Source organism: Choloepus didactylus, chromosome 3 (assembly GCF_015220235.1).
Source record: "Choloepus didactylus isolate mChoDid1 chromosome 3, mChoDid1.pri, whole genome shotgun sequence".
Classification (NCBI taxonomy): domain Eukaryota; kingdom Metazoa; phylum Chordata; class Mammalia; order Pilosa; family Megalonychidae; genus Choloepus; species Choloepus didactylus.
Genome location: NC_051309.1, coordinates 171,781,158 through 171,853,246, shown reverse-complemented (window position 1 = coordinate 171,853,246; position 72,089 = coordinate 171,781,158).

The window sequence follows — 72,089 nt, the reverse complement described above, 5'->3', positions numbered from 1 at the left end:
TGGGAGAAATGAATATGAATTTAATAAATGAATATGACAGAAAGAGGATGATTCATTACTTTATAGATCAGTACAGCTACTAAAATCAGCAGCATCTTCCCTCAGCACAAGCTTATTTGAAATTACCTTAATATTATACAAAATGTATCTTCAAATTATATCAATATTCTTATGTTTGGATATAATCATAGTTTTGTTTATTTTTTATTGCTGTAAACCTCATTTTTTAAAATCTAATTTTCATACAATGGGAGTCTTCATGTATTTTCACATAGTTTCTCTTCTCTATTGTGATCAGTGTCTTATATCATTTATGCCAATATAGTTCTTTTTAATATAGCTCTTATTCACAATCTTGACCCATGTGGCCAAACTTCTTGAAACACCTAATCTTTCTGTGATTTATTGAGCCAAATAGATGACAGTGTGAACACTTCTCTTTGGCCCTTTTTTATTCTTCTCTTCATTCTTTTTAAATTTTGTTTAATTGCTTTTAAATTTTGTTCTGTGCTAAAGAAGTTATCTATAAGTAAAAGATCTTTACTGTCTTTGGATATGGTAATATTCATAGCCTTAATTTTTAAGTCAGTCTTAGGAAATGTGTGCATCATCAAAGTACAAAAGCAGTTTTTTCTAGCTTCCCTCCTCAGAAGTCCCCTCCCTGCTTTTTGAATATGGTTACAAAACGATTCGTGAAGTGGCTGAATAAATAAATAGTTGTTGAATAAATATCATTGTGTAGTTAAAATGTCTGGGTTTGTATAACTCCCCTTCCACCACTTCCAGTTGTATGACCTCTCTGTTTCTTAGTTTTCTCATCTGCACATTGGTGGTGATAATAATAGTTTCTACATTTTAGGGTGGATTAAATGTGTTAATATAAGCCAAGCACTTAAGAAAGTCCCAGTGCATATTAATAGTAAGTAATTTCCTCAAGGACTCACCCCTCACAACCATGCCCAAAGAGAGTTCTATGCTCTTGTTCATGCCGCCAGCTGTAATTAGAGTGGCAGTTCTTAACCTTGGCTTTATACAGGAAAGTTGGAGAGCTTTAAAAAAATACCAATGCCTGGGTTCCCCCCTTATTGAGTCTCGTCTTACTGGTTTGGGGTTGGGCCTGGTTATAGGAACTTCTATGGGCCCTCCAGATGATTCTTAGGTTCAGCCAAAGCTGAAGAAACACTTGACTAGAGCTGGTGAATAGAGGCTTATCTATTCACTAACTCTTACGGAAATCTGGAAATCAGCAATTATATTCCAAAATCACTCTGTTTACATTAACAACTCAATTTATGCTAGATGAAGTTCAGATAGGTAATTACTTTATAATCTTAACATTTTTCAGGTCTGAACTAATGCCTCCCGGCATTAGTGTGTGGGTTGTTAAATTTGTTCCCTTTGTTTTACTGCTGTCTTTATGAGATATAAATATTCTGATTAATAATGAATTGTACACATGTATATACTTTAGAAATGAGGATTGCATATTTTCAAACCTTCTTTGCAGGGACTACTGCTTTGACTTATTATCAAGGAGTAGAATGGCTAATGTTCTCTGAATAAGCATTTGTGTTGCTATAAGAATTCCTTAAGCATGATGTCGGCAACTGACAAGATGAAAAATGGTTCTGTGATTCATTTCCAGTCTCAAGCTTATAGAGCCACTTAAATATTTTTAAAAGCCCTTCTATATCCTGTCATTTTACTAAATCACAATTGAAGGGATCTAAACAATCTGAACTTGATCAAAGAGTTAAAACATCTTATTATTCATTCTCTTTTTCACGACACTCTTAATGCCATGAAAATAAAGCCTACTAAGAGTATTAAATATAATTAACAGACAAATTTGAAATTCAAACTATAGTACTCAGTTATAAATTGTCTCCACAAATAACAACAACAAAAAGTCATGTGCTCCTCATAAGACCCTAAACATCAGAAGCATGGAATGAAATGACATATCCATGGATTCCTGGAAGCATTTGTAATTCCAGACCATTTTGGGCCAGTCATTAAAACCTTTGGTTAACTTAATGCCTTGTAGAGTTATTTTCAAGCAATGTTCTGACCAACTATGAGTCATAGTCAGGGGACTGAATCAGTGGAACGTCTCAGTGTGAAGTGCTTTCTGTGGCACAGAGAGGATTCTACAGTCCTTAAATACTTAGATGTTGAAAGCAATCCAGAGAAAAGTCAGATGGTAAAACCCATGTCAATCCCATTCAGAAAATGTGATTTATTCCTTAGGTTCAACATAAGCTTTATATCAGGAAAGAAAGTAAGATTGTTAAAGAATAACAGAATCTGACTGAAATATATAAACAAGTGTGTGAGAACCCACAAAAATAGTTCAATTGAAACACTCTGTAGTTGTTCATAATAAAAAGAGGGTAGTATTGACATTTTCAGATAACTCACTATACTCAAATATCAGGGTTTGTTTTTACATGCTGTCTTATGACTGTAATATTTGTAATGGATTTATTCATTCAATAAATATGTATAGATCACCTACCGTTAGGAGTGGAAAGACCAGCGTGTTCTCTGCCCTCATGAAAACTGTTAGGAGCAACAGAGAAACACCAAGTGGAAATTATCATTATTTAGATAGCTATAAAGTCAACATGGACAGGTCATCCAAAATCTGGAATGGTACAAACACTGATATAGAGCTTAATATGTGTGAGACACTTTTCTAAATGTTTACATAGTAGCTCATTTAATCTTACAGCTGTCTGTGAGGTGGGTTCTGTTAACAATCTTCTTTAATATCTGAGGAAACTGAAACACAGAGAGGCTAAATAATTTGCTCGGGGTCACCCAGCTAGCAAGTGTTAGAGCTAGCTCCTCTTTTGTGTTTTTCAGCTATATTATGGGCTAGTGCTGCAATTATTAGGCATTCATTATAATTTTTAAGAGAAAGTGTATTACTTCAAGTAAGTTTGATACAGTAGACCTTTGGCACTCATTACCTGAAGCAATAGTACAGGTTAAAGAGAGAAAATAACGACAAGAAAATGTGAGTGATAGTTAACATAGGGATAATAGGAAGAAAGTGCTACTTTAGTATTACGCTTTAATATTTAAAATATTTTGGTAATATTAATTTTATTTTTTCCAATAAAAAAGTAATTGAGGCTCATTGTAGAAATTTTTTAAATGCAAAATAGTAAAAAGAAGAAAAAAGCCACTGTTAGTCTCCAAAGAGAACATTTCATTTTATATTTTTTTTCTAAATGTATGACATACATAATTATGATAATGTTGTAGTGATTATAAATCAAATTTATATCCTACTACTACATCTAGTACTAAAATGTAAACATATCTCATGGCATAAAATGTTATTTCTAAACCTTACTTTCCAAAGCAGCTCCCCACCCCATCTTTTGAGGAGAAGAGAATTCCTTTTCAGGTTACCCTGTTACCCAGAACATGGTGTTTGCCTGAGCCAGGCTGGTGGTTTGGAAGTCCATATGTCCTTTTATCTTTAATGTCTAGAAAGATGGTCTGGAAAACCGAAGCTATTGCTTCACAATAGTATAAGCTGTCTATATCAAATTAGCAGCCCACACCTCTCCAAATAAGTTACCATCCTTTTAAAGAGGAAGCTACCATCTCAATGGAAGTGGTTGAATATACATCTTTTGTAGTACTATGATTCTAATTTCTAATTACCAAACCCAGAACCCAGTGTCAGTTCCTGAACAAGTGAGATAAATGTGTCAAATACTAAGTACTTGTGATTCCTAGGGCACCTTAAAGCACTCATATGCATTTATTTTACCAGCATTTAATACCACAGCACTTGATTTATTTGGTATGATTCCAGTGTATGATTGGAGAAAATAAATAATAATGCACTGTATATAATTATGTGGGAGACCAGTCCTTTGACAAGGGAATTATCCATTTAAAGATGGATAGCAAATGCTGCCAGCCACTGGAGAATGTTGGAAAGCATTGTTTTGTTCCTAAGTGATTCTTTAAAGGCTTCTGCAGAATAAATGATTATAGAGGTGTTATAGCTTTAATCCCAAATTCTGCTAGCAAAGCATGTTACCTGTGTATTACTAGGTGCTTTTATTTCTCAGGTCAAAGGGAGAGAAAAGTAGAACGATAATGAGAGAAGAAAAAGTAATTGCTCCAAAAAACCATCACCACCAACAATAAAACCCCACAACCCAATGGCAATAGAAGAACAGATCAAGTTGAAGAGAGAGAGAGAAGGAAAGAAAAGGGAAGCAAAACGTAGGAAGAGACATATGTATAAATTCTCTTCAGTGTTATTAATTGAATAAACTGTTTAATATGATCTAATATATGGTTCAGAGGAATGAAGGCTGAATTACAAGTATATTCATTGAGAGACTGGGTAATTTTTAAATATGCTATATCTTTATTTTCCTGTTTTGAAACAAAAGAACAGAATAATGAGAAACATTATTTGTCTATTAAGGCCCTTATCCGAATGAAGTGGGTGTTAGACAAAGTTCTTAAAGCTATTTTAAAAATAGCAATGAGGATCATTATTAGTTTTATGATGAATGTGTCTTATTTGTGATATTCTCCAAACTAATTTCCATCCTTTTATTTATTTATGATTAGTTCATTTGTCATGTGGTTATAAAACATAGCTATTTACCAGAATCAAACTGAGAGTTCCATAATAATGAACAATTATTAACTTCTAACTATATGTTCAACATTAATCTAAAAAGCTACCATAATTTTTTTCATTTAATTCTCATAAACATTCTGAGTCAGGTAGTGTTTTTATATCATTTTACAGCTGGAGAAACTGAGGGAAAAAAGTTAAGTAACTTGTTCAGCCATGCTGCCAGGATTTATAACACAGGCAGTCTGATTCCAGAAGCTGTCTTCTTGACAACCACATTAAATAAAAGAAAAATGAACAAGGAATAAACTTGGTTTCTCCAAGCATTCTTTTGATTTTTATTTACTTTTTCAACATTTATTCAACTAACATTTATCAAGTGTCTTCCAAGTTCAACGTACCCTGCTGCTCTGGTGTTATCATGGTGAACAATATCTGCAGTGTCTTCCAAGTGGAACATATAATCTAGAGATGTAATTAAATACAAATTATCAATTCTCCATGCATTGCAAGCACAGATCTGGGTGCTTGGTGTCCATTTTAATTATTATGACTAATGATGACTATAAAGCAAAAAAGCCTAAAATACATATGCATTGGGCTTGTGGTGCTTTTATTCTTACTTTAGCTCTGCTAAAGATGCTAACTATGTTATTAAGCAAGTTGTAATTACTTTTTACATCAAGTAGCCCATCTACCAAATGATGATAATACCTACCATAGATGTGGAAGAAAATGATGACATGATTTTGGGATTTGCTCTCAGCTCTGTGGTAGGGCAGGGAAAGACAGAACACAAACTCCCTTTGTCCATCTTGAATAGTTTTCACACAGTACAGACTAATCCTTGGTCTAAAGTTAATAAGGGGAAGCTACTTGAATGTCCTATTTTGAAGTGTTACATGTTCAAGCAGATATAGGGCATCAGGGATAGGAGGCATGTTGTGAAATAAAATGTTTCTTTAGGGGCACTTGTTTTTCTAAGGATGTTGAAATAATGGCTGGAAACCATGGAGACCAAGCGATGCATTGGATAAGCTGTTTACACATTATTTCAAAGGCGAAAAGATGAAGGTGAAGAATGAAGCTATTGAGCTGTGAGAAGGTTAAAAATAAACTGGAAAGTGGACTGAAATAAAGTGAATGACTATGCCTCTGGGAGAATTTCCTAAACCAAAGGGTTTTTTTTTCCCAGCATAGCAACAGAGCATCTTGTTTACAGGTTGAAAATGAGACTACATATTGGAGTTGTTTAGTTGCGTTCACCTATCTGTGATTTTCTGAAGCTTATAATAAATGTATTAGGGATAGCTTAAATGTTGTTGTTTACATCAGGAGGTAATCAACATCATCATGGAGGTCAATAGAGATCTTCTAAGGTCCACAGAATAAGTGTTAACATTGTCTCGCTTTATTTGCATCATTTTTTTTTTCTGGCTATGCTTTCTTAGAAATAGCCTAGAGGAAGCAGTTAAGCCTTGAATCCACAGCTCTTATTCTTCATCTCCCTCCTGCATTTTTCTCTCATAAACCTATTCCCTAGGCTGAACAGGATTTTCCTCCTTTGAAATATTCACAGTAAAAACTGAATTTGTAAATTTCCGCAGCCCCTATAACTAACATTGGTGGTACTGAAGAATTTATTCATGTATCTCTAATTGTAAACAGATGACAATTACTTTTTCATTTGTTTGTAATGAAAACATAATACCTTTATTTAAAAAAAGTTGTCTGCAACTGTTAAAAAAAAAAAAAAAAAAAAAAAGCTGCAAAAGAGCCCAGACTTCAATTAGAGATATGAATGAAGCAGATCTGATTAAGACTAGGGCAAATCAGGCCAAAGGGTAAAGGTTAAAACTGTGTGTTAAAACTTCAACTTCCATGTGAGACCAAGGGAAGAGATGTTTATTTGGTGAAAGATCTATAGTTTCTAAACAATATAACTTCTACAGTCAGTTTGTTCAAACACCACAATTACATGGAAATTGAATAGTGAGATATGGTAGGTCTGTATAGGTTAGAGTGAAATAGCAACACATTCCAAAGTAATTTGGGCGGACAATAAAAATATATATGTGGGGCCCCCCTGAAGAGCTGGGGGTGGGGGATGTGGAGGTGTTGGACTTCCTCACCTGGATTGTTGCTGATGTTCTCACAAGCACTGGGGACTGACGACGGCTTGATGTGCTGAGCCCTCTGTCTTGGCACTGGCCCCTATGAAGCTGCTTGCTGCAAGGAGAGGCTAAACCTGCTTATAATTGTGCCTAAGAGTCTCCCCTTGAGTGCCTCTTTGTTCCTCAGATGTGGCCCTCTCTCTCTAACTAAGTTACCTTGGTGGGTGATCTCGCTGCCCTACCTTCTACGTGGGAACTGACTCCCAGGGGTGTAAATCTCCCTGGCAATGCAGGATATGACTCCCGGGGATGAATCTGGACTCGGCATCATGGGATTGAGAACATCTTCTTGACCAAATGGGGGATGCGAAATGAAAAGAGATAAAGCTTCAGTGGCTGAGAGATTTCAAATGGAGTCTAGAGGTCACTCTGGTAGACATTCTTATGCACTATACAGATAACACATTTTGTGTTTTGGCGTGTTGGAGTGGCTGGGGGCAAATGCCTGAAACTCACCGGGCTCCGGCCCAGTGGCCTTGACTCTTGAGGACGGTTATATGGTGGTGTAGCTTATGAGGGGTGATGGTGTGGTTGTGGAGGCCTTGTGGATTGCACTCCCTTTATCCAGTGTGTGGATGGATGAGTGGAAAAATGAGGACAAAACCTAAATGCAAAATAGGGTGGGATGGGGGGATATTTGGGTGTTCTTTCTTACTTTTATTTTTTTGTTCTTGTTCTGATTCTTTCTGGTGTAGGGAAGGTGTTTGGGAATGGATTGGGGTGATGAATGCATAGCTGTGGGACGGTACTATGAACAGTTGGTTGTGCACCATGGATGACTATATGGTATATGAATATATCTCAATAAAACTGAATTTTTAAAAAAAGCTGTCTGTTTCTCTGGACATGGACAATGTAGTAGCAGTGTATATCAAAGTTTTTTTCATGGACAGGCAACATCAGCATCACCTGCTAACTTGTTAAAAATGCAAATACTCAGGCCCTATCCTTGTGGATATCACCTAGGAATATGTTTTAACTAGCTCTTCCGGTACTTTTTATGCAAACTGAAGTTTGAGAATACTAATTCATCTCACTTCCACTCACATTTTATTGACTAGAATCCAGCAACATGACCTCACCTCGGTGTAAGGTGATGAGGAAAGCCAGTTCCCAGAATAACTCTACCTTACAGCACCCAGAGGTACCCACCTCTACCCAGAGTCTGGTAAACGGCAAACCATCTCTAATTAGGACTTATCTCTCAGAAGAAAAGTCATATCACAGAAAAATAAGTTATGAAAGACAATAGAAATGTTGAGTTTGCCCAACAGTTAATCCAATTTCCTTCATTTTTACTGCCTTAAATCTAAAACATAGTGACAATTTTATTTTATATTTTTGGCACTTTGAAATTTTTTCAGCCAAAAGCCTTGTTAGAGAACAAAGAATTAATGATGAGGGTGTGTTTTGAAAGCAGAACTGAATTTCTACTTAATTTCTGCCAAATGCTAACTGAGTGACATAGGAAAAATTACAACATCTTCTAAGAAACTCAAACTAAAAGGCAGGCCTGAATATTGAGCTTACCATGGATGACTGTATGGTATATGAATATATCTCAATAAAACTGGGTTATTTATTTTAAGCTTTGCAAAGATAGTTCTCAGGGATTAAAAATACAACTCAGTGTAATGATAGGGGAATTGGTTACATAAATAAATAAAAACAATATGTATGCAATTTTGTTGTCCTTTCATAAATTCATATGCTTTAGATTTTAAAAGACATTTGTTCACCTATCAAATAATTTCAATTTCAGATTATTTCTAGTGGTATTATAAGGTAGCCCACGTAATACTTAATTATTTGTTTTAAATTTTTGTTGAAATCTCTCCACATTACTGAGGATACAGCAACGAACAATTATTGCTTATTATTGTATCTTCAGTACCTGTAACAGTATCTAGCACAGGGTAGCATGAAATTATAGATTTGTTTAATGAATGAAAGTAGTAAAAATCTTCAGGCCTATATTTTAACATATGACTGAAAATAGTATCTCCCTATTCATTCACCAGTGTTGTGGCCAACAATTTATCATACCTTATTCATCTATCAAAACTCTGATCTATGGTAACCATCAGTGTAACTGAGGAATAATAGAAAGAGCTTGGAGTGGTTACCTCTGGAAAGTGACATTGCTAAGTCAAGCGGGCACTCATGTTCTATGTGGCATTTTAAAACCTTGTGCAGGTAATAATTTCAAAATAAATACATCCAAATTTAAAAGACTTCTCTTTGATTTGTGAGAAGTCAAGATTAATAAAATATATATGACAAGAAAAATAGAGCACTTCCATTAAAAGAATAGAACTAAAATATTTTAGAGCATCTTTTAAAAGGAAATAAGTGCCTACAATAAATACAGGTTTTTTTTTTTTTTTTTTTTTTTTTTGTGACTTATCCTTAACTTCTTTGTCATCCCAACTTGAATCAAGCTTCCTAGAGATTTCTGGATTATTTTTAGGGGTGGGTTACCGCAGTTCTTTCTTTCATAGCAACAGTAGTCTGTTTCCTCATCTAGGCTCTCAAAATGGATCATAAGGTGTTTAGTTTAGTTTAGTTCAGAGACAGCCTTTTCTATTTAAACAAGAGCAACCCAGGAAACGCATGTCAAGGGGCCCCACATAAAGCCTGTTCTTACTGCTGTCAGCGTCTAAACAGAGAGCAGCGCCCCGCAGCGGTGCAGGGGTGTGCTGCAGGCGGAAGTTTAACCCCTGTAGTAGAGGCCCCTTTTCTTCTTGGCGTCTGTTCTCTTGGGTAAGCTCTTTAGTCCTGTCTGAATAGTCTTTGATTCAAAACAACTACGTAAGCTCCTGTCAGGTAAAAAAAAACTACCTCAGGGATTGGAAGATGCTATTAAGATGATGCTTCAAATGCTTTCTGAAAGAAGATGCACTAAAAAGTCATAAATAAGCAAACATCTTTTTCCACCCTGCTTTCAGTAACTAGCATGATACTATGCACTTAATGAAAGTTCTAGAAGATTTTTTTTAAGTGAGTGAGTAAAATTGTCTCATTTTAACAAACGGTATCCCTTATATAGATAAGACCCATTTAAACAAATGCAAATGTGGAGTTTGAATGGGAATTTAAATTCACTTCCTTATAAGCATCAAACCAAACTATTTTTTTTTCTTTTGAAAGCATTATGATGTTTTGTTGTATCCCTTTTCTTAATTTTAATACCAAATATCCTTGGAGTTTGGTTTCCCCATTCTCAGAATAGATACCAGTGGTCCTTTAATTTCCTCCCTCTTTGTCATCTTTCATGTGTTCTTTGTTCTCATTCTATGATTGAATAAATATTATTTAGTGTCAGAAAAAACGTTATTTGAAAAAATTAAAATGAAGTTTCTCAGCATCTTTTCAGATAATTTATGTATTCCCAATATTTGTTTGATCTTGGTCCAGAGAATTTTTGCTTTAATTTAACATAAATCATGGGGATAATCAAATTGGAAGTCCTTCTAAGAGTCATTTATTTCTCTATCCTACTTTAACTCAGAAAAAAATACAACAGAAAAAAAAAAAAGATTTTTCTTTCTCATCAAGAAATCTTACATCAGCTTGCCAAACTTAGCAACTTAGCAGGATAATCTAACCTGCTGTTAAAAAAAAACAAAAAAAAGAACCCATACTTCAAATCTTAAAGATTATCTTTCCCCCTTAGGTAACTTAAATATTATTCATTGCAGGTTGCCTCAATGTTTCTCAAGGGTTGCCCAAAACAGACATGTTAAATTCATATTTGCATATATGTATGTATGGTTGAACAAGTACCATTTCTCTGTCTAGCAAATTGCAGTACACTAAAAAAGAGAATCTGGTCTTCAGTATCTTCAAATTAATGGGAGTATGCAGCTCACATTATTCATGAAGGCTCTCCAGGCTTTCAGTTTCTAGGAGAAATTAAGAAAGATCATGAATCTGAAAACAAATATCCTTCCCTAAATAACCAAATCAAGTCCTCTATAATAATTTAAAATAATGCTCCTTAAAATACATAAAGAGCTTAATCATTAATTTTAAAAATGGACAGGAAATAAAAATAAAATTTTTTATTTTCAAAATCATCTTATGTACAGAAATATGTAATGTGATGACAGTTGACATAGTCCTCCCTACTTCACTAGGAGTCATTGCTCTTTTGTTTGTTATAGGGAAGAAAACTTAAGGATCATCAGGATGATTGTTTTTTCTTCCTCAAATGGTTGGGATAAGTTAGCATCTTAGTATTCCCAAAATGAATACATGTATTTTTTATTATAAAGCACTTTGAAAAATTTTGTAATTTATAAAGTCTATTTGAGATTATCAAAACCAAACCAAAAGGAATTTACAAAGCACTGATATATAGACCACAGACAATACTGCAACTTGCAGTGACAGTGGATGAACATTTTACAACCCCACCATCTGGTAACAATTACAACCAGTGATCATATTTTCTAATTTTATCACTTTTCTTAAAGTAAATGATGCAATTCCCTATGTTTAATTTTTATAAGACAGAGTAACTTATAATGGGGAAATGCACATGGGCATTTATTCTCTAGGAGTTTGCAATGGTTGCGGACTCCATCTCCACTTGACTGTTTATTCACATATCCATGATAACAGCTTAGCTTGTAGCTGAGCTGTATTCAGCCAGAACCACTGTGGTGCTACAATATGGGGCAAAACTAAACACAGTGCTCTTAGGAGTTTATCAAGACACTTTATATTTTTCAAGCATTTTCTGCTGAATTATAATGTTTCATTTAGACACAATTTAAGAACCCCATATTCACTCTTCTCCCTCAAAGCAGAAGTCAGTCTATACTTTTTTCCAAAAGAACGGCCTTTCCTTCATCTATACTATCCTTGTGCCATGTAAAGATTTCTATCAAAGCATCTATAGTGATTCATTGTATCTATCTATCTATCTATCTATCTATCTATCTATCCATTCTATCATCTATCTATCTCTATCTAATTTTTGCTTGTTTGCTTACTATGTCTATTTTCCTCATGTAGATGCATTTATCCCATGCTTCAAAGGACTGTATCTTATTCACGTTTGCATATTCAGCACCTTGCCCTAAACCTAGCACATCTAGTCATCTATTTAACAACTATGTATTAAGTGCCTACTCAGAGGTAGAATATCACCGTGGTTAGGAGTTCAAGCTCTTGAGCCAGGCTAACTCGCATGCTTGTTACCTGGGTGATCACAGGCACTTACTTTACCTCTCCTCTTATCCTTTTCCTCATCTGTAAAATGTAACATAGAATTTATCTCACAAGGTTGTGAGGATTAAATTGTTAATACATAAAATGTGTAGAAAGTAAGTTATATATCAAGATAATGTAAGCAATTCTCTTATTACTCCTAGTCAGGCACTATTTTGGGCCCTGGCATTATAGGGGTAAGCAAAAAGGCTGCAGTCCCCAGTGGAGGGAGGCACATAATTCAGAAATATTCTGATTGTAATGAAGGTTACAAAAACATTGAAACAGGGCAATGTGATAGAGAGTTTCTTGGGAATGGGGGTCTAATTAGATAGGGTGGTCAAGCAGGGCTATTTTGAGGAGGTAAAATCTGAGTTGGCAACTGAATTATGAATAGGAATCAGCTATGAAACATCTAGGGGAAGTACAGTCTAGGTAGAGAAAATATGTATTGAAAAGTCACTGAATTGGAATCAAGCTTTGTATATAGAAAAACAGAAAGAAGTTCAGCATGTGTAACATTAATCATGATACTGGGAGATTGAACAAATTGTGATATTTTAACATACTTGATTATAACCCCAAAAATCATTCTTGCATTTATCCAAACATTTGTTTACATTTTATATAATCAAAAGTTGTAGTCTATTAAAATTTTAAAATCCTATTTTTCAATTTCTGAATCTAGATCATATCAATTGATGTAGAAAATAATGATTCCCTGGGTAAGCTTTTTAAGGTAATATTGGCTAACATGTAGTTGTTTTCCAAAAAATTTTGAAAGCTCATATCACAGCATTTAATTTTCAAAACAAATGTCTGAGTATAATTGTCCCTGTATTATGAATCATGAGGCACAAACAAAAGATAAATAACTTGCTCATGGTTAAGTAAGTTGCGAAGCCTGATTGTGAACTCTATCAATTTGCTCTTAAAAACTGTATAACCCTGCCCACCCTTTTGGCTCACTGAAATAGAATGGTTATTTATTTAATTTGGTTTCATGTGTACATATGTACATGGACACATGTTTGGTAACACCTCTAAGGCCAGGTCAATGGCATATATTTAGGATCATTCTGTGAAACACATCAGGATTGGTGCCTGTGGTATCGAGCATGCACTGAGCTCCTTCTGAAGCCTCAACATGGATAGAGGAAGCAGAGCACAAGTCCTCTTAGTGAGACTCACGAACTTACCCTCTTGGTTGCAAGGTGGCATGGCTGCAGCTGACAAATGGAGCCACTTTTCTCTGTTCCTCTGCTGTGTCAAGTTCAAAACTGGTGAACCTTGAATGAGGCTCATCAGTTTCAAAAGAAAAGGTTTTTCTGCTTCTCTTTTGTCTCAGAGAATAAATATATCTTGTGGCCCCTTTCACATGGGTACAAACCCGTGCAGGTCAGCAGTAAATACATGGGGCTGATTAATGAAAATGGCAAACTGACTGGACAGACTTCACCCAAAGCTCACGGTGGAATACCCTGAATGCAGCAATGAATCTTTCTGAAATCTTTGGTCAGTGGTCAATCTGAAGACTTTTTCCACCAAAACCAAATAAATATATGTCTAGATCAACTTATATTGATTCTCTTCTGGGAAGCTTAATTAGGCAGGGGAATCTACATGAGCAAGGGACAAAGATAAAGACAGTGAAGACAAAGAGACAATGTGTAACTGTTGGGCAAAGAGGAGGATACAGAGCCAGAAGGAAACAATGTAACAGCTGCTTAACAGGCAGAAGCTGAGAGTTTCTTGTTTGAGGGGAAGGGGGAGCAGTGTGTGTTGTGTGTGGTCCTCTTAAGTTGTTTTTCTTCCTGAATATCAGTGAACTTTTCCCCCTATCTAATAATGTAATTGTATAGAATACATTATTTGTAAATTTGGGGCAATGATGGCAAAAGAACAAAACAGCAGTGACGACAACGAAGCAATATTGTCTGCTAGTCTTTGCATGTAGCTTATTAGGAGTGCCTACTATTTGTTGAGTGCCATCGGGCTTTTAAAAACATGGTTTCTATTCATTTTCTGTAATTTCATAACAAATGTGCAAGCAAACTATCAATTTCTTCTTTTGTAGTCAATGGAATTCAGGTTTAGAGAACTTAAATTAATTGAACAAAGTTACACAGGCAGAAATTGGTCCCAGGCTAGTCTGTCTCCAGAGCACATAGTCTTCCTCCTATACTGCATTATAAATGTTTAATGTACACTGAGTATGATTCTGATTCTTGGAGAACAGGCAAGATGATAAGGTTGTACAGTACAGAAAGACAGAAAATGGAGGAGCAAATGGCTATAAACTGAAATATGATTATGCTAAAGCTCCATATCCTGTTAATCCACACTTTTCCTTATCTGAACATTATCTCTATCTTAAACTTGATTAAGCAATTTCTCTTGAATGCTAATGTTCACAAGCTTTTTACTTTCACCTTTGGGATTTCAGTGATTTGAATTATTCCCATAAATTGTGGGTAAACATTAAGACTTTAAAGATGAGCTCTTATATCATCTTTCACAGTCACAAACTATGATAGTGTTTTCTACAAATGAGAAACCATTGAAAGAAGAAAACAGACTCATAAGCAATTAATAGTCTAACTCACAGGGCTTTTGAAAGACAATTAATATCCTTCAAGAGAATTATAAGACTTATGAACATGGTTTCCAGAAAAACTACTATGTGCTATTTAATCTGGATCTTCTTGAAATCTGTTATAAAATGAAACACTTCCAGCAATTGTTAAGATATAAAAAGGCTCTTGCCATGTTATTCATGGTATGAATTTTCTGGAATAAATGAGGAAGCATGAACTTCTTGGTTTTTTGTTCTGATAGAGCTGAGGGAAAATGCTGTAATACAATGAATGGGCACTTGGCCAGTAGGCTATTTCCTAATAAAAGCAGTCAGCATTGTGCCATAAACACAGGATAAACAGCTTATAAAAACACCAATATGGAACTTGTTGAACTAAAGGAAACAGAGGGTATGATATTTTTGTAATGTCCCAATTGAAACAAAATTCTGTTTTGGCCATCAAGATAATACCTAAAATAGTCTTGATAATCATAGTCTGTAGTTGTGTCATTTTTTCCTTTGAGCATTGGACAGCATGGCATGCCACTTAAAACAAGGCATTTAAAACATGAACCTCAACTATAGAGTGTTGTCAGCCATAAAATACTCTTGTTATGGGCCCTTGGCAAAGTATTATTTTTAGCCAATACAAGTATCTACTGAAATAGGAGTAAATGAGGAGTAAAGAAGAAACTCTGAGGACACAGTTTCAAATGTCTCCAAATCAAACCCACACATATGGACTTGCCTAGAGAGGGTACAGCATGAAAAGAGAAAGATCCTTGGCTGGAATTCCAGAATACATCAGTGTTTAAGCACATAAAATATGATCATAATTAGAAGCTAACACTCATTAAGATTCTACTATGTGCAAAAAAGTTAAAAATATCATACTGTTACTTAAGAATTATGATTTTCCTACCCAAGAGATAATTTTTATGATGCTACAGCAGTACTACATTTTTTTTCTGAAATGACAGTATAACTCTTACTACTAAGATATTATTACAAATTATTTAGAATCTTATATAGCAATTTTCTGTATTAAGCCAAAACAAACAATAGGGTGTGAAAAACAGCAAACTACACAATGATGGACAAAACCTTTTGTAATATCTAATAGATATACAACAGATAGATGAGACATTTTAGTTGTCATCCTAGAAATGACAATGTCTTTTGAAATGTGTGAGTCAATTCAGAAGATTGGGGAGGGTTTTTACAGGTAGGTAAAACTTAATGGGTAAATAGAAGTCCTATGGGTCCAAATTTGTTCTCATTCTCCTCCATTTCATGACCAGTTTTTCTTCTTAAGTGCTAATTTCAAGCCTCTTGCCAGACACAGAGTCAATATTCTCATAGATTTCTTTACCAGCCCTCACAATTGTGTAAGGTCTAATCTGATTAATAAATCCTTTATCGTATATCACCTATAGTTGTTTTGTTTCCCTGATCAAACCCTAACTAATACAGATAGGCCCTCTTCTTCTGTTCACAAGATGTTAAGAATTCATCCAGCTGATATTTTTCCAGGTTCAATATAGTGGAAAATTGTGTCTCTTTTGAGTAGCTCCTCTAGGTCTTAGGATTTCTTCTTATTGGACCAACTTGGGTCATCTGGTCATTTCCAACCAATCTCTGCGGCCACGTAGAGAAAATTATTTTATTGGCCATGCCTGGTTCATATGTCCACCCCTAAATTAATCACCTTGGTTTAGAGAATTTGGTGTACTGATTGTTCAATCTTGAATTACATGCTCTTACCCTTGAAAAGTGGTTGAACTGACTGAAGAGAAAGTGATTTCCAAAGGACTTCAAGAGTTCAAGATGTTGAGAGAGAGAGAGGTGGGGGTGGGGGGGAGGATGGTGGGGAGGGAGACTGAAGACACAGGATGCTCATATGCTCATCATAGGGTGACTCTGTGAATCTCAGGAGGCCTTGAAAGTCTATACATAGTTAATAGTAACGGAAAGTCACTGAAGGTTTCTAAAAGTAGGGGATTGATATGACCCAGTAAACTTCTATCTCCTCCCTCCCAAGGAACAATATTTCATTTTTTCTTGTTTTCTCAATCCTAGTATTGTGCCTTCAATACCGTGTAAGTCCCCCAGATTATTAGCTTGTTGTGTAATATGATCTATGTTTTGGAAAGATGGTCAGATACTGTGTGGAGAATAGGTAAGTGGGAAGTAACTGAGCCAGAGTTACGGACTTGCCTAGAGAGGGTACAGCATGAAAAGAGAAAGATCCTTGGCTGGAATTCCAGAATACACCAGTTTTTAAGGGCAAAAGGAGAAAGATTACAAAAGAGACTAAAGAAAACAACAACAACAAAAAACAGCAGTCAGAAATGTAGAAAGAAAACCGGGGTAAGTCTTTTTATCACTTCACTATACTAGTGACTCTTTCAGGAAAATTGAATGTCTAGATGCTTCAGTAGTTTTTAATGCATTCATAGTCTAGCACTGCTTTGAACAAAGAAAAGAGAATTGAATTTTCCTTCTTTTTTAGAGAGAGGAAATATTTGCATTAATAATCAGATTTGGAGGATTTTAAAATTTTATTTGAAAAATGAAAAGAACTGGAAAGACAGGAATTGAGAAAAAGGTAATTTGTTCTTAAGAAAAAGCTATATGAGGATCTTGATAATTTATCCAAGTTTATCATAGGCTGCCCATAGGAGTATAATTTTCAGTGAGCCCTGTAATGTTTTGGGACACACCAGCTTTGTTATTTATTAGTAACACTTTTAAATGTCTCCAAACCAAACCCACACATATCATAAATAAATTTATGATATTGTTCTACATTGTTCTACAGTTGTTTCTGACTCTGGGAATTATTTTTTCTAATAATTAGTTTCCAATGTTCAGTTCATCAGGGACACCACTTAAACTGACAACCTCATGAAAATTCAGGCTCTGTGGTTTGTATTGCAGCTGTGTAGTATCTACACATTGTCTATTTCTTATGAATATAGTGAGCTAGTTTCTCATGGCTTGTTTCCATGTTTAAAGACAAATCATGTCATGATTGGTCCAGGAATTTCAACCATAAAATTGGCAACTGTCAAGCATTTTAAATTATAAACTTGCAACACTTTATACAGATGTTAGTAGTAATGTTTAGTCTCAGAACACCAGCTTATATATAATACAACTAATGTCATGTCATACATGTTAAATTTAGGAAGATAATTCCTGCCCTTAGTGATAATAGCAACTGTTTTATCTCTTATTTGTTCTCTCTGCCCAGGGTATTCTAATTCACCAATGTTCAGAGGCTTTTTAAAAGAAAATTTCTTCGAGTAAATTTTTGTAAAGGAAAGCCAAAACTTCCAAAAAAAGAAAACAAAACCAAACAAAAAACCCCACCATGGTCAAGCACAATTCAAAAAAACAAGTGGACTGCTAGTGAGAGACTATGAACTGTTCCTGAGAGACTTTCCTTGAATGAGATCATGTTAGTGAGATATTTCAGTGCCAAGGATATCAAAGGACTAACAATGACTCAGGCTCTTCATTTAAAATTTTCAGTTTGGTTGTTTTAGCACAAAATAAATCTCATTATATTTAAGACGAAATTCAAAAAGCAAATGGTGCCCGTAAAGCAACACCAGTAAACCAAAAATTCAAACACCTAAATGATTTTTGAGATAAAAAAGGCTAAGCTTTTAAATTATAGACTATTAGAAAAATAATAAAAATGGGAAGCCTACATTAAAGACTGATATAGTTGGTTCAAAGCTAAATTCATATGTGATTCCCTGTTTAAAAACTAACACAAAAAATGAACCAAGCCTTCAACTCAGAATGGACCAGAAAAAATTACAAAGACACAGATGTGTGCAAGTGCACACATACACAAAATTAGAAGGAAAGAAGGGATGAAGGAAAGAAAGAAGAAAGGAACAAGTTAAAATACATAAATTAAGAAACAAGAAAAAATATAATAGAACTGTTAGGGAAAATATAAGAGTTGATTCTTTGGTGAAAAAATAAGACGGCTAAACTTCTGGATAATATGATCATGAAATAGAAATTTTTCAAGAGAGAAAGGGAATATAACAACATTTAAGTAGGAGTTTAAATTTGAGAGAATTCTTATATTCCTCCATGCCAACACATTTGGAAATTTCTATGAAATATATCAAGAAATAGGAAATATAATGAAAAAATACCTATTGAAAAATTATTTCCACATCAAACTCTAAACAAAAACAGATGACTGTGGAGTATCCAACATGGCAGATTAGGAGAGACCAGGCAAAGACGCTATAAGAAAGAAATGAATATAGATGCAAAAATTCTCAACAAAATATTTGCAAATTGAATCCAAAGACACATTTAAAAAATCATACACCATGACCAAGTGAGATTTATTCCCTACATGCAAGTATGGTTCAACATAAGAAAATCAATCAATGTAATACAACACATTAACAGATCAAAAGGGAAAAATCAAATGTTCATCTCAATAGATGCTGAAAAAAACATTCAACAAAATCCAGCATCCTTTTTTTAATTCATTTTTATTGAGATATATTCACATACCATGCAGTGATACAAAGTGTACATTAGATTGTTTACAGTACCATTATATAGTTGCACATTCATCACCAAAATTGATTTTTGACATTTTCATTACCACACACACACAAATAATAAAAATAAAAATTAAAGTGAAAAAGAACAGTTAAAGTAAAAAAGAACACTGGGTGCCTTTTTTTTTCTTCCCCCATTTTTTTACTCATCCGTCCATAAACTAGACAAAGGCGAGTGTGGTCTATATGGCTTTCCCAATCACACTGTCACCCCTCATAAGGTACATTTTTATACAATCGTGTTCGAGATTCATGAGTTCTGGGTTGTAGTTTGATAGGTTCAGGTATTTACTGCTAGCTATTCCAATTCATTAGAACCTAAAAAAGGTTGTCTATATTGTGCGTAAAAGTGCCCACCAGAGTGACCTCTCGGCTCCTTTTGGAATCTCTCTGCCACTGAAGCTTATTTCATTTCCTTTCATTATCCTCCTTTTGGTCAAGAAGATGTTCTCCATCCCACAATGCGGGGTCTAGATTCCTCCCTGGGAGTCATATTCCACATTGCCAGGGATATTCACTCCCCTGGGTGTCAGATCCCACGTAGCAGGGAGGGCAGTGATTTCACCTGCCAAGTTGGCATAGCTAGAGAGAGAGGGCCACATCTGAGCAACAAAGAGGCATTCAGGAGGAGGCTGTTAGGTACAATTACAGGGAGGCCTAGCCTCTCCTTTGCAGCAACAATCTTCCCAAAGGCAAGTCCTATGGTAGAGGGCTCAGCCCATCAATCCACCAGTCCCCTATGTCTGTGAGCACATCAGCAACCACTGAGGTGGGGAAGCCCAACACCCCTGCATTCTCCACCAGCTCAAGGGGGCTCTGCATATTTTTCTCATTTTTCTTTTTTAATTAACTATTTTTTAAAAAATCAACTATATCAAAAAAAAAAAAATACAATAAAAAAAACATTTCAAACAAACCATAACAAGGGAGTAAGAAAAAGACAACTAACCTAAGATAGCTACTTTACTTTCAACATGTTCCTACTCTACCCCAAGAAAATAACCTAATATAGCAACATTTCTGTGAACTTGTTCCTCCCATACCCATCAGAAATTAACAGACCATAGTCATTCCTGGGCATTCTCAGAATGTTAAATTTACCCACGATAGCTTATCTGTTCTTATTGGGTTATCATTCCCCCTTCCTTAATTGCTCTCTATTGCTAGTTCCCCTACATGCTACATTGTAAACCATTTGTTTTCCATTTTTCAATGTTCATATTAGTGGTAGCATATAATATTTCTCTTTTTGTGCCTGGCTTATTTCACTCAGCATTATGTCTTCAAGGTTCATCCATGTTGTCATATGTTTCATGACATCGTTCCTTCTTACAGCTGTGTAGTATTCCATCGTGTGTATATACCACATTTTATTTGTCCACTCATCTGTTGAAGGACATTTGGGTTGTTTCCATCTCTTGGCAATTGTGAATAAGGCTGCTATGAACATTGACGTGCAGATATCTGTTCATGTCACTGCTTTCAGATCTTCCGGGTGCATACCGAGAAGTGCACTGGATCGAAGGATAACCCTGTATTTAGTTTTCTAAGGAACTGCCAGACTGTCTTCCAGAGTGGCTGAACCATAATACAGTCCCACCAACAATGAATAAGAATTCCAATTTCTCCACATGCTCTCTAGCATTTGTAGTTTCCTATTTGTTCAATGGCAGCCATTCAAATTGGTGTGAGATGGTATCTCATTGTGGTCTTAATTTGCATCTCTCTATAGCTAGTGAAGCTGAACATTTTTTTGATGTGTTTCTTGGCCGTTTTGTATTTCCTCCTCAGAGAACTGTCTTTTCATATCTTTTGCCCATTTTATAATTGGGCTGTCTGTACTATTGTCATTGAGTTGTAGGATTTCTTTATATATGCAAGATATCAGTCTTTTGTCAGATACATGGTTTCGAAAAACTTTTTCCCATTGAGTTGGCAGCCTCTTTACCTTTTTGAGAAATTCCTTTGAGGTACATAAACTTCTAAGCTTGAGGAGTTCCCATTTATCTATTTTTTCTTTTGTTGCTTGTGCTTTGGGTGTAAAGTCTAGGAAGTGGCTGCCTAATACAAGGTCTTGAAGATGTTTCCCTACATTATCTTCTAGGAGTTTTATGGCACTGTCTCTTATATTGAGATCTTTGATCCACTTTGAGTTAATTTTTGTGTAGTGTGTGAGGTAGGGGTCCTCTTTCATTCTTTTGGATATGGATATCCAACTCTCCCAGCCCCATTTGTTGAAAGACTGTTATGTTCCAGTTCAGTGGCTTTGGGGGCCTTATCAAAGATCAGTTAGCCCACAGATATGGGGGTCTATCTCCAAATTCTCAATTTGATTCCATTGATCAATATGTCTATCTTTGTGCCAGTACCATGCTCTTTTGACTACTGTGGCTTTATAATAAGCTTCAAAGTCGGGGAGTGTAAGTCCTACCACTTCATTTTTCTTTTTTAGAGTGTTTTTAGCAATTCAAGCCATGTTCCCTTTCCAAATAAATTTGATAACTAGCTTTTCCAAGTCTCCAAAGTAGGTTGTTGGAATTTTGATTGGGATTGCATTTAATCTGTAGATGAGTTTGTGTAGAATTGACATCATAAAGACATTTAGCCTTCCTATCCATGAACACAGAATATGTTTCCATCTTTTAAGGTCCCCTTCTATTTCTTTTAGTAGAGTTATGTAGTTTTCTTTGTATGGGTCTTTCACATCTTTGGTTAAGTTTATTCCTAGGTACTTGATTTTTTTTTAGTTGCTATTGAAAATGGTGTCTTTTTCTTGAGTCTCTTCAGTTTGTTCATTTCTAGCATATAGAAACGTTACTGATTTATGTGTATTAATCTTGTATCCTGCTACTTTGCTAAATTTGTTTATTAGCTCTAGTAGCTGTATCATTGATTTCTCAGGGTTTTCCAGGTATTAGATCATATCATCTGCAAATAATGACAGTTTTACTTCTTCCTTTCCAATTTGGATGCCTTTTATTTCTTTGTCTTGCTGGATTGCCCTGGCTAGCACTCCCAGCACAATGTTGAATAACAGTGGTGACAGTGGGCATCTTTGTCTTGTTCCTGATCTTAGAGGGAAGGCTTTCAGTCTCTCACCACTGAGTACTATGCTGGCTGTGGGTTTTTCATATATGCTCTTTATCATATTGAGGAAATTTCCTTCAATTCCTACCTTTTGAAGTGTTTTTATCAAAAAGGGACGTTGGATTTTGTCAAATGCTTTTTCAGCATCTATTGAGATGATCATTTGATTTTTCTCTTTTGATTTGTGTTGTAATCCATTGATTTTCTTATGTTGAACCATCCTTGCATGCCTGGAATGAACCCCACTTGGTCATGATGTATGACTTTTTTAATGTTTCTTTGGATTCGATTTGCAAGTATTTTGTTGCGAATTTTTGCATCTATGTTCACTAGGGAGATAGGCCTGTAGTTTTCCTTTTTTGTAGCATCTTTCCCTGGTTTTGGTACTAGATTGATGTTAGCTTCATAAAATGAGCTTTGATGTTTTGAAAGAGTTTAAGTAAGATTGGTGTCAGTTCTTTTTGGAAATTTTGGTAGAATTCCCCTGTGAAGCCATCTGGCCCTGGGCATTTATTTGTGGGAAGCTTTTTGATAACTGATTGGATCTCTTTGATTGTGATTGGTTGGTTGAAGTCTTCTATTTCTTTGGTCAGTCTAGGTAGTTCATATGTTTCCAGGAAATTTCCCATTTTCTCTACATTATCTGGTTTGGTGGCATACAGTTGCTCATAGCATCCTCTTATAATTTTTTTAATTTCCTTGGGGTCTGCAGTAATGTCACTTTTGTCATTCATTATTTTGTTATCCAGCATCCTTTTTTGAGATAAAACACTTCAAAAAGTAAGAATTGAAGGAAACTTCCTCAATATGATAAAGGGCATATATGAAAAACCCACAACCAGCATAGTACTCAATGGTGAGAGACTGAAAGCCTTCCCTCTAAGATCAGGAATGAGAGAAGCATGCCTGCTGTCACCATTTATTCAACGTTGTACTAGAAATGCTAGCCAGAGCAATCTAGCAAGACAAAGAAATAAAAGGCATCCAAATTGGAAAAGAAGTAGTAAAACTGTCATTATTTGCAGATGATATAATCTAATATCTGGAAAACCCCGAAAAATTGGTGACACAACTACTTGAGCTAATAAACAAATTTAGCAAAGTAGCAGTATACAAGATTAATGCACATAAGTCAGTAATCTTCCTATACACTAGAAATGACCTAACTGAAGAGACACTGAAGGAAAAGATACCATTCTTAATAGCAACTAAAAAAAAAAAATCAAGTGCCTAGGAATAAACTTAACCAAGGATGTAAAAGACCTATACATAGCAAACTACATAACTTTATAAAAGAAATAGAAGGGTACCTAAAAAGTTGGAAAAATATTCCTTGTTCATGGATAGAAAGGCTAAATGTCTTTAAGACATCAATTCTACCCAGACTCATCTACAGATTAAATGCAAGTCCTACCAAAATTCCAATAATCTACTTCGGAGACTTGGAAAAGCTAGTTATCAAATTTATTTGGAAGGGGGAAGATGCCTCAAATTGCTGAAAACATTCTAAAAAAGAAAAATGAAGTGGTAGGACTTACACTCCCTGACTTTGAAGCTTATTATAAAGCCTCAGTAGTCAAAAGAGCATGGTACTGGCACAAACACAGACATATTGATCAATGGAATCAAATTAAGAATTCAGAGATAGGCCCCCAGATCTACAGTCAACAGATCTTTGATAAGGCCCCCAAAGCCACTGAACTGGGACATAACTGTCTATTCAACAACTGGGGCTGGGAGAGTTGGATATCCATATCCAAAAGAATGAAAGAGGACCCCTACCTCACACTCTACCCAAAAATTAACTCAAAATGGATTAAAGACCTCAATATAAGAGACAGGACCATGAAACTCCTAGAAGATAATGTAGGGAAACATCTTCAAGACCTTGTATTAGGAGGTCACTTCCTAGACCTTACACCCAAAGCACAAGCAATAAAAGAAAAAATAGATAAATTGGAATGCCTCAAACTTGAAAGCTTCTGCACTTCAAAGGAATTTGTCAAAAAGGTGAAGAGGCAGCTATTTTTCAATAGGAAAAGTATTTGGAAACCATGTATCTGACAAAAGACTGATATCTTGCATATATAAAGAAATCCTACAACTCAATGACAATAGTACAGACAGCCCAATTATAAAATATGCAAAAGATATGAAAAGACAGTTCTCTGAAGAGGAAATACAAATAGGAAGCTACAAATGCTGGAGAGGATGTGGAGAAATTGGAATTCTTATTCACTATTGGTGGGAGTGTGTAATGGTACAGCCACTCTGGAAGACAGTCTGGCAGTTCCTTAGAAAACTAGATAAAGAGTTATCCTTCGATCCAACAATTGCACTTCTCATTATATACCCAGAAGATCTGAAAGCAGTGACATGAACAGATATCTGCATGCCAATGTTCATAGCAGCAATATTCACAGCTGCCAAGAGATAGAAACAACCCAAATGTCCTTCAACAGATGAGTGGATAAACAAAATGTGGTATATACACATGATGGAATATTACCCAGCAGTAAGAAGGAATGATGTTGTGAAACATACGACAACATGAATGAACCTTGAAGACATAATGCTGAGTGAAATAAGCCAGGCACAAAAATAGAAATATTGTATGTTACCACTAATGTGAAAACTGTGATAAATGTAAAATAAATGGTTTATATTGTAGAATGTAGAGGACCTAGTGATAGACAGCAAATAATGAAGGGGGAACAATAATCTGATAAGAACAGATAAGTTATGGAGGGTAAACTTAATGTTCTGGGAATGCTCAGGAACGACTATGGTTTGTTAATTTCTGGGGGGTATGCTAGGAACAAGTTAGCAAAAATGTAATTATTTTAGGCTATTTTTTTTCTTATTCCTTTGTTGGGTAACTGTCGTTTATTTTCTTGGGGTGGGGTAGAAACATGTTGGAAGCACTGTAGTTATTTTAGGTTGTTTGTTTTTTCTTATTCTTTTGTTTTGGTTTGTTTCAAATGTCTTTTTATTGTTTGTTTTTTAATTTTTTGATAAAGTTAAAAAAACAATGAATGAGTGTTAAAAAAAGTAAATGAACAATGTGGGGAGGAGGGGAATGGAATATTTTGGGTGTTCTTTTTTATTGTAATTTTTAATTTTATTTTTTTGGAGCAATGAAACTATTCAAAGATTGTGGTGTTCAATGCACAACTATGAACAAGTGATTGTGCAGTTTGAAGGACTGTATGTTATGTGAATATATCCCAATAAAATTGTATTTTAAAAAAAGCAAAAAACAACAATAAAAAAAAACAGGTGACTTACAACAAGTTTTCCAGGAACAGATCTAACATTTCCATGCCAAACCTTGTGGTCAAGAAGATGGAAAAGGATGAAAAGTTATTCAATTCAGCTTATGATACTTGTGTTCTTCTGAAAGTATAGAACCACTTTCATGATTGCAAATGTAAAAATTCAAAATAAAATCTTAACAAATTGTACAAAACAAACTATTAAGGGATAATCATAATTTACAATTGGTTTTATTCCACTGGGAGGAGAGTTAAATAGCAGAAATATACAATAGAAGAATAAATATAGTCAATAAGAAAAAAAGTACTCATTTCAAGAGAGGCTTAATAATGTCTGATAAAATTCACTACCTACTAGTTGTTGAAACTCAAAAAATAAGGTATAGAAAGTTCCCTCTCTGACTTCTCTCTTTTTTTCTAGTTATCAACATCCACTTTTGTGCAGCATTCTACCCACTAAAATAGAAGCAGTGCAGGTGCTACAACTCAGGAGAACTCCTCCACCAGACATCTGTCACATTCACACAAACAAATCTAACAACTTTCCCATATGACCCAGGTTTCCTGTATTCTACTTTTTAAAATGGAAATACCCCTGCTCTGATCACAGGTAGATTTTATCCTCAGGCCTTCTCAAGGACCTCTCTGCCTCCTCTATTTCACATCACTGGTCTCTCCCTCTTCAACTAGTTCGTTATGAATGGTATTCAACTAGGCCCAGGAAGTGTCTCCTAACTTTATGGTTTCAAACAACCTCCACAGCCACAGCAAGAACAATGAAACTTTGACTCCACATTACTCTAAATTTCTGCATCTTTCTCAGCAATGCTCCAAGTAATTGTCCTCACTCCTTGCCTTCATTTCATTACTTTCCATTCACTCTTTAGCTTTCCTCAAAATTTAATTTTTAATATACGTTTTTTTGAGAAGCTAATACAGGACTATTGTACAAAGTTAAGCACTTCAAGATGTTATATAGTAAAAAGTAAGCACCCTTTCTACTATTGTTCCCCAAAATTCATGTTTCTCTTCCTTGAAGTGATTTTTTTTCCCCACTTAACAATTTATCCTGGAGGTCATCTCAATAAGTGTACCTAGGTATACCTCATTCTTTCTAATGGCTTCACGGCTCGCTGTCATTTAAATATCTCTACATAGTTCCTACTATGAAGATTTAAGTTATTTGTAATTTTTTTCTAATACAAAAAAGAAATTCTGCTTTGAAAAAATTTGTAATTTTATTTTTATGGCATGTGTATGCAGGGTACATTTTTAAAAGGGGATTATTGAGTTCAAAGATATGTTTACTTACAATTTAGTATTCCAGGATGTTGTGAAATTGCTTTCCAGAGGGTTGCGTCAACAACACTGTATGAGAGTGACCGTTTTCCCATGCCTCTGCTAATAAAGTGTGTGGTAAGGGAATTTTGTTTTTTGCCAAATGCATTAATTGAAAACTTAATATCCAAATGTAGTCCTAGTTTACATTCATTTTGTTATGAATGAGTCTCTTCATATCTTCAAATTTAAAAATTTTGCATTTCTTTTTTTTCCTGTGCATTCATGTTATACATTTTTCTATTGGAGTGTTGATAATTTTCTCAATGATTTATATATTATGTGCATATATTAAGAAAATTAGCATGCCAGCATATGTTTTACTAAGCAATGTGTTGCTTTATATTTTTCTTGCTTTGAAGACTTTTTTAATTTTGCTGAACTCAAATTTATCAATACATTCTCTCATAAATTATGGGTTTTGCATCATGGTTAGAAAGACTTTTTCTAATCAAGGATATAAGAGAAATTGTCATTGTTTTCTTTTTCTTTTTTTTTTACTTTTAAAACATTGAACCTTCAGAAACTTATTTGGTGTAAGGATTGAGGGAGGAAACAGCTCATTTTCCCCCTAGATATTATCTAAGTATCCCAGCACCATTTAGTCAGCACCCACACACCCACCCTCTGATTTAGAATGCCATTTTCACTAGTAACTATTGGTCCATATATATTAGGACTATGTCTGGTTTTTCTGTTAAATTGACTATTAGTGAGCAGTACTAATATTTCCTGTTGTTTTATAACATTTTTGAGTATCTCATATGGCTAGTCTCCACTCATTGTTCTTCTGTTTCAGAACTTCCTGTCTATTATTTCAAGTGATTTTTTTTCTATATAGACTTTAGAATCAACTTGCAAATTTCCATGAAAAAATTTGGAGTAAATTTATAAGGATCAAGTTAAATGAATAATTAATTTAGGGGAAATAAGTATATTTCTGATGAGCCATCTTTTCAAAGAACAACTGCAATAGGTCTTTCCTCTTGTTCACTTCTTTTACAATTCCGGTTAATTTCATTTAATACTCTATGAATATAGATTTTGTGGAATTCTTGTTGGAGTCATTCCTAATTTGATGCTGTTTGGAATCTTTTTCATCATATTTTCTAGCTGCTTAATGTTTTAGTCACTTTTTCACTCAACAGGGTTTGTCCCCACCAGTCCACTGAAATGTTTATTGTCAAGATAACCAATGACCTCTCTTTTGCAGAGCCCAGTGGTCACTTCTCTATCCTTCTTTAATTTTCAGCGGTGTGCAATACTGTACCCAACCCATCCTCCTTGAAAATCTTTCCTCTCTTGACTTGTTTTACACCATAGTCTCCTGATTTTTTTTTACCTAGCTCACTAAGGAGTTTTTCTCTACCTTGCTGGCCCCTCCTCCTTACCTGACTTTTAAGTGTTTTAATGCCCTTGTGTCTTTTCTGTTCTTTCCCTAACTGACGTTATTCTGCCAGGCACACACTAGCTTATGGTGTATTTTGGATAATTTTTAGACTTTCAGATATTTAAGACTACCATCTCTCCAGTGGACCATGTTTCTCTGGAACAAAGTTACCCATGAACATCCTGAGTCAGATACATATAAGCTTCTTAAAAATATTCCTCAAAGGGATAACTGATTTCCTTTTCATATGTGTATCATATGAGCTGCAATTCCCATAGTAAAACTGGCAAAAATGGTCCAAAATTTGTCTATAACCCTTGCACAGCTTCTACTCTGAATGCTCAACAAACTAACCCGAATTTATCTGCAAGGTTTATGAACAATTTGTATAGTCCTGTTAACTAACCAAGGGAAAATTTATGCCACAGCAAATACTTCTTGTTGCACCAATATAACACAAGACAAATAAATAAGCCCCTGACTGAGCTAAGAAACAAAAGTCACTTAGCTTTCTAAAACAAGCCCAGCTTGATTCATTTCCTGGGTTTTATAATCCAGGCAATCTAGGCTTCAAGACTTGTTTTAAGGACTAATAATCATTTTGATTGTGATCATTTCTTGTGTTGCAGTTAGTGGATGTATTTTGTCTAGAGTCTTAAATGCTGCTATGTAGCAATTATCAATCAGAGATTCAAAAACATATCCTGCAACAAAAAGACAAGGCATCTAATCCTGGTAGCTACACACTGCATTCTCTAAATAACCTCCTGATCAGCAGAACCTCAGCGACGGTAAAAATATGGATTATGGGTAAATGTCCTTTGGCCTTCTCATGTCTCCCTTTGGCCCAAAAAGGGACTGAGAAGGAGAAAAGTAGCCCCTGTATAGCCTGGTACTATCAGCAAGGCTTTGGTGTTTTCCTTTAGAACATAAACAATTTCACAGAACATCAATGTCAGACAAGGGTACCCTGTGAGTGTGATGAATCAAGACAAAACAGACTACTTGATTAAAACGTCTGAACATAGATGAAACACAAACATTTTTCAAGACACAAAAATAGCCACTCATCCTTCTACCCTGGTTAATGTGAGTGCCTGCTGCCTCTCTACCAGTTAACCTTTAGTCTCAGTCCAGACTTCCTTCCTTCTAGATAAGATATATTATGACAAACATTCATGGACTTCCCCTGCTTCCTGAGAGAATCAAACCCAGAGCAAAGCCCCATTTCCTTTAACCCTCCTCCAAGTCACCTAACACAAACCTGAATTCTGTGAGTTTTTTTTCTAATACTCTCTTACTGAGATGCCTCTTGATTTCCCATGATGTATGTCCTCCCTCCTTGCAACAGGTGTGTTCCTGGAGATCACAGGCTGGAGGGCATGGATGCTACTGTCTTTCTCTGTGTGTCTCACTTTCAGAATTCCCCAAGGAAAAGGATCTTATTGGCTTTGCTGGTCAACATTAAACTCCATTATTGGCAAAGTTCTTGCTAGAAGCTACTGGTATCCAATGTACATTTTTTTTCTGTAAAAGTGACAGAAAGCATGAAAACTTATATGCAGGAAAACTTTGAAGGTCCTTTTCTGAAGGGCCTTTTCTGAAACTCTTTTAATTTCATAAGCTATCTAGTAATATAGAAATATAAAGAAGCTTTAATTCTAGATTCATCATAGTTTAATGAATTGCATATGGTTAAAGAATAATGAATAAAACCTGAAACCATTAGTAAGAAAAATGTAAGTGAATATTTTTCTGATGAAGAAAACTTTTTAAAAACAAAATAAATTGAAAGTGTCACACAGAAATGGTTGATTGATTTGACAAAAACTTTCGTAGTCAAAACATCATAAACTTATGTGAAAAAATTGATTGGAAAGAGTATATACATATACAGAAAATATGTTCAACAATTAAAATATTCTTATAATGATTTCATTCAGTTAGTTAAGAATTCCCCACTAAGTCCTAAGTAAATAAACAGACAACTCATACATAAATCAATAAATTCAAAGCAATAAGAAATATAGGAAAAAGCCTTTAAATTTCTAACAATAATTAAGGAAATAAGGATTAGTATGATTAAATTAAACAAAAATAATCAGATGGCAGAAGAGTATTTTGATCCACTGTTGAGGATTAAATGAGAATCCTTTTCTGGGAATTGATTTTACGGGAGCCTAAAAATGGTTCCAATTCTTTAATCCAGACATTCCAATTCTAGGAACAAATCCTAATGGGACAATCAAACACAAGTAATGTTTTGGGTTCCAAAAGATCTATCACATAGTGAAAAGCAAGAAACAACCTACTGGTCACTTTAATGAGAATGATTTAATAAATCAATCCATGCAGTGGAATATTATGCTTCATTACAAATATTAATAAAGATAATTTATTTATCTTCATCTTGAAATGTGCTTATAAAGTAATGTTAGCTAAGAAAACCAGAGCACTGAATTGCATATATAATATGACCTCAACTGCTTTCTATGTTGGGAGGCAGGCAGGTATAGAGTGATGAGTATGGACTTTGGAGCTGGACTGCATGGGTTCAAATCCTGACTCTGCCACTTACAAACCATGTAACTCTGTGCAAGTGATTTAACTGCTGTGTTTATTCATATGTACAAAAGGAATAATAATTGTACTTCTTTTTAGGACTGTTGTGAGAATACCTGTGTTATTGTAAGTAAAGTACTTAGAATAGTGTCTGAAACATAGCAAGCAACTACTAAATTGAATAATATTATTGAACAAACATGCATAGAAAAATTATTGAAAGAAATATTCCAAAAAGTTACAAGAGTTATATCTTAGTGATGCAATTATGGATTTTTGTCTGTTTCTTCATATTTTTTTGTAATTTCCAAAACATCCACGTTGAGTACATATTAATTTTATAATTTGAAAATGTTTAAAAATGACAAAGGAGCTACTACTTTCTTAAGTATCATTTATATTAAGATTATTTAGAATTAATATGTATTTTAACTTGATGTTAGATATGGACATCAGGTAGCATTTTGGCTAAAGAAAAGCATAGAAATACTGTGTGTCATTTCAGACAAGATTTCTAAGAGGTTGGCACACCCCTTCCACACGCTTTCCTTTTCCTTTGCATTGTTGATGATGCTGAGTCCCCAGAGGATGAAGGAGCCACAAAACAGAAGAAATCTGAATCACTGAAAGAAGGAAAGCAACTTGCTTGTATACCAGGATTGGGCTGTAACATGAACACATGGGCAAATTTTTTCTCTTTTGTTTAAACTGTTATACTTGCTCTTTTCTTTTTTAGTTTAGTCTATTTTAACTAATACAGACCCAGAGTCAAAAATTTTCCCTAGTGATAAGGTATGGGTCAGTCCCAAAGAAGTACAAAATGGAATAAACTCTTGCTATTTATTTTCTATTACATTGGATGAGTTTTAGAGATTAAAAATAAAAACTAATAAAATACAAAACCATGAAGAGTTATTTATTAATGTCTAATTTATAATAGGTGCCCACTTAGTAAGCAAAGTAAACATAGTAACCTCACATTCAGTAAAACAAAGTGAAAAGGATATAATTCTACATGGAAATAAGCAATAATCAAGTTCTGAGACCATTTAACATTGTATTGAGTGAACAAATAAAACACAGAAGAAAGGCAGAAGTGGTGCATGTCATGGGTACAAACATAAGACTTCAGTAATAATTTCCAATATGAAAGAATTTCTATCACGTAATCTTCCATTCCTTTACAGTATCTTATATTGGAGTTTTATATTTTTATTTATTTTTTTGTGTGCTCATTTCTTTTTATAATAATTTAATTTTAGTTATTGAAATCCAGGACTGTGCCATATATTTATCCTGTTTGATAACTAGCACAGGGATTTTCCCATTTTAATATTATTTACTGACTCATTTTAGTATCTTTTAGATTTATGTCGAGTCAAAAGTAGTAAATTTCTGGATGTATCATGGAGCAATAGACAGATATGATACCAAATAATCAAAGTGAAAGAGAAAACTAAGTTTGTTCACTTAAATATTCAAAATGTATAAGATAACAGAAAGGGAAAGTTCTTCACAGTTGGACCAACTGAAGGACATTCTATTATTAAAAATACTGATTTTACACTTTCATGCAAATTACAAATCAAGCAAGGCAGCAAAATTATATCCAGAAGCCCAGCATCCTCTAAGAGACAAGTAGATGATTTCTTTCCTTTCTCACTTTTAAGATTGAAAAGTTGGCTTGTTTGGCTTTTGACTTGCTAACAAACCACTTCCTCTTCCAAGCTCATACTGTTTTAATTAACCTCCACCCATTGCAACAGCTTGTTTTTCTGGAGAAAGAGTAGAGCTGTTTTTCTTTGTAAACACTTCCTATGGGCGCTTGGACACATGAGGAGAAGAATGAACACATGAAAGATTTTTCTTAATACTGGTAGTTTACCAAGCGCAAACAGAAGATGAAAGTGCCTTTGGGTTTCATCTTTTCTATAGCGGAAATACCCAACCATGACGGTTCTGTGTTTATAAAAGCCTCAAGGATTTAATTTTTTCAGAGCTGATGATTCTTTTTTGAAAGGGAAATGTGAAAAAAAAAAAAAGGAATGCAGTTAAGGAACAGAAATATACTGCTGGGTTTTAACCTTCCAATCTCCAATAAAGTCCCGTTCTTTTTTGCTTTGCTTCTGACAAAAATGTGGGCAATAGTTACCTTATCAAATTTTGTCATGACCACAGTGTACTCTTCATTTTCCACTATTTTTTCTTCCAAAGCTGAAAAGTATTAAACTGACCTTTTCTCACTTTAAATTCTTTGATATACTCCCCAATAATAATTCTAGTTTTATATCAGTACCCTGTCTAAATACAGAAATACTTTTTGATTCAACAATATTTGTCAAGAAAATGCTTTAAATGCAAAAGTAATGGCAATCTTGTATGCCTTATTAGGGCATTTGGACTTTATTCTATAGCTTAATAGAGACTAATTGTGAGTATTTAAGCAGTGGAGTGAAATAATGGTACATCTATATTAACATGCTGATGATAATAAAGTTAATATTGTTGAGAGGATTGTGCTGGGGTTCAGTTAGGAAGCTACTATGGATGACAAAATCGGTCTTAAATGAGAGCAGTGGAATTAGCTGTTTTAAAGTGAGGACAGATTCAAGAATATTTATAAAATAAAATTGGCAAGGCTGGTAATTGATTAATTTGGGGTCATGAGGGGAACAGGAACAGTCAAGGATAATTTTCAGTTATTTACCTTGGATGAGGGAGTGGCTAGTCAATCTACCACATGAAGTAGAGAAAATAAGAGGAGGAGCAGGATTGTATGAGACAGTGATGAGTTAAATTTTGAACACATTGAACTTGAGGTACTTTGAATTATTTGAACTACTGGTGGAAATGTACAACAGTCATTTGGTTACAAGGAGAAATATAAGCCAGAAAATCAAGTTGGGAATCATTAGCATTTAACTTAAAATCTGAGGTTAAATCTTTGCAATCATAATGAAATGGATTTTCATGCAACTTGACCTCTTTTTCTCTGTGTTGTATTTTGTTACCTAAGAAGCTTTCAAACCTATATTATTCTTTCTCACATACAGATAAATTGGAAATTTACCATGAATGGTTGAAAACGTGTATTAAGGACTCTTTATTTTAAAATTGTTATGTGTTTTTAAATTCTCAAGTAGACCAGCCACTTCTAAGCCTCAAACACATCCACTTGTTTGGTAAGTCCATTGCTTCTCTTAATGTCTAAGTTCCAAGGAAACAAACTGCAACTTTTCCAAGATGTACAATATGCAAAAAACAGTCAACATCACACAGTCAAGGTTAATGTGAGAAGGGTGATGTTATAAATCAAACTATACTTTATTCTGTTAATTGATAATTTTAGCATTGTATTAGATTGTGTGTTTTATTTCCAAAGAAACCCCTATAAAATTAGATGTTTTATAGGGTCTTGAAACCCACTAGAATAAATAGTGATCTAATGCTAAAGAATTAGGGTTTGCAATGCATTTTGATATGAATTTTGAAATGCAGATCAAGAGTAGGGTATATCACCCACAAGCAAAATCTGTCATTAGTTCCAAGTCCCCTTCCAATGTTCATTTAATAAACGTGAATATGTGTATATGACAAGTTGGGAGTTTAAAAAGGACAAGGTAGAGTAATGGATTTTATTACTAATTTATCTAAAAATAAAATATATCTTTAAAATTATTTCTATGAGTAGTAATGCACACAGAAACTATAGATTATATAAAAATTTTGCCTTCATAAATATTTGTGCATTTTCTACAGATTGAGGAAATAACTGTATTCAAAGAGATATTCATCTGTTTCATTCTTACTGCTCTAGATGGAGAAACAAAATTTTTATAAAACATCTGGTTTCTCTGAAGAAGCATAAACCCCACAGAAATTCTCAGCTGACTTACTTCATAACTACTTTCTTCAAAAATTTGGAACTCCCATAATTACTGGGAAAGCTACACATAAAGCTGCAATTTTTACTTGAGAAAGCCTGAAAATGTTCATTGTTCACTTATAACCTAAATAAAATGGCAGTCAACTTTCCAAAAGATGACAGGCAAATGAAGCTTTTTATTCCAAGATGGTGCAAGAGCCAAGATTTTGAAATTCATGGAAATATTTGGGGAAAGCTCTGTTCCTTTGGTATTTCTAGAACATTCAGTCTTTATTACTCTTTCAAAAATCAGATTTGAATTCATGTCTTTTCCCTGATCTTTGCTGCCCTCTAGTGACTCACACTGCACTTTCTTTCTAGTTTAAATCTACTTAATCTATATTTAATGTTGTGATATTTGTGATGGAGTAAATATTTATTGGAAACCAATTTTTAAAGACTTAAAATGTACAGATACAGCACTAACCTTGCCTTAAGTTTAATCTCGCTGGTTTCCAAGGGATAAATTGGCTGGCTTATTCACCATAACCGAGGAAATGGTTGAAAAATTAATAATCAAGGTTATTAAAATAGTAGAAATGAGTGTATAATTTGGCATACTATTTTAAGGGAGACAATCTAACAATACCTAATGGAGACCTTTAAATGATACCATCTTTAAGCCAAATAATGCTATTCAAGATACAATTATTACCTAAGAAAGTAATAAGTATAAGTGAAAATAAATGCAACTATTTTTACAAAGATGTTTATAATGTTGCTCTGAATAATATCACAAAATTAGGAACACATCAAATGACCAAATGCTTAGAAATTCTTAGAAAACTTCGTGTGTGTGTGTATATATATATAACTGTGTCATGTTACTATTAAAATGAAAGATATACAGATTATTTAATATAAACTCAACCATATAGAGTTTAAAAATATAAAACAAAGTAGTTAGCATGTGAAAATGTAAAACAACAAAAATAAGAAAAGTTTTACCACTTGTAAATGAAAAGTGGATTTGTATTTTTGTGTATTTACTGATTGTTTTTATTGTATGTATTGTCAAGTATTATTTCCATTTAACCTTGCATGGATCATAGCTGGGGCTCACAGATTCAGAGTTTTGGCTGAATAGATACCAGCTGTAATGAAAATCTCACGGCCTCAGCCAAGATTTTAATCACTGCCACATTTTTAAAGGTGAAAAATAAAAAGTTTACCTTTATTCACATGTATGCTCCAAATGGTAAAACCCCTATAATGAGATGCTTACAATGACCCAATGAAAAAGGGAGGAAAGTTATCTCTTGTGTAACTCCTTAAAATTCCAAAACTTTTAATTTGGTCTACTATCAAAATTTCCCTGATTGCTTAAAATCAGAGGTCATTCTTGAATTCATTACACCACCAATCTTTATACTATTCTAAAGACAATTGGATGAATAGCTGAAATTGTTCTTTTGTTCTGGTTTTTGAAACTCACACCTCCTGTTTTCTAATTTTCTTCCTCACTCTCAAAAAATATTCATCTATGATTCTTTTGTGAGCTTCTCCACTTTTTCCTTTATGGTGGACATATCCTAAAGTTCACTCCTATTTCTTTACATTACTATCTCTATATTCTTTGCTTTGGACCTTTTACTCCCTCAAATCTTAAGAATTACCACCATTCAGATACCTCTAAAATCTGCCTCTTAACTCTGACTGCTTTCTTCAATTCCATTTTGTATCTCCAGTGGTCTCCTGCACTTGGGTCATTTGGTTGTTCCACTGTTGACTCCAGGGCAATTATAAAATTAAATTCCTCTCAAACAAGATGGAAAGGGTGGTAGAGATTATTGAGTTCAACACCCTCGCTTTTCATGTAGAGAAATTGAGGCTGGTAAATTACATTCACTTGACCACACTCACAGATTAACTGGAGGTGGCATGAGGATTAGAAAGTGCTGTTTGACAAACAGTCCACTATACTTCATACGCTACCAAACTTCTCATTCCCCTACTTTCAGATTTTCTTTCCTCTGTGATTGTTTTCAAAATTTTCTTCCGTCATCAACGCATGAAATCATGGAGTCATTCTATGTGTCTCCTTGTTTGCTCCAATATCTGATGAGTTATTCCATTCTATTCTGCTGATTCTTCTTTGAAATGTCTGTAACAACCCCTTTCTTTTTAAAAAAAGTTTAAAAATCAGAATAATTCACACCCATGGCTTAAAAAGTCAAAGAGTTTTGCAAGGCTTATAACAAAAAATAGTAGACCATTTCCCCATTTTTTTCCCCATCTCTGAATTCCATTCTCAAGAAGTGGACACCTTGCAATCTTCTGAGATTCACCTCCATACTCTAAAATAGTCATCTTCTATTTTCTGAATTTCCATTTCTTAAGCAGGATCTACTTGCTTCTTTTCTTGAAAGATAAGGATTTACTTCTCTAAAATCATAACCTTCTTTCGTTACCATTCCTTTTCCATCATTTTAATGTAATTTTTTGACTGTTGTTGGGTAAATTGGCATTCAGTATTTTCATTATTATATTTATGTAAAGATTATTCACAGCTGAATCACATATGTGTGCTATGATTACATATTTGCTCTTGTGCAACATTTGTTTTTCTTTGGAATTGAAAGAGCCCCTGCAACTAGTTCTCCCCGTTCCCAGCTTTGATGACAGGAACACTGTGCTAAGCTTTGTAAAAGTCCCCTTAAGTACATTCCCTGGTCCCGAGAGGAGGTAATAACACTATACTCTGATCCTCAGCTGCATAGATCTTTCTCACAAAGGGAGGATCCCTTAACTTGAACAGTAAACAGATTTCCAGGCCTTGTTCAAAGGTTCCCTGACCAAATGTTTACCCCGATGCATCTTAGTTACCTTTTAGCAAGCCCTAATAGGAAGCTAGAGTGCCCCTCCACTTACACTTTTGATTACATCCCTAACTTTTCTCATTTCCCGAAAAATCCGTAAAAGTCGTCTCCTTGATTTTCCTTTGTTCCTCCCCAATTCTCTTTGATCCAAATAATGCTTTTAACCCGGTTCTTGCAGTCCTTTGGGGAGGCAGGTCTCAGACCCTGAGGGCGCTGTCTCCAGCGCCTATTAAATCACTTTCTTTTGCTACCAAACTCGGTGCCACGTGTCAATTTTGCTAAGCAGGGCAAGGACCCAAAGACAAGCAGGCTCCTCTTCGGAATTAACATTTGCTTTGTTCTGTTTGTTTTTTTTGTACCTATCACCATTTCATCTACAGACTCCTGGAAAGATTAACTGCCTCCTTAATGTATCAAACATATCAGATGATTTACCAATTTTGTTTTATTCTTGGAGACTTGCTTCCTGGAGCCCTTCTGTACAACTCTGATCTCGACTGACATTGTCTAGAATGGGTACCCAGCTGTTTTCCTGGGCTTGCCCTTCATTATCATCCTGGGAGTTTACTGTGCCTTTCTCCCCTTTTAGACTTCTACCGCCTGAATTTCAAGTTTCCTGCTTCTCGGTTATTCTTTCGTTTTAATGAATTTCATCCTCCTGAGAAAGGGTGTATGGAAATATTTTGTTTGTTTGTTTTAGAATTTGTGTATACATAAAAAAAAGATTTTACTTCACCTTCTCATTTAATTAATAATTTGGGTACAGAATACTAGGTTGAAAATAATTTTTCACAGAATATTGAAGGCATTACTCCCTTTCCTTTCAGTTCTGAGTGTTGCTGCTGAGGAGTCGGATACAACTGAAATTGCCTGCTTTGCTTTTTATCTCACTTCCCTGATATTTTACAGTACTCTGCTTAGCTGTGAATACATTTTCCTTCATTGTGATAGATACTAATGTTCCCTTTTCAATGTGTAAATGCAGACTTTTCAGTACTTGGCATTTCCTTATTTCTTTCCTTATGATTTCCTTTTTATTTATTTATTTATTTATTTATTTATTTATTTATTTACTTATTATTTTTTTCATTTTCTCCTTTCTCTCTTTCTGGGACACTACTATTTGACTTTCTGAACTTTTGGATTAAACCTTTAATATTTTATCTATTCTTACTTATTTTCCACTTTGCCTTTTAGTTATAACTTTTGGAAGATTCTCTTATCTTTATATTGCAACTTTTCTATTTCCTTTGTTTGTTACCATATTTTTAATTTCTAAGGTTTTTGTTGTTTGTTTGAATGCCCTTTCCCATTCTTAACATAGTCTCAGTATTCTCATTTTATGGATGTGTTATATGGCTTTACCTCTTCAAAACTATTCATTATAGGGTTTTTTTTGAATGTTTCCCCCCTAATTCCTGCATTGCCGCAGTTCTGCATTTCTTATTCTCTTTGTTTTGACCTCTAGAAGTTAGTGGCTTTACTTTCCTCATCCTGTACTATTCTTTAATATTTAAGGGTGAGATTCCAGTAATAGATTATAAGATTTGTAATCAATTTCAGGGCTTGTTGACCCAATTACTGTAGGGTAATCATAGAGGGGCCCAGTTGATTTACCAAGGACACTCCCTCTCCGCCTTTGTCAAGTGTTGTTTTCTTGAGCCAGTGAGTTTACAAAGAGATAAAGAGATGACCCTTTCAGCCTTTCACCTGGAAAGGAGGCCTGGTTGCCAATATTGTAGAAAAGTTGGAAAAGTGTGATAATGCTCTCATTATTCAGTGTGTAGCCCTTTACAGAATTCCTTTGACTTCAGCATGATAGTCCATCCTTGCCTGTGTCTGGGTCCCTAGTCTCTCCAGAGAATAAATTTCAGTCTTCTGCTGGGTGGGAACAATTTTCACCTGACTTATTCTCTTATAGAATTTGAGGGATGTAAATGTCTATATATGCCTTTCTTTAATGCAATATTATTGAGATATATTTACATATCATACAATCATACAAAGTGTATAATCAGTTGTTCACTGTATCATCACATAGTTGTGCATTCACCTCCACAATCAACTTTTGGACGTTTTCTTTACTCCACAAAATAAAAATAAAAATAAGAATAAAAATAAAAATAAAAGTAAAAAAGAACCCCCAAAATATCTCATGCCCGACCTAGCCCCCTATTATTTATTTACTTTTTGTCCCCATTTTTCTACTCATCTGTCCATACACTGGATAAAGGGAGTGTGAGTCACAAGGTTCTCACAATCACACTATCACACCATATAAACCATATCATTATATGATCTTCAAGAATCAAGGATACAGGATTGCAATCAGCAGTTTCAGGTATTTTCTTCCAGCTATTCCAATACATTAAAAACTTAAAAAGGGATATCTGCTAATGCCTAATAATAACCTCCAGAATGACTTCTCAACTCTATTTGAAATTTCTCAGCCACTGAAACTTTATTTTGTTTCATTTCTCTTCCCCCTTTTGGTCCAGAAGGCCTTCTCAAATCCTACAATGCCCTCCAGGCTCATCCCCATGAGTCACGTCCCACATTGCCGGGGGATTTATACCCCTGGAAGCCGTGTCCCATATGGTGTGGAGGAGAGTGAGTTTACCTGTAGAGTTGGCTTAGAGAAAGAGTCCACATTTGAGCAACAAAAGAGGTTCTCTGGGGGTGACTTGACTCTCAGGCACAATTATAAGTAGGCTTAGCCTCTCCTTTGCAGTAGCAAGCTTAATAAGGGCAAGCAAAAAGATTGTGGGCTTGGCCTACTAAACTGATAGTCACCAATGCTTGCAAAAATATCAGGAATTCCTCAGGTGAGGAAGTTTAATATTTCCACATTTTCCCCCAGTTTCTCAAGAGGGCTTTGCAAATACTTTTTTATTCTGTGCCTATATTACTCTGTGACATATCAGGGCTTCACACTAACCTGTACAAACAAATTTGATCTCACTTCCTATTCAAGTTTCCATGTAATTATGGTGTTTGAATAAACTGACCATACAAGTTCAATTATATATTGTGCTAGAGAAAATAGAGATTTGCACCAAATAAACATCTCTTCCCTTGGTCTTTACACAGAAGTTGAAGCTTTAAACCACAGTTGATATCATCTTTTACCCTATAATCTGATTTACCGTAGTCCTAACCAAGTCTGTTTCATTAATATCTCTAATTGAAATCTGATCTCTTTTTCATCTTCTTTAACATTTTCTATATGGGGTAATGCTGATATTCATAGCTGCCAAACTCTGTCTCTGAGTCTCAGGTGTTACACAGATACCCAAAGTTCCAGAGACTGACCATGTTAGACATAAACAGCTCAGCATCTCATAACTTAGAAATAACCATTACAACTCATGCATAGATGTGACTGCTGTAAGACTTACAATCTAGGAACCTTTACCATAGCCTTCTCCTGATAACCTTTGCTGTCAGATTCAATTCTCAGATTTTGCACATTATAGTTAGTTAATATGAGTAAGGCATTATAATGTTTGTCTTTTTGATTCTGGCTTATTTCACTCAACATACTGTCCTCAAGTTCCATTCACCTAGTTCCATACCTCACAACTTAATTCCTTCTTGCCACCACTCAGTACTCTATTGTATACATACGTCACAATTCACCATTCTGTTGATCAGTCAATGTACCATTAGGTAACCTCCATCTACTGTGAACCGTGAATACTGTTGCCATAAACACCAGTGTGCAAATGTTCATTCATGTCCCTGCTCTCAGTTCTTCCAAGTATATACCCTATAACTGGGTTGTGGGACCATATGGCAACTCCATACTTAGCTTCCTGTGGAACCACCACAGTGCCCTCCAGATGGGCTGCACCATTCTACTTCCCTACCAACAGTGAGTAGGTACATCCCTCTCTCCACAGTTTCTCCAACACTTGCATCCCTCTGTTTATTTTTTAAACAGTTTTATTCACACACCATACAATCCATCCTAAGTAAACAATCAATGATTCTTGGTATAATCACATAATTATGCATTCACCACCACAATCTATATAAGGACATTTCCATTTCTTCCACAAAGAAAGAGGAAGAGGAGGAAAAAAATGAAGAATAAAAATATAAAAGATAGAAAAAAATTAAAATAAAGTAAAATACAATGAAAAGGTCAGACAGCAACACCACCACTAAGAAGGCCATATCACTCTCTTATATCCCCCTCTTATGGACATATAATTTTGGTATATTGCCTTTGTTACAGTTAATGGAAGCATTCTACAATGTTACTGTTAACTATAGACTCTGGTTTACATTGATTGTATTTTTTCCCCTATACCATCGAATTTTCAACATCTTGTAATGTTGACATTCATTTGTTCTCCCTCATTATAAACATTCTTATATTTGTACATTTAATCACCATCACTGACCACTCTAGGTTTCACTAAGTTATACAATCTCAGTTTTTATCTTCTATCTTTCCTTCTGGTGTCATACATGCCCCTAGCCTTTCTCTTTCAATTGAACTTGCACTCATCTTTGTTCAGAGTACTTACAAGATTGTGCTACTATCACACAGTATTATGCCATCCATTTCTGGATCGATGCAATCAATCCTGTTGAACCTTCTGTACTCCTTCAGCATCAGATGCCTAATTTCTAACCTCTTTCTATCTCTTGATAGTCTGTGTTCTCAACTTAAGCTCTCAAAATTCACTCACTAATGTTAGTTCATATTAGGGACAGCCTACAGTATTTGTCCTTTTCTTTCTGGCTAATTTCACTCAACAGTAATGTCTACTGTCTACCATTTGTCTTTTGGATTTTATGTCATATTTTATATGGTTTTTATTTTTTTCTCTCTTTTTACCCTTACTGATAGTCTTCATTTCTACACTATTCTCCATACCTCTCTCTCCTGTCTTTTCCTATCTGCCTGTATTGCTCCCTTTAGTATTTCTCGTAGAGCAAGTATTTTGTTCACAAACTCGCTGTCTGTTTGCCTGAAAATAATTTAAAGTCTCCCTCCTTTTCAAAGGACAGTTTTTCTGGATATAGAATTCTTTGTTGGCAGTTTTTGTCTTTCAGTATCTTAAATATATCATATCATTGCCTTCTCACATCCATGGTTTCAACTGAGAAATCCACACATAGTCTTATCAAGCTTCTTTTGTATGTGATGGACCGCTTTTCTCTTGCTGCTTTCAGAATTCTCTTTTCATCTTTGACATTTGATATTCTGATTATTAAGTGTCTTGGAGTAGGTCTATTTGGATCTATTCTGTTTGAGGTATGCTTCACTTCTTGGATTTGTAATTTTATGTCTTTCATAAGAGATGGGAAATTTTCAGTGATTATTTCCCCTGTTATTCTTTCTGCCCCTTTTCCCTTCTCTTCTCTTTCTGTGATACCCATGTCACATATATTCATGCTCTTCATGTTGTCATTCAATTCCCTGAAACCCTGCTCATATTTTTTCCTTTCTTTTCTCTATCTGTTCTTTTTTGTGTAGGATTTCAGATGTTCTGTCCTTTAGTTCATGAATCCTTTCTTCTGCCTGTTCAAATCTGCTGTTGTACGTCTCCATTGTGTTTTTCATCTCTTCTATTGTGCCTTTCATTCCCTTAAGTTCTTTAAATTGTTTTTAAAAACTTTTTGAGTTCTTCCTTATGTTCCCTAATGTCTTCTTTATATCCTTCATCTCTTTTGTCATATCTTCCCTCTCCTCGTTGATGTGATTTTTGAATTGATTTAGCATATTTGTTTGAACATCTTTAATTAGTTGTTTCAACTCATTTGAAGTATAATTTTTTTTCCTTTGACTGGGCCATATCTTCATTTTTACTAGTGTAATTCATAATTTTTTGTTGCCTAGGCATCTGGATTCCTTAATTACCCCAATCAGATTTTCCCCAGACCAGACAGGCCCAGGTCTCAGAGGAGGGTGTAATCAGTATCAAATTTCCCTGAGGAAGAGACCCAGAAGATTGTCAGACTTTCCTTTGAGGCCTCTAGACTGTGCTTTTCCTTTCTTGCCCAGAAGGTGCCACTTGTCAGCCTGAAGCTCCCCACCAGCATAAAGAGGTGTGGTGCCTTTAATTCTCAGCAGACCCTGTTCCTGCTAGGGGCCAAGGGTGAATCAGAAGCCAAGCTTAAGCTATTTCCATTTTTTTTTTTCCAGGCCCAGTTGTCTGAATTCTCTGGGGGAGGACAGACACTTGAACTGGGCCCTGCCCCCACTTTTTCTTAAGGAAGATAAGCCCTTTAGGGAATTGTCTCCTTCACTTGACTTCTTCCTCTGTCTCTCTGACTATCTTAACTCCACCCTTACCTGGGTCAGCACTGACAATTAAAAATGCCCAAGGCTTTCTCTAATGAGCCACTTAGAATGAGAGAAAAAAAGGAAAAAGAAAGAAATCCACTTTCTGGAGCCAGTCCCAGCCCCCCATTTTTGTCAGTCAAGTGCTAGAGTTGGTACCTGGTTCTATGTGCACCTTTTCTTGGGACACAGCCCTTTTCCAGTATTCTGAGCTCAGCAGATCAAAAGCCTCTGCTTTTATTTATTTATTAATATTTATTTTTCTATCAATCCTGCTTCCTCTCTGCCAGGAGAGATTTCAGGGTTCCTTTCATGCTTCCTCCAGGTTTATCAGTGCTCATAGCTTGTATTCAGTAGTCCAAATTTGTTAACTTAAACTGAAATTGGCCCTTGGTTGAACTACCTTCCCTTGCTCCCCGTAGACTGCTTCTTTTTCCCACAGGGAATTGTTCTGACTCAGACTGCTGTGCCAGTGTAGGAGAGGCACTATCTCCTCAGTCTGGGAGCTTTACTTACAGTTCTATCCTGTGATTTCAACTGTTCCACCCATTCCAGACTGGTGTACAATGTGTGTCCAGTCATGAAATGTCCCCAAACACTTGTTCCAGACTATTTACTAGTTGTTCCTGGCTATTTACTAGTTTCTCTAGGGGACTAACTACATTCCACACCTCCCTATGCCACCATCTTACCCTGCCTTCCTAAATACTTCCTATGGAGGGTTTCAATCAATGGTCATGTTGTTGGTCTATCCAACACCCCAGCCTTGAGAGGAGCCTGATGCCTCTAACTCCCAGGTCTTTCCTGGGTTGGAGACAGGAAAGGATTGAGGCAAGCATGAATTGACTTCTGTCTTGGTTCTACACTCCTCTGCCCCCAGGTCTTTCATCTTGCAGACAGTAGCTTTCTTTTTCCTCTGGCCTGCATTTTCTGCTTTACATCTTCCTTTATTTTTTTCCTGCATCTTACATGTTTTTATTTTCTCTATTTCTGGTTTTCTTTTTTTTTATCACATGGCCTTAGATCACACAAAAATTATTTAATGCTGAGGCAACAACAAAATTGCTCCCAACTGAATAGTTTCCTTTTCTCAAGTTCTTTTCTTCAACTAAAATGCCCTGTTTGCTGACACCAGAGGAAAGTCCCAAAATATCACTCTGATTATCTCACTCACCTGCACAAAAATATTTAGATATTTTCCAACTGCCTCAAAAACATAAATTTCTAACTTCTCCATAATCTACTCAAATTTCCAGACTTATCTTCTATGGTGGTTCCTTATAATAAGTGACTTTCCTCATTCTCTTTGGAAAATGTATGTCCATCTTCCCAGCATTCTAGGAATGACCTGGTCCTTCCTTTTTACTCACTTACTCATTCTTCTCAACCCCAGCCAGAAGTCTTCCCTGATGGTGCTAGTAGAAAAAAAATCATTTATTTATACTCTATTCCTTCCATTATAACCTCTGTAGCACTTAAGTGTTATATTTTTATCTTTCTTTGCTGGACTTTAAGTTGCATTGAAAGCAAATATCTTGACATATTTATTGTATATGCCTTTTCAGTAATTTTTGAGTACCTACTGAGTGGCAAGTCCTGTGCTAAAGTTCTTCAGGCCTTCTTTAGGTGAAGACAAAGACAATTTTTCAGAAAGTGAAAGCAGAGAATGGGATCCCAGTGGTCAGCTTGGGTTCAAAAAGAGGACTCCAATTTCTTAGAGGCTGGGATGAAGTAATCCTGATCTTAAAACTTACATCTACGTATAGATGAATAAGATTGTTCCTTTTTAAATCAAGGGACAAAAGGTCAGAGCAGGACTAATAACAAGAATGACTTGATAGAGAATTTACTTGTGTTGCTTAGAGGGTCACAATCCCTTATTTCAGGCAGGTGTTATTCTCAAACTTAAAGAGCTGTGCCCTGCATGTCAAATAGTCTATCATTTGCAGAAGGGAGCTCTTGTAGCTTAATAAAACATTTGGAGCTGTGAAATGTTAGATTCACTAAACTTCACAGGAAGCTTTTTGACTCCAGAATTTGCATGCCACTCTCATCCTAGGAGTTCTGTTTTTTTCCTGATGATTTTAAGGGCAGAATCTACATACTTAAAAGGTTACTTTGCTAGCTGCTAACTTTAAAATTAAATTTATATGGTAGTTTTGCTTCATTTAACTCCATCTCTACTAGCCCAGGTGCTCACACCTGAAATCTGGGTGTTTTCCTTAAGATCCCTTTCTCTCGGTTCCATAAATTCACCACCAAATCCTGTCACAAACAACACCAAAGTGTATCTTAAAGCTATACGCTTCTCTCTACCAATATTCTACCATCTAAACCATCCAAACCAGCATCATCTTTCACCTGATTATTGTAACGACTTTGTCACTGATCTCTAGTTTCCCCTTAAACCCCATTAAAGCCTGGGCCCGTTTGAATATATTGTGTCCCCCAAACGCCATTATCTTTGATGTAATCTTGTGTGGGCAGATGTTATCAGTGTTGATTAGATTGTAATTCTTTGAGTGGTCCTGTGGAGATGTGCCTCACCCAGCTGTGGGTGATGACTCTGATTGGATAATTTACATGGAGGTGTTGCTCTGACCATTCCGCGTGGGTCTATGTTGAGTCACTGGAGCCATATAAATGAGCTGATGGACAGGGGGAACTCAGTGCAGCTGTGAGTGATGTTTTGAGGAGCAGTTACAGCCAAGAGGGACACTTTTAAGAAAGCACAGGAGCCACAGATGAGAGTTTGAAGACAGCTGCTGAAAGCAGACACTTGCTCCAGAAAAGCTGAGAGAGGACAAATACCCGAAGTGCAGCTAGGAGTGATATTTTTGAGGAACTGCAGCCTAGAGAGGAATGTCCTGGGAGAAAGCCATTTTGAACCCAGAACTTTGGAGCAGACACCAGCCACGTGTCTTCCCAGCTAACAGAGGTTTTCTGGACACCATTGGTCATCCTCCAGTGAAGGTACCCGATTGCTGATGTGCTACCTTGGACACTTTATGGCCTTAAGACTGTAACTGTGTAACCAAATAAACCTCCTTTTATAAAAGCCAATCCATCTCTGGTGTTTTGCATTCTGGCAGCATTAGCAAACTAGAACAAAGCCATTATCTCCATATCAAAGTAATAGTGTGTACTATGGGCCAGGTTTTGCTTCAGATGCTGGGAAAAGTGCAGTGAACAAAAATATGTGAAAATACTTCCCCTCATGGAGTTCATGCTCTAGTGATCTTATGTTTACTTGAGAGTTTGTTTAGACTAAGAACTCCATGTGGTCAAGGATTATGATGGTTCAGTTCCTAGGGTTGCTCAGCACTCAGCCAAGTGCCTCACATAGATAAATTAGTGACTTTACCCAGAGGTTGTAGATTAGAACTCTTAAGCACCCTCACACATTTAACAATGATAATGATTGCACACCCTTGACATTCAAACGTACTAATCATAAAGGTCTTTTATATTATACAACCTCATACTGATTATGATTTTTTTTAAAGTTATACTTTTTAATGGATTACAAGCTCTACATACCTTTAAGTTGTTGGGGTGTAGGAACCACGAACACTCATCTTTGATAGTTCACCATATTTAGCACATTGGAAATATTAAACTGAAGTATAGTGGGAAAAGCAATAATTATTTTTGTCAGAATATATATTCTGTATATAATCATTGTGAATTGATGATTCCACCAACTACTTGTGTGACTTTGGGCAGCTCTCTTGAACTCTTAGTTTCTCTGTTTTATCATTTGTTAATGCAAGAGAATTATGCTTCCATATTAGATGGTTGTGAGGATTAACTAAGACGTGTATGAAAATACTTTGTGATCGTCAGAGCACTTGAACCACAGAGTGTTTAGGTATTAATTAAAATGAACAAATGAATGGATGCCCTCCGGTTGAATCCTGGAAGTTATTTTTCTACCACAGCAATAAGAAGAAACTCTCCACATTATTAACGAAAATGCAAAATTGGGCAGTGATTAAAAGAAGGTGAAAGATTATCCATCCCACCAAACTTTCCATAATTACCCTGACTGTATGCCTAAAATGCTCTTATTTTCAATCTTTTGTATTAAGTGTTTGAATCTTCAGGACACACTTGTAACATTAAAAACAAGCAACATGGGGGATGTGACTTAATAATGCGTGAACATCCATTACATATTTATACGGGTTATTATATCAGCAGAGCATGGAACCTCAAGGAAGAAGTCTGAAGAGAGATATGAGAATAGAAAGATCTGTGATTCTCGAGTAAAAATGCACTGACTCTGGGGAGAAACAAGAAATGGTATTTTAAATATATACATTATTTTTACTCACTACTTTACTACTATCCTTCCAAACTTCAGTTTTGAGGTATAACTGGGCATTTGCTAGCCTCTCTCCATATTTCCCTTTCCATTGAACCAAATGCTGTAGATTTATGCAGTAGATAAGGCTCTATTAAAAAATACTTGATAAGAGTAGTTATCTACTGTGCTGGTTTGAATCTGCTATGTACCCCATAAAAGTCCATGTTCTTTTAATCCACTCTTGTGGGGACAGACCTATTGTGGTTGGGATCTGGTGATTAGATTATTTCCATGGAGACATGACCCTGCCCATCCAAGGTGGGTCTTAATTAGTTTACTGGAGTCATTTGGAGAGCTCAGGGAGAGAGCTCAGAGACTGAAATGCCCTGGGAGGAACAAGCAAGGACACACAAAAGGACCTTGGATCCCACTGGCCATTCTTCAGAGTCAAGGTATGTTTCTCCAGATGCCTTAATTTGGATGTTTTCATGCCATGGAACTATAAATTTGTAACCTAATATATTTCCATTGAAAAAGCCAATCCATTTCTGGTATTTTACAATTCAGCAGCTTTTGCAAACTGGACCATCTACTGACTACAAATCCTCGGCAGGCCTCTGAAGTACCATTTGTAGTAGAACTTTTCCTAGCTTTTCCTTGTAGTGATGTACAATAATGATTAAATTACCTTGAAATGAATTAAACTGAAGAAGTCTATCAAAATAGGTGAAATTGAAGTAAACATGAATATGTATCATGATTTTATGTAATTTATTACTGCAATTTATTATTTATGCTATTTAATTTATTATTTTGAAAAGATATATGAAGCTTCCACAATTTTTAATACCTTTTGAGCCGCATAAACCTAGGGAATAAAAATCATAGTCATTCAGAATCTTGACCCTAATCAGTGATTTTTTTAAAAACTTCTGGTCTGCTGTCAGTATGCACTCAACAAAGGAAGTACACAATACAGATATTCTATAGCTTGTAATTATTTTTAATATACAAGTCAATTATGATGTATTAATATACAAGTCAATTACGATGTATGATGTACAACTCTACTTGGAAAAATCTGCTTCTGTAACAGCGTTTATTTATATGGGAAGAAGACAAATGTGGGGCAATGCATAGACTCCATTTTCAAATACTTTCCAAGTGACTATCATGTGCTTGGTTGTCCACTGGCTGCTGAGGTCAGTATTTAATATAACTAATCCCTGCTCCGCTGCAGTTTACATAATAGTGGGGAAACGGGTAATAAACAAGAAACCTAAGTATAACATGCTAAATAATGATGAATAAAAATAAAACAGGAAAGGAAAGAGTTCAGAGTGGGCTAAATAGAGTGCAATTCTAAATAGAATGGACAAAGAAGTCTTCACTGTGAAGGTAATATAGGAGTAAAGACCTAAAAGAGGTAAAGGAACCAGCTATGAGGATATCTGAAGGAACACTGTTTCATGCAAAGTAAATAAGCACAAAGGCCCCGAGACCAGAGCATGTCCCAGTTTCATGGCAGAGCAAGGTGGCCATTGTGGCTGGAGCAGAGTTAGACTGAAGGAGATTAACATGAATGATATCAAAGATAAAGGGGAGAGTAGATTATGTATAGTCCACAGGCCATTATAAAGACTGACTTTATTCTGGATGATATGGGAAGTCGTTGAAAGGTTTAAACAGAGGAGTGACATGATCTGACTCATAACAAGAAAAATGAGTGGGAGCTTATAGAAGTTCTCTTCTGATGGACACATGTAAAATATACCAAGAAAAGAAAGTTATAAGCAGGAGGCAATTATTTAGGTGGCTAGTAGTAATTTCTGAACTGGATCAGGGAGGTAGAGGTGAAGGTAGTAAGATAAGGTGAGATTTGTATATAGTTTGAAGGTTCAATTTGTAGAATTTGCTGATGCAATGGATGTACATTGTGAAAGAGAGAAATTAAGACTAACTCCAGGCTTTGTGACCTGGGCAACTGGAATGCTGGGGCTGCCATTAATAGAAAGAATGAAAGGAATTAATGAATTGGACTTTAGGAGGAAGATCAGGAGATTGATTTCAAACATGTAGAGATGATGACTAAGCTTCCCAGTGAAATGTAGAGGAGACTGTTGTATCTATGAATCTGGAGTTGAAGAGAGAGGTCTGAGCTAGGATTATGCTGGAAATACAATATTTGGGAATTGTATATTTAAATAATATTTAAGGCCATAATACTGGCAATTATCACCAAAGGAGTAAGGGTAGGTAGACAAGAGAAAAGGTACCAGGCTTGAGACTTTCCAGTGTTAAGAAATTGGGGAGATAGAGATGGTCACAGAAGAGACTAAGATGAAGTCAGTATGGGAGGATTGTGTAGTATCCTGGAAGAAATTACTTCTAGCAAGGGGGATGACCAACTGTAGCCAATGTTTTTGATAGATCTTGTAAGATACAGACTGAGTGTTGATTTTCTTTTTTTAGTTCAATCTTAATGAGAAATATTCACATAGCATACATACAAGCATCCAAAGTGTACAATCAATTGTTCATAGTACCGTTATATAGTTGTGCATTCATTGCCACAAAAAAAATGAATAAAAATTAAAGTAAAAAAGAAGGCCCAAAACATCCCATCCCACCATTGTTTTGTTTTGTTCATTTACTTTTTTGTCCCCATTTTTCTACTCATTGGTCCATACACAGGATAAAGGGAGTGTTGAGCCACAAGGTTTTCATAATCACATGGTCACACAGTATACACTATATAGTTATACAATTATCTTCAAGAATCAAGGCTACAGGGTTACAGTTCAACAGCTTCAGGTTATTTACTTCTAGCTATTCCAATAAACTAAAAACTAAAAAGGGATATCTGTATAACGCATAAGAATAACCTCGAGTGACCTCCAGACTCCATTTGAAATCTCTCAGCCATGGAAATTTTATTTTGTTGCATTTCTCTTCTCCATTTTGATCAAGAAGTCTTCCTCAATCCCTTGATGCTGGGTTGTTCAGGTTCATCCCAGAGAGTCCTGTTCAATGTAGTGGGGAGGGCAGTGAATTTACCTGCAGAGTTGGCTTAGAGAGAGAGGCCACATCTGAGCAACAAAAGAGGTTCTCTGGGGGTGACTCTTAGGCACAATTACAAGTAGGCTTAGTCTCTCCGTTGCAGTAACAAGCTTCATAAGGGCAAAGCCCAAGATTGAGGGCTTGGCCTTCTAAATTGGTAATCCCCAATGCTTGTGAGAATATTGGTAATTCCCCAGGTAGGGAAGTTTAATATTTCCACATTTTCCCCCATCCCTCAAGGGGGCTTTGCAAATATATTTTTATTCTCTGCCCAGATTACTCTGGGATGAAGTGGGGCTTCACACTAACCTGTACAAGCCAACCAGATCTTATTCCCTATTTGAAGTTCCATGTAATTACGGTGTTTGAATAAACTGACCATACATGTTCAATTATATAGTGTGCTACAGAAAATAAAGATGTTGCACCAAAGAAACACCTCTTTCTTTGGTCTCACACAGAAGTTGAAATTTTAAAACACCATTCCTGGTATAAACACATAGTTATGCATTCACCACCACAATCTATATGAGGACATTTCCATTTCTTCCACAAAGAAAGAGGAAGAGGAGAAATATAAAAAAAAAAAAAAGAAAAAAATGATGACTAAAAAAAAATAAAAATAAAATAAAAATAAAATAAAATACAATAAAAAGTTCAGACAAAAACACCAATGCCAAGAGTCCCATACCTCTCCCTTACATCCCCCTCTTACAGACATTTAGCTTTGGTATATTGCATTTGTTACAATTAATGGAAGCATATTACAATGTTTATGTTAACTATAGGCTCTTGTTTGTGTTGATTGTATTTTTCCCACAATACCATTCCATTTTCAACACCTTGCAAAATTGGCATTTATTTGTTTTCCCTCAAGTAAAAACATTCTTATATTTGTACATTTAATCACAATCATTGACCACTCTAGGTTTCACTAAGTTATACAGTTCCAGTCTTTATCTTCTATCTTTCCTTCTGGTGTCATACCTACCCCTAACCTTCCTCTTTCAACCATACTCACAGTCATTTTTGTTCAGTATACTTACAATATTATGCTACCATCACACGGTGTTGTGCTATCCATTTCTGGATCTATCCAATCAGTCCTCTTGAACATTCTGTACTCCTTCAGCATCAAATGCCTGATCTCTACCATCTTTGTATCTCCCAATATCTTCATTTCTACACTCTTCTCCAAATCTCTCTCTCCTGTCTTTTCCTATCTGTCTGTAGCAATCCCTTTAATATTTCTTGTGAAGGAGGTCTCCTGTTCACAAACTCTCTCAGTGTCTGTTTATCTGTGAATATTTTAAACTCTCCCTCATTTTGAAGGACAGTTTTGCTGAATATAGGATTCTTGGTAGGTAGTTTTTCTCTTTCAGTACCTTGAATATATCATACCAGTGCCTTCTTGCTTGCATGGTTTCTGCTGAGAGATCCACACCTAGTCTTACTGAGCTTCCCTTGTATGTGGTGGATTGCTTTTCTCTTGCTGCTTTCAGAATTCTCTCTTTGTCTTTGACATTTGAAAATCTGAGTAGTAAGTGTCTTGGAGTGGGTCTATTTGGATCAATTCTGTTGGGGCATGCTGCACTTCTTGGACTTGTACTTTTATGTTTTCATAAGAATTAGGAAACTTTCATTTATTTCCTCTATTATTCTTTCTGCCCGCTTTCCCTTCTCTTCTCCTTCTGGGACACCTATAACACATATATTCATGTGCTTCATGTTGTCATTCAGTTCCCTGAGATCCTGCTCATATTTTTCCATTCTTTTCCCTATCTGTTCTTCTGTGTGTAGGATTTCAGACGTCCTATCTTCTAGTTCACTGATCCTTTCTTCTGCCTCTCCAAGACTGTTACATGTTTCCATTGTGTTTTTCATTTCTTCTATTGTGCCTTTCATTCCCATAAGTTCTGCCATTTGTTTTGTCAAGTTTATGAACTCTTCCTTATGGTCACCCAATGCTTTCTTTATATCCTTCATCTCTCTTTTTTTTTTTCTTTTCTTTTTTCTTTCAACTCACTGATTTGATTTAATATATTGTTTGGACATCTTTAATTAGTTGTTTGAACTCCTAAATCTCAGTTGAGGTGTTAGTTTCTTCCTTTGACTGGGCCATATCTTTATGTTTCCTGGTGTGCCTCATGATTTTTTGCTGTCTAGGCATCTGATTTTCTTGATTAGTTTATTCTGGAGTTTGTTTTCCCTCTTTTTCAAGGGTTTTCTTGTCAGTTTCTTTGATCTCTATTTTTTCTTTGTTTCTCTCACTGGCTAGTTGTCAGATTGGCTCTGACCCCTAGACTTCCCCCCCAGATCAGGTACCCACTGTGGCCTGCCACAGGGATGGGAGGTAGGCACTGGGCACCCCAGCAAGTTCACTGTGTGTGGTAACACAAATATGCTGGGTTCCAGTGGTGCTCTGCTTTCTGCTGGTCAGCAAGACCTGGGTTTGTTTTAGACCCTGGCTTTACCAGTTGGGTCTTCCATATTTCTCAGTACAAACAGGGCTGGGTTTCCATACAGGGCATGTAGACCATCTCCTGTCATCCTAAGAAAGGGTCTGAAGCATCTTTTTAAAAGTTTTTCAATTCTCTTGCATGTTCTGGACTGTCCAGCAGATGGTGCTGTTTGCTAACTTAATTGATCTCAGAAGCTGCATAGCCTTTGAGCATAGGCTGCGTCTACAGAGGTGAGCTGAGAATGTGGGACTCCTATGCCCTCATTTGCTGGCCAAAATCTGGCTTGATATGGGGCTCCACCTGTGGTAAAGCATCCCTCAGCTGACCCAGTACTACAGCCATCCCCATGGCAAGGAGACGGCTGCCAGCTGCTGCTTCCCTCATGTGGGGGAAGGGCTTTCAGGCCCAGAGCTGGAAACAGTCTCTGTCCACGTTTCCTCAGTCTCTTTGTCCCCCACTGACCTGGGCCCCGAAATGTCCTCCCCTGTTCCCCGAGTCTTCAAACAGTTGGGGTATGTCTCACTGCTGTGTGAGATTTTGTAGTCTGTGTTTGTGATGGGAGGGGTCCCATCTGCTGATTCTGTGCCTTTCCATCATGAGACTGACTGAAGGGGAGGGGAGAGGACCAGATGGTCTGGGATGGAAGATTCCTACCTGATATTTCTTCTCTTTCTTCAATTCAGCATTGCACTGTCCTTCTCTAGTCTATATCCTCTTTCAGAGTTTCAAACAATTCAGAATTGTCCGTTTTTTCATTGAATCTCTGGAGAGAAGTTTTCAGTAGCTGTTTACACCACCATGTTGATGACATCATCCCTGATCTTTGACTATTGGATTTATCAAAGGGGAGCTCATTGTTAACCATTTCAAGATGAACTTTGATGTAGAAGAAGGGGTAAGAGTCTAATTGGCATGAGTTCAAAGAGGAAAAGAGGAAAATAACTAAGAAGTAAAATATATATTTTTATGCTGACAAAAATGAAAGAGAAGAAATGGAAAAAATTATGAAGCAAGAGAGAAGAGAATTGCTGAAGTCACATACTTGAGTTGGCTTGGGGTGCTGAGATCTCATGCACAAGTGCAGGACATAACATTGGCAAGATCATGTAGAATATTTCCCTTAAAATAGGAATGATGGTGGGTTAGATAAATCCAGCTGCAACTAGGTGGGAAGATGTGGATGTGGAAGCTTGTGGAAGTTCTACTTTCTTAGTAAGAAGTGAGAGAGTAGCTTCATGAACAGCATGAGAGCCTTACTCTCAAGAAATTTAATGTATAGTGAAAGAGACATGGGAACATATTAAATCAAAGCTGAATATGATCTGAGCCAAAACAGATGTATCTGTACTATTGAACAAACAGGACTCATGAGATATAATCATAACACAACTTTATTTTTGACCTCCTTTAAATTTATTCCATGGAGCCAGTTGGTGCCTTACACTGAATGCAAATTAAGGCAAGTCCTGAGATTTTTTCCAGTTATGTTCATTAATAAAAATCCCCTAATTAGTAATTAATACATACAATGTAATCAAAAAGTTAAACTCTGTTCAAAGTTAAGACTACTCCACTTTGGCTGTTTAGGCCAATTACAGATTGGCTTTCTCTAGGAGAAAGAGGCCATAATTGAAAGGGAAATTTTCTGTTTTCAATCCTTCTCCCTCATATTGCCATTTCTAACTGCTTCAGTATTTGACATTAGATGGGGATGGGATGATAGAGGAAAGTGTAAAGAAGTACTTACTTAACTAGTACTATTATGAGCTGGCATTATATACTTTGGGCCTTAGATGTGTTTGAAGCTGACTATACTTCTCTTGAGGAACTTCTAGTTCTGTGATGTGTGTGATGCATTTTGTCTGTCTGACTATTTATCACTTTCCTTTTGATAACTGGTTCATCAAAGGCTAGCAGCTAAATGGTTCAACACTTCATTCTTGATTCCTGCATGGTGGTCTGGCATTTCACATGGAAAGTGGAAATCAAATGTCTTGTGCTTTTAGCTGAAGCTGTTCCATTTCAGCATTCTATAGCATAAATGGAAAAACAAGTGTTATTAATGCGTAGAGGAGAGTAGTAGTTAGGGAGAGAAATGTAGAAAGAAGGAGAGATAGAGGGATAGGGAGAGAGTGAGACAAACAAGAGATAGAGAAAAGGAAGATTTTAACTTAACAACATGAGGGCAAAAGAAGGGACACTTGCACTGAACCTTAGGATTCACTTGTACTGATGTTCTTAGAGACTGTCTGTTCTGGTTTGCTAATGCAGCCCTTTATACAAAATACCAGAAATGGATTGGCTTTTATAAAGGGGGTTATTTGGTTACAAAGTTACAGTCTTAAGGCCATAAAGTGTCCATCAACAAAGGGTACCTTCACTGGAAAAAGGCCATTGGCATCTGGAAAACCTCTGTTAGGCAGGAAGGCATGTGGCTGATGTCTGCTTGCTCCCAGGTTGTGTTTCAAAATGGCATTCTCCAAAATGTCTGCATCAGCTCCAGTGGCCATCTTCAAAATGTCTATCTCAGCTACAGCTAGCTGTGAGTTCCTTCTGAGTTTATATAAGGCTTTAGTAAACTAATCAAGGCCCACACTGAATGGGTGTGGCCACACCTCCATGGAAATTATCCAGTCAGAACTATCACTTACAGTTGGGTGGTTCACATCTCCATGGAAACACTGAACCAATGGGTTCCAACCCAATCCACAGTAATACATCTGCCCCCACAAGAATGCATTAAAGAATATGGCTTTTTATGGGGGACATAATATATACAAACCAGCACACTGCCATTCCTATGTCTTACATCTGATAAAAGAAGCAGCTCACACTTTCCCATAGGCCACCGTGTGCTTTATCACCTAACTTTAGTAACTTGGGCACAAGTGATTGAACTAGAGATCTGGTCTTGAAACAAAGTCCATTATGAGGTTATTTTTTTTTATTATTATATATTTTTTTTATTGAGATTGTTCATATACCATATAACTATCCAAAGATCCAAAGTGTACAATCAATTGCCCAATGCATCACCATAGAGCTGTGCATCCATCAACACAATTAATTTTTTTCCATTTTTAAAACATTTTTACTACTCCAGAAAAGAAATAAAGACAAAAAAAAAAAAAAAAAGGAAACTCAATTTCTTCCATACCCCTAACCATGCCCCACTCCATTATTGATTCATAGTTTTGGTATAGTACATTTTTTACTGTTGATGAAAGAATGTTAAAATACTACTAACTGTAGTATATAGTTTGCAATAGGTGTATATTTTTTCCCTGTATGCCTCTCTATTATTAACTTCTAGTTATAGTGTCATACATTTGTTCTAGTTCATGAGAGAAATTTCTAATATTTGTGTAGTTAATCATGGACATTGTCCACCACAAGATTCATTGTTTTATACATTCCCATCTTTTAATCTCCAACTTTCCTTCTGGTGACATGTGTGACTCTGAGCTTACCCTTTCCACCACCTTCACACGCCATTCAGCACTGTTAGTTACTCTCACAACATGCTACCACCACCCCTGTCCATTTCCAAACATTTAAGTTTACCCTAGTTGAACATTCTGCTCATAATAAGCAACCACTCCCCATTCTTTAGCCTCATTCTATATCCTGGTAACATATTTCATGTCTATGAGTTTACATATTATAATTAGTTCACATCAGTGAGACCCTGTAATATTGGCCTTTATGTGTCTGTCTTATTTCACTCAATCTAGTGCCCTCAAGCTTTCCTCATCAACCCATTCCCTTTAAGATGGTTTTGTTCACACACCATACATTCCGTCCTAAGTAAACAATGGTTGGTTCCCTGTATAGTCATGTATTTATGTATTCAGCACCATCACCATCCATAAAGATGGAGGAAGAGTCAAAGAAGGCAGAGAGGCAAAAGAAAAAGAAAAGAGAAAGAGAGAAAAAACAAACAAACAAAAAAACTTGATAGCTAGAAAGTGACAAAAGGAAAGACAGCATTAACCTAAAGTAGAATAAAGAGTCAGACAACACCACCAATGCCAGGAGTCCCATACGCTTCTCCTATTCCCCACCACCCCCATATGCATTTAGCTTTGGTATATTGCCTTTGTTATATTAAAGGAAGCATAATACAATGTTTCTGTTAATTATGGTCTTTAGTTTGCATTAATTGTATTTTCTCCCCAATTCCACCCTATTTTTAACACCTTGCAATGTTGACATTCATTTGTTCTACCTCATGTAAAAAACATATTTGTACCTTTATTACAATTGTTGAGCACCCTAGGTTTCCCTGAGTTACACAGTCCCAGTCTTTATTGTTCATCTGTTGTTCTGGTGTCCCACATGGTCCCAGCCTTCCTCTTTCATTCATATTCACAGTCTTCTTTGTCCAGTGTACTTAATTGCTCTGCTACTATCTCCCAAAATTGTGTTCCAAACCTCTCACTCCTGTCTTTTTCTTTCTGTTTGCAGTGCTTCCTTTAGTGCTTCCTGTAGAGCAGGTATCTTGTTCACAAACTCTGTCATTATCTGTTTGTCAGAGAATATTTTAAGCTCTCCCTCATGTTTGAAGGATAGTTTTGCCAGATATAGGATTCTTGGTTGGTGGTTTTTCTCTTTCAGTATCTTAAATATATCACCCCACTTCCTTCTTGCCTCCATGGTTTCTATTGAGAAATCTGTATATAGTCTTATCGAGCTTCCTTTGTATGTGATGGATCGCCTTTCTCTTGCTGCTTTTTGGATTCTCTCTTTATCTTTGACATTTGATAATCTGATTATTAAGTGTCTTGGTGTAGGCCTATTCAGATCTATTCTGTTTGGGGTATGCTGTGCTTCTTGGATCCTTAATTTTATGTCTTTCATAAGAGATGGGAAATTTTCATTGATTATTTCCTCTATTATTGCTTCTGCCCCTTTCCCTTCTCTTCTCCTTCTGGGACACCAATGACATGTACATTTTTGTTTTCATTTTGTCCTTAAGTTCCTGGAGACATTGCTTATATTTTTCCATTCTTTTCTCTATCTGTTCTTTTGTGTGTAGGCTTTCAGGTGCCTAGTTCTCCAGTTCCTGAGTGTTTTCTTCTGCCTCTTGAGATCTGCTGTTGTATTTTTCCATTGTGTCTTTCATCTCTTGTGTTGAAGATTTTGCCAGTTGGTTTTTAGAACTTTCAATTTCTACCTTACGTATGCCCAGTGTTTTCATTATACAGTTCAGCTCTTTCACCATATCTTCCCTAAACTTTTTGAACTGACTTATTAGTAGTTTCAATTCCTCTATCTCAGCTGAAGTGTAAGTTTGTTCCTTTGACTGGGCCATAACTTTGTTTCTCTTAGTGTAGGTTGTAGTTTTCTGTTGTCTAGGCATGGTTTCCTTGGTTACCCCAATCAGGTTTTTCCAGACCAGAATGGGCTCAGGTCCCAGAAGGAAGAAATAGTCAGTATCCAGTTTCCCTGAGGGTGTCTTAGAAAATTGGCACACCCTGTGATGCCTCAGGTCACTATGCTTTTCTGATCAGCAGGTGGCACCTGTCAGCCTGTAATTCCAGACTGGTTAAGGAGGTGTGTTCCATGACTGTTTCCCCCCAGGCTTTAGAGTCTTGTTCTGAATGGCAGGCAGGTAGTAGAACTGGGCTCCACCCCTTTCCTATTAGAGAATATAGACCCCTGGGGGGAGGTCATTAGCATTTCAGTGGTCTCTTTCTGCCTGTGCTATCTCCACCCTCATCTGGAACAGAGTGCTGGGAACTGAAAATGGCTGAGGCTTTCTCCACTGAGCCTAAAAAGGGACAGAAAGTTCCTTCAGGGTTAGTCTGTGGTTACCCTCTGGCTCTCCAAGGTCAGTCATTACCCAAAGCCTCTGTCTGCTTGTTGGGGATTCACAGCTTGTAGTGAGCAGTTCACACTCACTAATTAAAACCCCAGTTGGATCTCAGCTGAGCTATATTCGCTTGTTGGGAGAAAGCTTCTCTCTGGCACCACGAGGCTTTACAGCTTGGGCTGTGGGGGTGGGGTCTCCCAGCTTGGATTCGCAATTTTTACTTACAGATTTTATGCTGTGATCTCAGGCATCCCTCCCAATTCAGGATGGTCATGTTTGTTCCCCCACAGATATTCTGGATTATTTACTTGTTTCTGTTTTTTTTTTAAGTTGTTCCAGGGGGACTAACTAGCTTCTACTCCTCTCTATGCCACCATCTTCTCTACCAAGAGGTTATGTTTCTGAGGTCTCTGTCCAATATAGGTTCTTTATATATGATGCTGATTATGATGAATCACACCTACTTTCAAAGATTCAAAATAGGGGTTATTCAGAGTGAGCCAACAAACAGTAGGTAAAGAAGAAGAAATGAGATAGAGAGATTGAATAGAAGCTATGAGACAAAATAAGTCATGGATAACCAGGTATTATAAAAGAGAAAGACAGTAGAGAATTACTAGAAGCAGTTCAACTGTAGGGTCTGAAACAACAGAAGACTCAGGGGCCGAATCATCAAAATCATAAAGCAGTGAACTCATATTATTACATTAGAACTTCTGTTTCCACTCTCTCCTTCACTCATCTCCAATCTATTCATCATTCAGCAGGTAAAGTGACCATTATGAAAATGTATATTACTTTACATTTATGAAAATGTAGATTACTTTATTCATTTTTTTAAAACCCTCTAAAGGCTTCCCATCACACTTAGAATGAAATCCACACTCCTTGCTCTGACCACAAAGCCTTGGTCTGTCTTACCCTATGATTTCTATGACCAGCCACATTTGCCTCGTTTTGTCTCTTAAACTTGCCAAGACTATTTCTGCCACTGGGCTTTTGAGAGCCTCTTCCCTTTGTCTGGATTTCTCTTCCTTCTAATCTTAGCATGGCTGAGTCCATCTTGTTATTTAGTCATAAATGCCACCTCTCAGAGATTCCTTCATTCACACCCAATCTTTAGTGACCATTCACTGTGGCACATTACTTATTTTAAATCTCTGGCATGGCACTGACCATTCTTTCTGGGTATTTTTTAACTAAAATTTTTGTTTGCATGTGGTGTATCTATTTTTTTATGCAATTTTATTGAGATATGCTCACACACCATATAATCCATCCAAAGTATGGTTTGGATGTATTATGTCCCTGCAAAACACCATTATCTTTGATGCTGTCTTGTGTGGGCAGGAAATGTATTGGTGTTGACTGGGTTGGAGACTTTTGATTAGATGTTTCCATGAAGATGTGATTACTCAGCTGTGGGTGAGATCTTTCATTGGATAATTCCATGGAGGTGTGGCCCCACCCATTCAGAGTGGGCCTTGATTAGTTCACTGGAACCCTATATAAGCTCAGACAGAAGGAGAGAGCTTGCTACAGACAAGTGGGACACTTTGAAGAACATACAGAAGCTGAGAGAGGAGTGGTAGCTGAGACAGACGTTTTGAAGACGGCCATCAGAAGCTGATGCAGACATTTTGGAGAATGCCATTTTGAAACTCTACATCAGAGCAAGAAGACTCCAGCCACGTCCCTTCCCAGCTAACAGAGGTTTTCCGGATGCCAATGGCTTTCTCCAGTGAAGGCACCCTTTGTTGGTGGACACTTTATGGACTTAAGACTGTAACTGTGTAACCAGATAAACCCCCTTTTATATAAAAGCCAATCCATTTCTGGTGTTTTGCATTCCAGCAGCATTTGCAAACTAGAGCACATCATATAGTGGTATATTCATCAAATTTTAGAACATTCTCATTACCCCACAAAAAAAAATAAAAATAAAAAGGAAAAAGAAAACGCAAACAACCCACACTTTTTATCCATCCCCCCATTATTTTTATGTCTTTATTTTATTACTCTAACCATATACTGGATAAAGGGAGTGTCAGTCACAAGGTTTTTATAATAACATGGTCACACAATAAAAGCTATATAGTTCTGCAATCATTATCAAAGATTAATGCTACTGGATTACACTTCAACAACTTCAGGTATTTCCTACTAGCTAGTCTAACACAGTAGAAGCTAAAAAGAAATATCTATAAAATGAGTCATTAGTCATACTCAGTTGTTAAATCCTAATTTCTCTGTTATGCCTCTTCTCTCTCATTTGATCATTCTCTCAATCTTCAGGGATAATTGGGCAATGGCCATTCTAACTTCTTTATGCTGGAAAGGGGTGTTGACTTTATGGGGTAGAGGAATGAACCTGGTTGTTCTTGGAGAGACTGTGTACCAAACGGTTTTGATTGCAGTAGCTCTGTAGTATATCTTGAAATCAGAAAGCCTGAGTCCTCCAACTTTGTTCCTGTTTTGCAAGATTGTTTTGCATATACAGGATCTTTTGCAATTCAATATGAATTATAAGATTGGCTTTTCCATTTTTGCAGAAAAGGCCGTTGAGATTTTGATAGGGATTGCATTGAATCTTTAGAACCCTTTGGAGAATATCAACATCATAAGAATACTAAACCTTCAATCCTTGAACAAGGAATGTATTTCAATTTACTTAGGTCTTCTTTTCTTTCTTTCAGCAATGTTTTCTAGTTTTCAGTGTATAAGTCTTCCACTTCCTTGGCTAAATGTATTCTTAAGTGTTTTATTCTTTTGGCACTATTTAAATGGAATTGTTCCATTTCTCTTAATTTCCTTTTGTGTTTGTTCTTTGATAATGTATGGAAATATAACTGATTTCTGCATATTGATCTTGTATCTTGAAACTTTAATGAATTTGTTTATTAGTTCTAATAGTTTCTTTTGAGGATTCTTTACCCATTGCTTTATAAAAGATAATGTAATCTGTGAATACAGATGGTTTTACTTCTTTTCTGACTTCAATTCCTTTTATTCCTTCTTCTTGTCTAACTGTTGTGGCTAGAACCTCAAGTTAAGTACTGAACAGCAGTGTCATTAGTGGACATCTATGTTTTGTTCTGAATCTTAGGGAAAAAACTTTTAATACTTCACTACTGAGTATGATGTTAGCTGTGGGTTTTTCATGAATGCCCCTTTTCAGGTTGAGGAGTTCCCTTCTATTCCCAGTTTGCGGAGTTTTTTGTTTTGTTTTGTTTTGTTTTTTGTTTTTTATCATGGGGGTGTTGCAGTTTGTTAAAGGCTTTTCGATGATCATGTGTTCTTTTTTCTTTCCATCATTCTTTTAACATGGTGTATTTAATAATTGATTTTCATACGTTGAAACTTCTATCTTAGTTTACCAGGCTGTTATGACAAATACCACCCAATAGGTTGGCTTAAGCAACAGGAATTTATTGGCATAGATTTAGTCTAAAATCAAGATATTGGCAAGGCTTGCTTTCTCCCGGAGTCTTGCATTCTGTTGCTGGCTTTCAGTGATCCTGGGGGTTCCTTGGCTTGTATCCTTGCCTCATGTCTCATGCTTCTGTCCTTTCTCTTCTGGATTCTGTTGACTTTCAGTTTCTGGGAAAGAGCCATTCCTTCTTCCTCTTTCCTCTTCCTCTGGGCTTCTTTCTTGGGCAAGATCAGTAAATGCGCCTCCTCAGCTCTGCTTGATCCGCTTCCGAGTCTGCAGAACAATTTTTGTCTGCTCATTAATAGATGAGCTCCCTGGAATTAGAGTCCTTGTCTGCTTATTCATCACTGTAGCTCTAGTACCCAGAACTCTAATGAACTGTTGTTGTACCAATGTGTTTTATCTTCCTATGAGGCTTCCCTCTAAACCGTGCTATATATATTTTTTTAATAAGTCTTGGCTCTGTAACACTTGAGAATATTTGTTATCTTTATTCTTTCCACTTGGTCTTATAATAAATTTCTGGCAATTGAGGTAAACTGAACATGTCTTTGTTTCTTGCATCTTTAAATTTTCTGAATGTGCTATGCTTTCACTGACCAACAAGCATTGACACGTGCAAATTCCTCTACTTGTAACACAGCCTTCAATCATTTTTATGCCATTGACTTCATGTTCCTATCTCAGTTTAGGTACTATTTCCTCCAATAATCTTCACTGAGCCCTCATGCCTAGGTTAGGTCCTATAGTTATGAGCTACCAGATAATCCACAATGTGCCCTTACATTATAGCACTTGTCATTCCATAGTGTAGCTACCTATTTTCTGTAATGAAGACTAGGACATAAGCTACTTTATATTTTTTTATTGCTATTTTACGATACAACTTCCCTGTTGGAAAAGAAAGGAAAAAAAAAAGCTCTCTCAACATCTCTCTATATTTTCCCCTCTGTTGGTCTGTTAAAGAGAGCAGTAATATTTATTTTCTGAAGGACTGATAAGATCAATTTGAGTTCACATGTGAATAAGCAAGAGGATCCTCTGTGTGGGCTGAAGTAGTATCTACACTATTCACAATTATATCCACATTTCCTACTGCACACTGGGTTCATTTAAAATTATTTAGAGAATGAATAGATCCAAATTTATTTATGACCTCTGGATAGCATTTAAGTGTACTGTAGAAAGCAATATTGTGAGGAAAGATGTGGAGATTTGGAATTACCGAAAGGATGTGTTACATTATTGTATTGCAGTTTCAAGTGTTCCATGGCCCTCAACAGACAGGATGGACTATTGATCATTGGTAAAAAAAACCAAAAAAACTATTAGATAATCCAAACTAAGTTAATGCCAACACTATCATTTTTCTAGTTGTTTTCCTGTTGAATTAATAGTATTTCAATTTTATATTTCCAAGTATTTCCATAGTATATAAAATGGCTCACAGAATCCCTATGGTTTAATTTCATCTCCTTTCACCCTCCTGGATCATGAAGGCTTTGAAGAGCATCTGCCCCCAAACACTGGGCTCAACATCAAACACTCTTTCTTCTTATGTGACTCTGAACTTTGGCTCAGATCTGACAACTAAGTTATTTTTGCACTTTCTTCTAGGGCCAGGAGAGACCCTAACAAACTCTTGCTTTTCTGCTCCGGTTTTCTCTTCTCCCCGTGGAGCATGTGAATGCTTCTCTGATCCACCCAAAGCCTGGAGTCTCTGCTGACAGACTTCCCTGACATCAAACTATTTTCTTGATTGGGCTTCTGATTATGCTCCATATCTAGATTTCCAGTTCTTACATTCATATCTGCTCATTGGGAAATTCAATTTCACCTTGCTAAATCACTCTGAAGCTGATGTCATTTAGGAGTGTTTGCATGCAGGTCACTGAAGAGTCTACTCCACAGCAGATTAAATAGAAAGACTCAAATAACAAGACTCTGGAGATAAGCAGCACCTGATTTTGCTTTAGAAGCTCAATGTGTCAAAGACAGTGTTTCTGAGAGACTCCCAGTCTTTCCATCAGGGTGACAAGATGGATACTTCAGCTCCAGACATTATGATAGGAAGAAAGATGAAGAAGGTATTTGGGAGTAATTATTGCTTTGTTTGCTGGCTACCTGTCTTCTTTATTATTACTCTACTCTTTATAAAGCTAAGCATGTATGACATTTAAAGACACGTGTGTGTTATACATTTAATGGAAGCATTATTTAATTGTTTCACATATTGTCTCTTTAATGTAATGCTGTAAAATGTGTCCTCAATTGCAGGTTTGACAGACATTTCATTTAATCTCTAAGTCTTGCTATTTGGGCCTGGCAGGCAATTTGTTTTCAAATTTTCCTTCCAAAGGTAAAAGTATAATTAGCCTAAAAGAACTCTGTCCTAATGGCAAAATGATACCAGTTAAGATGATGAGGATTTAGGGAAATTGTATTCTTACCCTAAAAAATACCTAAATTCCCAAAAATCCTAAAAAAATCTTGAATCCTAAAAAAACTTGAGAGACATCTTAAACAAATGTATGCCACTTTTTGTTAAAAAAAAATAAGTCTTTACACATACTCAATATTGGTGCACTTACTATTCTTTTCATTAATTAATTTATTGGATTTATGAAGAGCTTTCTCTTTTACTAATTCAATTTAATTTCACTCAGCTCTGTGGCTATCATATCTCATGTTTGTCTATCTGAATGTATCAAGCCTGGTCAGGTTTAGTTTGGTAAGAACATAATTCTGTTTCCCCTATGATACAAATATTTGTAACTGGAAGATAATGAAGAATTAATGAACCTCCAAACAATTCTGAAGTCATATCCAAAGACATCTACATTCTAATGGATTCACTGCCCTGATGCGGATTTGGATTATAAACATAATAGTATTTAGTCCTGTGATTTACATTTTCTTTTCCTTTCCCCTTTCTATTAAATTTGTTTATAAGACTGAATATCATTACTCCACATTTTTGTTAACAAAAATCTGCAGGGTAAAATGCAAGATTTAGTAATTGGTAATTATTTCTCTGTGGTTAGAATAAATTTATATTTTATATTCCTAAAGGGAAGTGATGATCTTTGATGGGGTGGTCTGAACCATGTTTTAAGAAAAGATGGTTAGAAAAGTAATCTTTAAAATAATATCAATATTTTAAAGTGAAATATTTATCCTAGTATTTTACCTATTCAGCCCTCCTCTGTGCTTAAATGTCCATTTGAATTACTTTTCTATCTTTTCATAGATACAAACATTGTGGCTCACATGCAGCTTGAAAAAATATGTAAAAAATGAAAAAAATTTAATGTGAGCACACCAATCCTGCACACAATGCTCATATGTTTATGAGATTTCCTTACAACAAGACAGACATCTTCACTCATGTAATCTTTTGCAGCTACATTAATTCCATCACTTCTTACTAACCAGAAAAAAGATGCTCAAAGTTAATGCTTACTTGTGTTTGGTATGGGCAATCTTTAAGCCCTAATATCATTCCCTCCAGCCACTGGGTTGAATAACTTGATTCTAATCTTCTTTATCTTTAAGTAAACTTAAACTGTAGAGAATATTTGTCACAATTACATTTACTCAAAACATTTTGAATGTGAACAATAAAATTAAAAATGTCTCCTTCGTCTCTTATTTTTCCCAGGAACCAAAAAGTGTATAAATCAAGGAGGTATGTGAAATATTCATCTCAATTAGAACTAGTTATCTTTGATGTGAAAAGTTTTTGTTAGTCAAAAAATATTAAAGGTAGAGGTTTTGTATTTTCTAAAGTAAATAAGTAAATAAGTAAATGAAAATTATATCAGTGACATTAAAAACAAGATTTTTCAGTGACAATTTTAAAAAGAATATTCTGACAGGAGAAAATTATATGGTGTTAATTATCTTTGGGAATCTATGGTTCCAAATTATTTCTTGGCTCTCTTTTGGAGAAGTATACGATAAAGGTCCCTCCACAGTGTAAAGAAACTACCTTTTCTGCTCTTAAGGCTACCATGGAAGTCTGTGCCTCTGGTAAGATGGCTATGACTTTGAGGAACTCTCTGTTAGTGGAACAGAGAAACTGGAAAACTTGATCTTTTAGAATTTCATATCTAGTGGAATGTAGGAGTAAAGTGAAGACAATAGGAAAAGGAATGGTGAAAAGATGTCAGGCACAAATTCCCCAGATTCTACCACCTTCAGATTTGAATGTTACAAAGTGGTGCTGAAACATCCAGTTTTCTATAGAGGACTCTGAGAACACGAAGGAAAGTAGCTGGCTACCTTGGGTAAAGCTGAGAGAAACACGTAGTGTGGTTCATCCAAAATGGCACACCAGGGTATTGATAAAGGAGGTGGCTAAGAGATGAACCTGAGGCAGCCACTTTTAGCTTTCCATGGCTTGAGTGAAGGGTGCAGAGACTCCAGAAGTTTAGTGGTTTCCCAGTGTGAGGTGGTGAGAGGGCCAACGCAAAGGCACAGGGGTCTGAGTGTAAGTGAAGAGACAGCAGTGTGTGCAGATTGTACAACTGCAAGCAAATGGCTGTAACCATGGAGTCCACCAGTAGGTGCCAGCAAATCACTCTCAGAGGCCAGAAAGGGCCAATTACACTAGCAAATGGTGAGCTTAGGTCTCCAGATGCCACTCTTTAGCAAAGACCAGAGAGGATCTTGATGGTAATTGTGGGTCTCTGGCTTGCCGTTAAGGTGGCTTCTCACTAAACACTTCAGAGGGGTGTTTTGACTTTGTAAAACATGTGACCTGCTCATTAATGGAGCGATAGTGGTGGTTGAGGGGACATCTCAACAGGTATGTATCACAGAGAGGCAAACATATTTAGATTCTGTTTTTCAAGTGTTGGCCAGAGCTCTCTAAGTTATTTGGGAGCACTCGATCATGTTCACCTATACTCAAAGACTACCCTTTCTGGGTGCAAGTGATTTGGTGCTGAATGAGAAATGGTCCCTGCTTTCACGTACAGTCTAAGTCAACTGACCTACTGACCTAAGAGAGGTCAGTGCAATTACAGAAACATGGACAACCTATAAAAACCAACTTGATCTAGCCCCTGCCCAATCCCATCTTTTCGAGTATCTTCCTACGAATAAGAAAATGGAAATGGAAATGTATATTCCTTATTCAAAGACACTGACTTATAAGGATGAAAGTTTATATTGCTTCTGACAAAGTAATGATTTATGTTACATGCTGTTAAAGTGTCAATTCTAGGGTCCTTTAACCTAGAGTAGTGGAATGTTTTGGTAAAGAACATTTAAATAGAGGGCAGTTAAATTGAATTAAAGGACCATGCACGGTGACAGTGTGCTAACTGCTTTTCCTTTTGTCTTAGTACTTTTGCGACTTGTTAACAACGCCCAGAGGGGGAAAAGAGAAAGCACTATGTTTTGCTGTGAGGGGATTTAAGTACTACGCTGTTAGGGGATTTAAGTAATAAGATTTGAGAGTTGCTAACCAGGCTGACCATATAATTTACCATACAACTCAGTTTGCTTTTCAGAACAAAATGGAGTGATGCTAAAAATTCATACCAGAAGAGATGCTTAAACTGGGGCAAAATGAGGTATATTCTTACCCTAATTAACTTTGTTCTTCTGGCTACTTTAATGGAAATAATCCTCACACAAATACGAGTTTCTTATAGAGGAGTGACTCTTGGTCTTCAAAATTTTACACCGGGTATTGAATTCTCAGATTTTGTTAAACCTAAAATCTGGATTTAATATGCCAATTGAAATTTTTGTGGGGAAGAATTTGAAATTACTACAAATAAGGTAATTTTGTAATTGATTATGAATTTTAAGTATCCATACTCCTTTCACTATATAACCTCCTCTTTTCACTATATAAAATTATATTGATTGTGGAAGGAAGGAAGGAGGGAAGGAGAGAAAGAAGCAAGCAAGAAAGAAGGGAAGGAAGTAAGGAAGGGAGGGAGGGAGGAAGGAAAGAAAATAGAATGTGGTAAAGAATCAAGAGTGTAATAAAAGAATCCAAGTATTTTTGAATGTTTTCAGGCAGAAAGCATAAAAAATTGGGTAAATACAGAGACTAAGTTTTCTCATGGTGAGACAAAATCACTGTGATAACTCAGCATGACGATTCCTAGTCTCCCAGTGAGGCGTAAAATGGTGTCTTGCTTTACAGATGGTGGAACCCTCGAAATATTCAGTTCTGAACCACTAGAGGGCAATGTGGCATTGAGAAGAAAACTAGTCTTCGACAAAGAACATTCTCTAGCCCAACTCCCCCCAAATAAGTCACAAACTGTGAAAAGAGAAAGGAAAGATAGAAGATAGGAAAAAAACAGGAAAGAAGAAAATACATTATAGTACAAAGACACATTTCAGTATTGAATTGAGAGAAAAAGAAAGGAGTTTTTCAACATACCCTGAAAAGTATTGAAATTAATACCCTCATATTTTATAGAATGAATTATGGTGACTGTAACACTGTATTTAATTTGACAATTATAAGAATTTCCCCCCATTTTTTTCCATTTTGCAAATGCCCAGCTATCCAAAATGGATTTTTGAAAGTCTAAGAAAATGTCAGAAAATAAGAGTGTAGAGTGAAATGGCTTGCAATCATGGATTTGCAACCACATAGTTTGTATCTTTTGGGCTATTTTCTCTGGTACTTTTTGTTAAGAATAAGAGTCTAAAATGGGACTGAGATAATTAAAGCAATATTATTTTTTTTTGCCTTTCCCCCTGATGAATAGCTCAAAAGCCTAATTATTTTCTTCTAGATTGAGTAAGTCACTGAGATTTTATTATTTCAAATGACTTTATTTTAATTCATCATATAAAATAAAATGGAATTATATATTTCAATAAAAATGCTTTCTTTCCTTTTCCATTTTTTCCAAGTACAAGTCATTTCGGTGACTGATATGTTATTCTGTATCATCATTAAAATTCAGAATTTTCTCAGTTTCTGAATGTATTTTTAGCACCAAGGCATCTGTTTTCTTGTGCAACATATGTCTGAGAGAATTATAAGGATGGCATTTTGTTAGGGTTTAAAGGGAATCTGCTGAAAAGACTTGCACCCTTAGGAGAAAATAGAAGCACCTATCTTTAATATTTAAACTGTTTATATGCTTGTACTTTTTATTCAACCAGTACTTAAAAATTAAGACACTTATGGGCACTATTGAAAAATGTTTTTATCAGAAATTTTTCAAAGAATGTTTCAAATATAAGACAAAGCAAGAATAGGAAAGAGTTTGACTATATGTGTTCCTTTCTTTAAGTAATAACTCTATTCTTGAAAATGTTTGTCAATTTTTTTCTAAATGGAGCCATATTTTTTCATTGACTCATGAAAATTTCTGAGATGCTTTATCTTTAATATTCATTAGTAATTTCTAACATTTAGCTTTTGAAGTTTTTGTGCCTCGAAAGTGTATGATCTAAAAACAGTCCCTTGCACCAAAACAGTTACTATTTAATAAAAGAATTCTGTGTGAAATTATTTGCGAATAAAACATCCTGTGGCCATATGAAAAAAATCCTAATTTAACCCTTTTGTAAGATGTAGTCTTCCATTTGTAATTTTCTGGAAATAGCTCACACCTCTTCTTTGTACTTTTCAGTCAAGGAACACACTGAACAAATCTAAAAGGATACTTTGTACTACGTATAAATGGGAACCTCACTTACACTAGCACATACTATGCTCTCACCTCCCTTTCCAAGAATATTCATTAGGTATTTATTCTACAGTTTTATGAGCACATTTCATAGCTGTCTTCTATTGAAATGGGGAAATCTTTGAGGGGAATGTATTTCCTGAGCTGTACATTCTGTAACTGTCAGCTGGATTCTGCTCTTTTTCTTAGTAGGTAGGAATCTTATTATGAAATAATTTTGCAAGGAAAGCAGAGGCTGTTGTACAATACAGTCTTTTATGGGACCAGAGATTTGGGAGTTTGGAACCTACCAATTTAGTAAATTTCTTTTAAATTTCTAAAATAGCAACCTATTTACTGAAAAAAGAAAGCTAGAATTTCAAGGTTGTTGGGTAAAGCAGAAGTGTTTATGGTCTAGCTGTTCACTGATATTTTTCCGCCTAAAGAATTTGGAATATATGAAATATTGATATAACAAGTGAAGTGAAAAATAAAAAAAACATTTAATAGTCATCACATTTATATGCAGATAAATAAGCTTCAATATACAGCTTCTACTTTTTCCTAATGTCAATCTAATGTGTATGGGTTTTTTCTAATGAAACTAAAACCTTATGAATTTAAACCTCCAGCATGTAAACTATTTTTGGATCAATGTATCAGGTACTGAATAAAATCAGGTCATTATAATATTAAAGCTGAACCGTATAAATTCTAAGTCTTCTGGCTTCCTTTGCATGGGTGACTTTAAAGATGGTCTGAGTGAGTGTGTGTATGTGTGTGTGTATGCATTGGAGTGGGGTATACTACAACATTAGCTCAGGAAAAGATGAGTAATAATGTATCTATTCATGTGATAGAACATTAGTTAGCTATTGTTTATACCACAATATCAATATTATTTCCACAAGTAAAATCATATTGACACATAAGATACAATATCTTATTTATACAAGTTAAAAAGTTTTAAATATGCTTTTTCATTGTGCTGAAGAGATACAAACATTTTAAAATCTGTTTGTATTATACCACAGTTTCAGTTCAGTTAGTTTCAGTTTAGTTGGGAGCACTGGTACACATAAGTTAAGAAACAAGGCAAGAGGCTAGAAATAATAGTTAAAACTATTGAGCCAGGTATTGTTCCAAGTGCTTTATAAGTGTTAACATCTTTAACAGACCTGTGAGTACTAATATTATTTTCATTTTACAAATGAGGAAATGGAGGAAAAGAGAGATTAGTCAAATTATTCAAGGCAATATAGCTAATTAGTGGAGGAGACAGAAACCAAAGCGAGACAGTATGGCCCCAGAGCCTTGCAGTTAGCTACAGTAACACCCTGTCTCTTCTCACATGATTAAATGCAGGAGAGACACTGACATTCTAGTTCATGGGCTTGCATCAAAGAAATGTTAGTAAATTTCATTACCAAATGTTTAACCGACTGATTAAATATTTGATTGAATAAT